A 69,265-nucleotide genomic window follows, 5' to 3' on the forward strand; every position below is an offset into this window, starting at 1 on the left:
ATGGAAACAGAAGCCTTCGTGTCGAGACTTGATGTTCCACAACAGTGATCAGCCCCGACTATAATAAAATAAACACCCTTGCAAATCTACTCCAATCACAGTATCAGCAGGTACATGCTCACGCACTGTACTGAGGGGTATGTTTTAATTAGCGTACTTAAATGAAGCCAGGGTGGGGACTGTGGTATAATGGATTGTTTATCTTTTATGAGTGTGCAGCACTGTGTTGTTCTCAGTGTTCTGTGTACAGAGTACAGTGTGTCCTTCCGTTTCCAGCCTCACGCTCTTTCTCAGCCTCTCCCTCTCAGCCTCTTTCTCTCCCGGCTCTCTCCGTCTCAGTGAGCCTCTCTTTCTCAGCTTCTCTTTCTCAGTCAGCCTCTCTCTGTTTTGCCGTGGTCCAAGGTCGAGCCTTTTGCTCTAAGTGTTGTGGTGGTGCTCCTCAAGGTTGACGGATTGACCGTATTCGCTTCCCAGCTCTGCCAGGGTGTTTATGTAACCTTGGTCGACTTGGAAGCTGGCCCTAATTCAGATCCAACTTCAGGAAATCTCAGCGGCTATGTATATCTGCTATTACTCATCTTGCAGGGTACATACTCTCACACATACATTTGGAGTCTGCAACTACCCTCTCCTCTCTCTCTCTCTCTCTCTCTCTCTCTCTCTCTCTCTCTCTCCTCTCTCTCTCTCTCTCTCTCTTTCTCTCCTCCCCTCTCTCTTTCCCCACCAGCCCCTCCTCTTTTGCCACCTCCACAATTCAATTTTATCCTGTCCCCTGTCCCTCTTTTCCATCGCTACCCCCCACCCCCACACCACCCCTCTCTGTCTATCTTTGCTGACACAGTACTCTCATCCCTCGTTCCCTGCTGGTGTCTCTGCAGTCGGTCACATAGGCCAGGCCACAGCTTCTCACTCTGTAGCAGTGTACTCTCCTCTCCTCCTCCCACTCTTCCCGCCAGCTACCTCTCTCCATTCCTCTTCTAACCTTCACCGTGTAGTGGCAGTAACCTATCCGCCTTCCCTCCCTCCATTACTTGAGCGCTGCTTCTCTCCTCCCTCCCTCCCTCCCTCCCTCCTCCCTCCCTCCCTCCCTCCCTCCCTCCCTCCCTCCCTCCCTCCCTCCCTCCCTCCCTCCCTCCGCAATCTGTCTCTCTGTCCCCTTCCTTCCTCTCCTTCCTCCCTCCCTTTCCATTACTCCATAACTCCCCTCACTCCGTTCCTTCCGTCTGTCCATCACTGTCATATCTGTAACGACGCTAAACCTGTCCCTATCCCTCTTCCTCTCCGTCTCTCGCGTGCATGCCCCTCTCCTGCCTTTCTACTTGTGTCCCTCCCTCTCTTCCTCAACCCCCCCCCCCTTCCCCCCAACACATCTAGAGATAACCCCAGATGACCTCTGGCTGACCAGGCAGTTGATATAGAGTCCTCAGACATGCTCTCCAGTTCATATGTCTCCATCTTGACCAGCTAGATACTAGCGTCTCCCCATCTGCCTTATTGATGTAGCCTGCATGGAGACAGTTGACACAGATGTAGGGGGTTCAGAGAGAGGGCGGACATGAGAGGTGAAGTGGGGAATAAGGTCAGTCATGTTTAATGAGCTGCATGCTTCCTTTCAATAGCTCTGCTGGTTACTGGAACACAGTTCACAGAGGCTATTTAAGATTGTGGAATCATCTAGACAGATTTTCAACACACCAGCTTTGCAACAAGTATGTTTTGTTCATGCATAGAGACATAGTAGAACTTAACAAAACCAACACTCCTTAGTGTCACCCGCGAGTGAAATTCGTTGAGTGAACTTTGTTTTTTCTTCTACATTTCGGCGCCGCAGTGGCACTTACATGTCTTAAAGCATGCGCCGCTGCAAAGATGACGGAAGCGCCTTGCGCCTAACCTGCATCCCGCTGTTTCCCGTGACAGAGGAGCGGCGCGTCTCGGGCAAAATGAGCGGATTACCATGTAATTAAAGCGTTTGAGTTAGCAAGACGACTCCGCGTTGACGGCAAAGCGCAACAAAATCGTCTTATCCCGGAGGGAAAGAATGCAAATATTCTATATTTAGGACAGTATTAAGGCCCATTATCCAACAGACTAGCACTTGATCCGGATCTTTCCTTTGTAGCCCTGTCCTCTTTTGTGATGTTCTGGAGTGTTGGAAGGGAAGGGAGGATATGCGTCGGAAAAGCTATCCAGTAAGCAACGTCAATCGAAGGATGGAACTAACAATGACACAACATTGGTTGGTACAAGACATTCCTTTTTCCCGGAAAGTCACTAATTGGCATCATTTTTTTTTTCTGCCAAAGCCCATTTCTCATTTCCCTGTCAGTTAGGGTCTTGTCTTTTCCTACTGAAAGTAGCATACATCTCTTTACCCCACCTGCTTCTAAATCTCTCTATATGTCTGTCTCTCTCTCATTGTGTTTTTCTACTATTCCACCTATATAAACTCACTTTTCCTTCTTTATTTATCACCCCCCATCTCTCACTTTCTGTCTCTCCCTCGTATCAGCCTGTCCTACTCAACTCCCTCAATTTAAATTCAATTTGGAATCCAATTTAAATTCATACAGGAGGCTTCATAGCTGTGGACAGATAAACATTTAGCAAGGCTAACAAATCACACAGTTGACAGAATAAGTCCCTGTCCATGACAGTGTGATGCAGTGGAGCGAGGCTGGATGGACTGGGTAGCCTGTGGCTACCTGACTGTCTGTAACTGATGGAAACCCTTTAGCTGTGATCCACTTTGAAGATGTACACCGCTTTTGTTATGCTTTCAAAGCCCTTGACAAAATAGTTCTTTATGGTTCAACTCTCTTTCTCTCTCAAAATGGAAATTTGCTCTTTTTAGTTTTGTCTTTCTCATGCTTTACTCATTTGTGTATGGCCATTGTTTGTGCTTGAGTTAGTGTGTGTGTGACTCCCCACTTGAGGTCAAATTTTGATGTTGTCCTTATTCCTAATGGTCTGTCATCACAGCATGTCTTTAAATGGAACATTATGATGTTGTTTGTTACCACAGCTTGACAAATAAAGCTGAAGGATTTGATATATGAACCTGAAAATGCTACATTAGTCTGTTCATCATCCATTCACACCTTGCAAGCTGTATCAGTGTTGTAATGAGTCCTCCCCGCCAACAGGTGGCGGACCAGGCAGCCAGCACACCGTTCTCCATGAGGAGCAGTGGAAGATGCCGGCTCTGCCAGCGCTGCTGCTGTCGACACACTTCCTCCTCTTCCTGTTGCTGCTGACCATGGCACCTCGCTCGCTCACCCAGAACCCAGCCCTCGCCGCCGTACGCATGGGTAAGGATACACCCGCCATGCGTTTGTGTGTGTGTGTGTGTGTGTGAGTGTGTCATGCATTGTGTCTCTATATTCTCAACTCTCCTTAGTACAGTCCTACTGGACTATATAAAGATATCTTTCATGGATACACAGCAGCCTATAGAAGGTCCATGTAAGACTCCTCCACCTCCTCAGTTAAGAAGTAGCTTGTAACTGTCCATGTCACTACTTTTGGTTGGCTTTTAACTGTGGAATCAGGTGGTTGCCAGGGGTGATGGTGTTGTCTGTCTGAGGGAAGATCTTTCGGGGAACCAGTCTGGTGTGTGTGTGAGTGTGATTCAGCCCTGACCTCTATCAGACAGATGGACTAAATGTTAGTCAAAGGTCAGGTCTGTAGAGGCTGCCACACACACACACACACACACACACACTCACGCTAACACACACCAGGCAGATGACAGGTGGCCTGAAAAGATGTGGCTCTCTGGATCGGAGGCTGTGATGGAGTCAGGCATGTGTGCCTCAACTCTCTTTTGTGTCTCGTCCACTGTGTCCACGTACTTGTTTTTGAGTGCGTGCTTGTCTTCCTCCATTGCTTTACGTCTGCCTCAACTCTCCCTCTTTCCCTCTCCCGCTTGCTCAATCGTGTTAACTGTGTTGATCAAACCCCCCTTCCCCCCAGCGGCCATCTTGGACGACCAGTCCTCCTGTGGTCGTGGCGAGCGTCTGGCGCTGGCCCTGGCACGAGAAAACATCAACAGTCTGATGGAAGCTCCATCCCGCGCACGCGTGGAGGTTGACATCTACGAACTTCAGGAAGACTCCCAGTATGACACCACAGACACCAGTGAGTACCTCAGACCTCTGCCAGTATGGTTTACTTCAGTGTTGAATGGCTTGTCTGTAAAGTAAATAAACCACCCCCCCAGAACCAGGAAGACGTAATTGTCATTGATCTCAGGCAGGGATGGCTGGGATGTGGGTGACAATGCAGTATCACACAGACGCACACGCCTCTCTCTCTCTCTCTCTCTCTCTCTCTCTCTCTCTCTCTCTCTCTCTCTCTCTCTCTCTCTCTCTCTCTCTCTCTCTCTCTCTCTCTCTCTCTCTTTCACTTTATCCCTCCTTCTTTCTCTCTCACTCTCACTCTACAAGCTGGGGATCTGTCTAGTGTCTGAGGGAACAGGTTCAGCAAGGCAGAATTAGAAGTCTAATCTCCTGTGGAGAGAGGAGGGAGTCTGATTACAGTTATGACAGTAATTAATCACGGGTGTCCTCCATTGACGCCTAATTTGATCTACGGTCCAAGAAGAGGACACAGACACGACTGGAACTCGTCCAACATATTGACTCTTCCTCTCCTCTGGTGCTGGCAGATCCACTCTCTTCCTAATCCTCTTTCGTGTAGGCCACTTGTCTTCCTCTCCTCTCCTCTCTTATCTGCCTGTAACACCTTCTTTCTTTCCTTCTCTGACTGTCTGTTTTTCTATTCCCTCTCTATCTTTCCTCGACCTGTCCATCTCGTCCCTTCCCCACCCCCCCCAACCCCAGTGTGTCAGATATTGCCGAAGGGCGTGGTGTCAGTGATAGGCCCCGCCTCCAGCCCCGCCTCAGGCTCCACTGTCAGTCACATCTGTGGAGAGAAGGAGGTGAGTCCAACCTCATCCGTGTACACCCCGGCCTCATCTGTGTACACCCCGGCCTCATCCGTCTACTCCCCGGCCTCATCCGTGTACACCCCGGCCTCATCCGTCTACTCCCCGGCCTCATCCGTCTACACCCCGGCCTCATCCGTCTACTCCCCGGCCTCATCCGTCTACACTCCGGCCTCATCCGTCTACTCCCCGGCCTCATCCGTCTACACCCCGGCCTCATCCGTCTACACCCCGGCCTCATCCGTCTACTCCCTTGCCTCATCCGTCTACTCCCCCGCCTCATCCGTCTCCACTACAGCCTCCTCCATGCGTTCTAGCCTCTTAAAGCATATACTGTATGTAAATCCTTTATAATACTGCAATGCGAATTTACCCAAACATTGTAAAATCAGGGGCTCTTCTGCAGCTACAGATTATCTATAGATTTATGATATAGATATTATATGATATAATAAGTCTTGATAGATCTTTATAAAAGTTATCCAGTACAGACATCACTGCAGATATACAGATTGGCCATAGAGAGATACAGTGATATTCCTGATCTCCTGGGATCTCCAGAGCTAATAAGTAGTTATATATGTATGATAATAGATTCCTATTTTATTTCACGCTTAAATGACCTTTTCCATAAGGTGCTATGTATATTAAACCTTCTGTACTCAGAATAGGCCGGATTACCATAGGCTGTCAGTCACATGCTGACTCTAAAATGAGATTCTGCATGCTATCGCTCCAGGGCTTTCTTTTCACATTAAATCAGTTATGAGAGAGGGGGTTTCAACCCCGGGGGGCCTGAAGATTCCAGTCCATCAGTTTAAGTCGACCCAGGTGGGTCGTTTGGAGCCCCAGGGGTGAGGATCCTAGGGGTGAGGATCCTAATGTAAAAATGTGCTAGCCTGTTAGCATGTCCGCCGGAGGAGACTAGCTACTGCCACTGAAACACCTTCTGCTTTCTGCTCCTCTGGCTTTGAATCAGCTCAGTGATGGACTGAGGATGTTATTGAGAACAAAGCTTCACCTCTACCCAACCCACTACCTCTACATCCCCTTTCCCCCGTCTCCCTCACTTCAACCTATCCTCTTTTTAATATGAATCATCCTGTCTTCATGCTTTTAGACACACCATCCTACTGTTTGTGAACACTAGGAATTGTGTTTCACATACTATGTATTGGTGGTGCACTGAAACTGAACCCTTCCTCCTGTTCCAGATCCCTCATGTGAAGATCGGACCGGAGGAGACGCCCAAGCTCCCATACCTGCGCTTTGCCTCGGTTACGCTTTACCCTAGCAACGAGGACCTGAGCTTAGCCATTGGTGCCATCCTGCGTTCCTTCAGCTATCCCACCGCCAGCCTCATCTGCGCCAAGGCCGAGTGTGAGTGGGCACACATGCCAACATTTTACATTTACATTTAGTCATTTAGCAGACGCTCTTATCCAGAGCGACTTACAGTAAGTACAGGGACATTCCCCCTGAGGCAAGTAGGGTGAAGTGCCTTGCCCAAGGACACGTCATTTGGCACGGCCAAATGACGCCAAACCGCTCAACCACCTGACTCCCTCCCAACACAACGTACACACACACACACACACACTCACTCAGAGAGAGACCTTACGCTCTTGTATGAGAGACTTCAGTCCACGCGGAGGATTACCAGAGCCTTCGACAGAGTGGATTATGCTTCACTGAGGAGCTACCACACACTTGCACACATATACACACACCCTCCCTGATGAGCTCCCTCTTCGCTCGGCTGCTCAGGTCTGGTCCAAGGTCGAGGATGATCATGCTCTGAATACGACTGCCGCCGCTCGTCCCCCCTCCTCAGACACCGCTCTTTATCGATCTCTCACTTTTCCACTCGACTGCTCTGGTCTGGCCAAGCCTCTGTTGTTTTAACAGTTTGTCTCCAAGGAGACAGTTACTCTGTTGTTGTTTTGTGCTTGTCTGCCACCCTGTTAAATCAGAAGCCATATGGAGGCTTTGTGTGTTCGTTATTATCGTAATTTAACGTTTGCAACAGGCTAGCTCACTGGTGCCTGAATGTGAGGAGATAAAGATTATGGGGCCGAGGGAGTGCTGTTATACTTAGGAAGTTAAATATAATTTCTTATGTAAAGTCGAAAATAAATTCATTATCAGTCATGTAGCTACACAGAAACAACGCTGCAAAACCAAAAGTACTGTTTGTTTCTTGTTTTAACTGGTACTGCCTGTTTCCTACGAAAACATTTCCTCTGCTTTGGCAATTAACCAACCAATCAAACTTTATAATGTTGAATTTGTTTCAATTTGTTAAATGTTAGTTTGTTTGTTTGCCACATTTCCAACAAACACATTTTCTCTGACCAATCATTTGTCTTTCTTCAACCCTCAGGCCTGCTGCGATTGGAGGAGCTGGTGCGTCGGTTCTTGATCTCGCGTGAAACGCTGTCCGTCAGGATGCTGGACGAGAGCCTCGACCCCACCCCCCTTCTGAAGGAGATCCGAGATGACAAGGTGGCCACAATCATCATCGACGCCAATGCCTCCATTTCCTACCTTATTCTCCGAAAGGTAACACATATCCCCCTGGAACTACCATACTCTGAACACTGTCAAAGTCTGAACACTGTCCACATTTTTTACTGATAACCCAGAACTTTCCTTGATGAAAGAAGAACAGTAATATAACTGAATGTCCATTGCAGAAAAGCACAGTTCTGTTACATCTCCCTTCTCTACTTCCCTCTCTTTCTCTTCTTTCTCTTTCTCTCCTTCATTAGGCATCGGAGCTGGGGATGACATCAGCATTTTACAAATACATCCTCACCACCATGGTAAGACCATCCGCCAATCAAAACTCTTATGTCCCCATAAACACAAATTGGAGCCTCCCCTCTTCTGCCGGCTGTGCCCACATGCCCCTGTGGTAACTACTGCCATGAATGACGGGCCAAATGTGTGTCCGGTTTCTCATCTGAAATGCATGCTGGTCCAGGGCAGTTTGTCATCATTATGTGGCTGCACGCCGTGTGCCCTTGCGTGAGGTGACATCCATAGTTAATAATATTTCTACATCGTATCCCTGCTAACAGTCGCCTGGTATGCAAGGCGTTTTCCCAGCCTTTCTCCTACAAGGGCAGTTGACTCTTCAAGGGCAAAACTGCACTTATCCCAACTTTGGATAGGAACCAAAAATCTATAAATCATGACATCCCTCTCTCTTTTTTTCTCTCCATCCCTCTATCCCTCTCTCCATCTCTGTCTTTCTTTTTCACCCATCTTGATAAACTGCTTGATAAAATGCATGGCCGTCTGCTGCCTGTCGAAGACCAGACTCATGCCCTCGGTCTGGTGATGTCATCATAATGCGCCCTGTGCCTGTCTCCACAAAACACAGACGGACAAACCTCATAGCCCCACCCACTTACCTCGACCCTTTGGCTTGACCCCCTCCACCTTCTTGTTCCTCAGGACTTCCCCTTGCTCCGATTGGACGATGTTGTTGACGAGCAGTCCAACATCGTGGGTTTCTCCATGCTCAACATTTCGCATCCCTTTTATATGGAGTTCATCAGGAGCCTGAACCTGTCCTGGAGAGAGGGCTGTGACCTCAGCCCCTACCCAGGCCCTGCGGTGAGGACCGGAACATACAGCACTTCAGCACTTCAACACTCACATATTATAATGACCATATGCTCATACTCCTATTCCCAGCCTCTAGATCTCAGTACCCAGAGTATTATTTATACTCAGGGTTTTATTCGATATATTAGCGTTTGGAAAGAGAACATCCTTGTTTCAGCTGTTCCTGGTTACGAATACACCGTTCCTAGTGGAACCCTTCAGTGAGAACTATGAACATCTCATAGGGCTTGTCCACGTCTCTCATTGAATCCAGTTTTTTTTCTGGTTCCTGTAAACGGGTTATGTAGCTCATATTTCACTGACGTCATACAGTATGTGTTTTAGCACTGATAGGACTTTCAATCTGACACATCCTGGCCCGTGCCATCACTCATACACTCTGGTAGTGCACACACACATTCACATTGCATCTGTGTAGACACATGCCACACACACACACCTCCTGCTATTTCTTTTTTACACTATCAGTTGTTAGCAGTTGCCCAGCTGCCACAAGCAATCAGTTTGATTCACGTGCTGTCACTCTGAGTGATGGCTGGACGGACCTAGTAACGCTCATGTCTGATTGGCCAACAGAGACAATGCTCGCACATGGGCCACTGATTGAGTAATGTTGATATCCAACGTTCCTGTTCCTCTCCGCTTTACGATCTCTCTGTCACTTGTGCGTTCCTCTCCTCTCACACACCTCCTCTTTCTCATCCCTCCCTTTCTCTCTCTCCCTCCCCCCTTTTCTCGTCACACCCCCTCTCTCTCTCCCTGTCCCTCTCACTCTCTCTGTCGGTTCTGTGCCCGCCTCATTCTATGTACCACACCCTTTGTGACTTTGTGAGCAATAAACAATTTAATAAATGTGTTTTTCACCCCTCTCTCTCCTGCTTTCTTCCTCCCACTATCCCCCCCCACTCCCCTCTCTACCCCCCCCCCCCCCCCTCCCCCCTTGCCTCCCCCCAGCTGTCCTCGGCCCTCATGTTTGATGCGGTGCACGTGGTCGTGGGAGCTGTCCAGGAGCTGAACAGGAGTCAGGAGATCGGGGTCAAGCCCCTCAGCTGCACCTCTCCTCTCATCTGGCAGCACGGAACCAGCCTGATGAACTACCTCCGCATGGTAACGCATAGCAACACCCTAACTCTGCATGGGAACCCATGGCAACACGCAATAACATCAAACTGTCTCCACATTGTAACCTATAGCAACACGCTACAGTGTCGCACTGCACAGCCTGTTCCTCCTACTAGTGCCCCAACTCACTTCATTACACACCCTCGTGAACAAGAGGGCCTGCACTAGCGATCAACTCCATCTCTATCTGCTCGGCGTCAAGGGACGAACTGAGATCACATTCAAAGGCTTAGCATTGTTTGTTGTTTTTCTGTCGAAGATTGATTTTCCATTGGTGGTGTGTGGCGTCTTCTCCATCCGAGTCTATAGATGTTATTGTTGTTGTGTTGTTGCTGTTGTTGGCAGCAGTGTTGTGTTGTTGTGGTTGGCAGCAGTGTTGCGTTGTGTTGTTGGGGTTGGCAGCAGTGTTATATTCTCATCAGGGTTGTTTTTGTTGTGGTCAGGGGGTTGTCTCTGTTTCTCCAACATCCCCCTTCCTCTTCGATTTGTCTCCTCTCCAATTTGTGTCTGCCACCTCCTATCTCTTTCCATCTGTCTCTCCGCTCATCCCTCTCTCCCTCCCAGACATTGTTTTCTTGCACTCCGAGCATCTTTCCATCATCCCCTTCCTCTCTTTGGCAGCAGTTCCACTCCCCTTCTCTCCTCCCCTTATCCCTCCATATTTCCCTCCATCTTGTCCGTGGTTCACGCCTCCTGTTTTGGGTGCATAATTCATTTCGAGTCCCTTTTGCTAACCTCTCTCCCTCTCTCTTTCTCCGTCTGTGCTCCCCCATGTCTCAGCCCTACCAGCTACGCGATACAATGCCGTTTGTCTAGGATCAGTCATGCTGATCTCTTTCTCCCTCTCTTCCCTCTCTTCCCTCTCTTCCCTCTCTTCCCTCTCTCCCTTTCCCAACTACCTCTTTGGCTCTGCTTCTTCTTCTCTTCGTCTTTTCACTCTATTTTCGCTTCACCTCTCTTGCCCTCTCTTCTTTGGTATATCCGCCCTCCCCTTCCCACCCACCACTCTCTCCCCCAGGTGGAGTATGATGGTTTGACGGGCAGAGTGGAGTTCAATAGTAAAGGCCAGAGAACCAACTACACCCTGAGGATCCTGGAGAAGCACCGCGGCGGTCATAAAGAGGTCAGCGCGTCACAGGGTCACGGGGTCGCGGGTTACAGAGTGGTCACGGCTTAGGGGTCAAATAGCAAGCTATGCTTTCTCATTGATTGAGACGTTAATCAAGTGTTTATCCCCAGACTATATTTCTCTTGTTTTCTCCTTTCCTATCCCTCCTTCCCTTTCTTCACCCTCATCCCTCTCTCTCCACCGCTCTCTTCTTCTCTCCTCAGATTGGTATTTGGTACTCCAATAACACTCTGGCGATGAACTCGACCTCTCTGGATGTGAACATGGCTGAGACTTTGGCCAACAAGACTCTCGTAGTCACCACCATCCTGGTTAGTCTGCTACCTACTCTGTCATCTCCCGCAACCTGTGATCGCGTGAAAGGTACTGCCACCTCAGTAACCACAATAACAGAACAGAGGCCAGAAGCATAGGTGGAAGATGGAAGACCATGGAAGCATGAAGATCATTTACTGCATCTGTAGGAAGGTGGACGTTTTTCACAGAAATAGCCCTGTGACTGATGTTTCATTAAAAAGGGATCATTTTTATGTCAACTCTAACTGGTCCGTTTGCCTGGACCAGATTCCACGTTGGCGATAATTTAAACCCTGTTCACTCTGTCCACTGCAGGAGAATCCATACGTGATGCGTAAATCCAACTTCCAGGATTTCCATGGTAACGACCAGTATGAAGGATTCTGTGTGGACATGTTGAAAGAGCTGTCAGGCACACTGAAGTTCTCCTTCAGGATCAAGTTGGTGGATGACGGGCTGTATGGAGCTCCAGAACCCAATGGATCCTGGACCGGCATGGTGGGGGAGCTCATCAATAGGGTGAGAACGCAGACAATCCCACACACACACACACACAAACACACATACACACACACACGTTAAAAGTCACACACAGACATATAGATACACACACACAAACACATTCCACTACAGAGAGAGAAGAGAGGGTTTTTGTTGTCCCGATCCTTTTTGTTATCTTTGTCACAACCCAGACCAAGCACCACAACCGTTGCCATAACAACCTACTTCAAGAGCCTATGTTGCAGCAACTAAAACGACACAGCAGCAATTACTGATGTTATCTACAGCAGTGCAGCTGCCTCTGCCTCCCATGGCTGTAAGAACGCTGCTGATAATGACCATGATAATGATGATGGGGATGATAATGGAGATGGCTAGAAAAGTAATGACCTCGGCTTACCCCTGTGTATGGTCCTCCATAGGGAAGTGCTCTGTGTGCATGTGTGTGCGCGTGCACGTGCGTGACCTTGCAAAACTGTTAAGAGGCTAATCAAGTCTCTCTTTGTCACTAATTATGCAGTGGTTTTTCAATTAGGCCCCTGATCCTTAGCTGGGTCGACACTCTCACACACACACACACACACACACACACACACTGCGTGCATGTGGGCACACGCACAGGCAAGTACAAGGGCCACAGACCCACACTCAAGTCAAATGATCACACTCTCTTGAGTGTACTTAGAGACACCCTCTCAGTGGAGAACCCATACATTCACACGCATCTACTTATGTCAATTCCATGAGCCACACACACACTCCCCCTCGCTTTCTCATTGAACACATTCTTCAGTCACATACACATGCACACACACACACTACCCCTCCGCCAGTGCTTCTGTCTGATGAAAGTGGGTGAAACTAGCTAACGAGTATTTCCTCGTTAATCAATTAAGCTGTAATTAAGACACAGATGTGTTTGGGGCAGCCTGCTTTCAGGGTCCATCTCTGTGCATCGCTCCTTTTCTCCTCTAACGCTCTGTCTGCCCTTCTTTACCTCCCTGGCCAAAGTTTGCCCCTCCCTCATTCCCTCTCTTCCTTCCTCCCTCCCTCCTTTCTCCTTCTGTCTCTCCTTCGTGTCTAACTGTGCTCCTGACTTCAGTGTGCTGCTGTGTTCTTAAGGTGTCAGGCATGCTTTTGTGTCCACAAAAAACAAATGCAGTTTGACCCTTGTTCTCTCTTCCCCCGCTTGTCACCCCATCACCTTTTCATCCCCCCTCTTCTCCCTCTCTTACACTCTATTTCTTACTTTCTCTCTCTCTTTCTTTCTCTCTCTATCCCTTCCGCAGAAGGCAGACCTGGCTGTAGCAGGCTTTACCATTACCTCAGAGAGAGAGAAAGTGATTGATTTCTCCAAACCTTTCATGTCTCTGGGTATCAGCATCCTGTACAGGGTCCATCTGGTAAGGCACCACACTCTCACCTGCTTATGCCCATACACACACACACACACACACACACATACATGCACACACACGGGAGAGCTTTTCAAAACATTTCGGGTTCCGTATTACTCCAGTCTGAAATGCAGCTGTGGTACACATATGTGATGCTCAACAAGAAGCGTGACATGGATGACCGTTCCCAGACAGAGTTATCCATGCGAGTGTGTCTGTGTAGCAGTAATTATCCTGGCTCACTGGGTAATGGACAGGCTAACAAGCCTCTCCAGACTGCAGACCTTAACTCATCTATTATGGGGTTATGGAGCTTACAGGCCAGAGCATCGGCTGTCTGATGACTCAAGCTGTTTACTGGTTAGTGCTGTGTGTTTGTTTACCAGTAAACAGGAGGACACATGCACGGCTTGGCATCGACACACACACTCACACGCAAACACCCCAGCAGTGAAATGTTAACACTGTGCCCTCTAGTGTCTGAACAATACAATGTGAATCAGTGTGAATCACTGCAAACTCGTTCTTGGTCTTGGACCGCGTGTTTTCTTAGAAAGAGAAAACCTGAACCACTAAGCTCTCTAGCACACCCCCCCACCACCCTCTTCCCCAGTCTAACCTCTGTTCTCTATGGACGCTTCCAGGGCAGGAAACCAGGATACTTCTCCTTCCTGGATCCCTTCTCCCCCGCGGTCTGGCTCTTCATGCTCCTGGCCTACCTGGCCGTGAGCTGTGTGCTTTTCCTGGCAGCCAGGTAAATACAACACCCTCACCTGGTGGTGGGAGACTGGAACTGCACAGAGTGGACAAGAAACTACTCTATAGACCGTGGTGTAGAAATCCCACAGTTGGGTCATGTACGTTGCCTATCTGCCTGCCTGTATCTATCTGTCTTTCTGACAGTGCAATACAAAGTGTCTGGACAGGGTATACAATCTAAATCTGGCTTGATTAGATATTATTTGAGGGAACAGGGCAGAGGATGTTTTGAATTGTTGACACAGCCCAAACAAACTAACTAAACTCATATGGGTGATAGCTCACCTTGGGGTGTGCTTCATTTTTCTGACCTGGTTTCCTTCCCTTCTAGGCTGAGTCCGTACGAGTGGTACAACCCCCACCCGTGTCTGCGGGAGCGCAGGGACATGCTGGAGAACCAGTACACCCTGGGGAACAGCTTGTGGTTCCCCATAGGAGGCTTCATGCAGCAGGGCTCAGAGATCATGCCCCGAGCCCTATCCACGCGCTGTGTCAGCGGGGTCTGGTGAGTACGTGCGTGTGTCCGTGTGTATGTGTCTGTGTCTACATGTGTGTGTATCTGTGTATGTGTTTATGTGCGTGTGCAGTGGAGACGATGGTACTTGTGCCCGGAAGGGTCTGTAAACATTTGGGAATATTCTGGGAATATTCCGATTTCTTAGTAAATGTTTACATTTACACCCACACACACACACGCCCGTAAACACACACACACAAAGCGTGCAGCTGGGCCACCCTACAGCCAGTCTTTTTGGATGTGGTCCTCCCTCAGGTGGGCGTTCACCCTCATCATCATCTCGTCCTACACGGCCAACCTGGCCGCCTTCCTGACAGTCCAGAGGATGGAGGTGCCCATAGAGTCACCTGACGACCTGGCGGACCAGACCAACATCCAGTACGGAACCATCCAGGGAGGGAGCACAATGACCTTCTTTATGGTGTGTGTGTGTGTGTGTGTGTGTGTGTGGTCCACTGACCTTACTTTTCAGAGCTTGCTGCCTCATTCCATCTCTCCCTCTTACTCTCTCTCTCTTTCTTTCTCTCTTTCCCTCCTCATCCAGAACTCCCGGTACCAGACCTATCAGCGCATGTGGAACTACATGCACTCCAAGCAGCCCAGCGTGTTTGTGAAGAGCACGGAGGAGGGCATCGCCCGCGTGCTCAACTCCAAGTATGCCTTCCTAATGGAGAGCACCATGAACGAGTACTACCGCCTCCTCAACTGCAACCTGACGCAGATAGGAGGCCTGCTGGACACCAAGGGCTACGGCATCGGCATGCCCCTAGGTGAGGGAGGGAGGGAGGGAGGGAGGGAGGGAGGGAGGGAGGGAGGGAGGGAGGGAGGGAGGGAGGGAGGGAGGGAGGGAGGGAGGGAGGGAGGGAGGGAGGGAGGGAGGGAGGGAGGGAGGGAGGGAGGGACGGAGGGAGGGAGGGAGGGAGGGAGGGACAGAGGGACAGAGGGACAGAGGGGAAGGATGGACTACCTGAATCCTTTGGGTGAGAGAGCGGGAAATTAGGAAAAGAACAGGAGGGAGAGAGAACTTGGTGAGACAGCAGCTGTTTGGAGACAGGATAAGACAGGCAGGGGAAGGAGGGAGAGCGAGAGGGAGGGAGGAAAATGAAGAGAAGGGTGAAGAGTTTCCCCCCTCCCTGCGTCATGGGGATGCTTCTGCAGAGTGGAGAACAGGTGCAGGAGAAACAGATCAAGTGGAGACTTCAGGATAAACTCTCTGGTCTCTGCTCTCTTTGGGTCTTTTGGGGTTCCACACACTTCAGCTAACTTATAAAAGAGTAGCGCCCTGACATCTGCCTCACCTCTCTTCTATTTTCTCTTATTGTACCTCCCTCTATCCATCTTTCTCTTATTCTCTCTCTCTTCTCTAACATAATTTGTGCTGCAGGGCTTTTAAAACATCAGGCTAGGAAGTTCTGATTGGCTGCAGAGTAACAAATTGTAGATTCAGGCTAGATGATTAATTTGGAGGAGGTCCGACTCCCCCCTATCCCCTTCTTTCTCTTCTCCGCACACGCATGTACACACGCATGTACACACACACCCACACACACTCTCTATCCCTCTATGTAACCAACTCCAAACTATTCAAACTATATCAAAACAAAAGGCAGATTGAAAAGCATCTAAGAAAGGAGAGGTCTTCGTCCTTAAGGTAGTCAACGAAGAAATGCTTTTCATTTTGTAAGCATTTCTGTGTTTGTTACCCTACAGCTTGTTTAGTGGTGATCTTTACTTCCCTTAAGGACCAGCATATTTTACTCTCTCTGCAGACAGATCCATTATTGGTTTGCCTGTGACATTGCCCACCAATCAAAACACACCAGTTCATTTCAGAGAACAGAATATCAATAGTTGTCTGTTTCTTGGTGAAGAGGAAAGAGAGAGCCCACAGGTGAAAAATAACACCTAGTGTCATGGTCACACACCTGTCACCATGGACACGGTTGCCACCTCCTTGGCAACGGTGATGCGCTAGAGTCAGGACTGCTAATTGGCTGCCACCTGTTCACCAGTGACAATATGATTGCAGCCTATAGAGGCGAGAAACAATTATCCTCTCTTTATCGATGACAGTCCATCACTGTTCTCATGCCTCCCCTTTCCCGCTTCTCTCCTTTCTCTTCCCTTTGTTTCCTTTCTTCCGCACTCATTTCAATCTGAATCAATAAAGCATTATTGGCACAGTCACTCAGGGCCTCACAGAACACTGCCAACGAACAGAAGTGCGGGGACAAATCAATAACAACAAACAACAACACACACAGCCTTGTAATCACTGCTAACAATGTCACCCCACCTTCCCCCTCCCTTCCCTCACTCCTCCTCACACACACCTCCACTCCCTTCTGTCTCCCGCCCCTCCCCTCCCTTTACTCTCCCCTCACCCCCCCCCCCCCCCCCCCCCCCCCCCCCTAGGCTCCCCGTTCAGAGATGAGATCACTCTGGGGGTGCTGCAGCTGCAGGAGAACAACAGACTGGAGATCCTGAAGAGGAGGTGGTGGGAGGGGGGGCAGTGCCCCAGAGAGGAAGACCACAGAGCCAAGGGTGGGTGTTGTGGCTGTGTGTGTCGTATAGGTCTGTGTGTGTGTGAGCATCTGTGTGTTGAATCTCCATCGTCTTGGCTAGAACTACTCTTCCTGTTGCACATTGCTCAAAGCTAGCATAGAGATGCTGCAAACAGGCAGACAAGCAGGCAGACAGAAAGACAGAAAGACAGGAAGACATACAGACAGACAGACAGGCAGGCAGGCAGAGCTCCACATTTCTGGCAGCATCTGTGTTTGTGTTCCGGCTGTGTTCCCTCAGGCCCCACGGGCGCTGGGTAAATGAGCAAGTCAGTGATTGTGTAAACAAACAAGGGATCTCCGGGAGTCAGATCTAACAAACTGGGGCTCTCACTGTCTTCATAGCATCTTTGTAGATGAAGAATCTCCTTCTAGTGATACTGCTGCAGAACACAGTAATGAAGTTCAAGGGGAAAATCCTTAAAGTAGGTGTGTGTGTGTGTCCCAGGTCTGGGCATGGAGAACATCGGAGGGATCTTCGTGGTCCTCATCTGTGGCCTCATTATTGCCGTGTTCGTGGCCATCATGGAGTTTGTGTGGTCGATGCGGCGTTCGGCGGAGACTGATGAGGTACGCCCTCACGCCTGCCACGGGCCCGGCCGCAGCCACAGACACCCGCCAGTAGGTTCCCATGGCAACGCGCCAGCCAGCTCTTTGCTCGTTTGTCTGCATGCGTTTGTGTGTGCGTGTGTGTGTGTGTGTGTAGCGTGCTTTAGTGCTGTAGTACAGGGCTTTAGGGCTTTAGTACAAATGGGGGGCGATCGCAGAGCTGTTTTATTTCTTTCTTTCTTTAATCCTTTCTTTTCTTATTCCCCCTCCTTCCTTTCTTTCTCTCCTTTATCGCCCCTTCTCTTTTTTTCTGTCCTCCACTATTTCACTCATTCCCTCCCTCTCTCCTTCTCCCTCAGTCTCTCTTTCTTTCTCACTCCCTCTCTCTCTCCCTCTCTATCTCTTCTCATTGCTATTCCATCCACTGATCCAGAGTGTATGGGTTATGTTATTCTGTCTGGATAGATGATACTGTTCCTGACTTTCATTTGCTCTCTCTCTATCTCTGTTTGTTTGTATTGCTGGTGTTTTTCTGCCTCTGAGTCTCTATCTCTAGCTGTGATGCTTCCAGATAAATGTGATGCTAGCCGGTTATCTTTGCTGAGAGAGGAGGCACATTCCATCATGGGGCCCACAATGTTACACTGTTAGATCCAGAGGAACACTCGAAGATATTCTGTTTCACACACTTGAACACTTAAACACACAGAAAGCCACCAAAAACACACACACACAAGCAGCCAGGCACATACATAGACGCATTGAAATCACATTCAAGCACAGATAAGCCCTCAATCACACCCACAGGAATGTACAGGCACACTTCGGTAGCAGCTGTATCCATCTTTGGCTTGATGGGTTTCCACCTCCCCCGTGCTCCCCCTGCTCCCCTGCTCCCCCTGCTCCCCCCCTCCCCCCCCCCCCCCCCAGGTGTCGGTCTGCCAGGAGATGCTGAGCGAGTTCCGCAATGCCATCTCCTGTAAGAAGAGCTCCCGCTCGCGGCGGCGACGCCCCCTCACCAGCACGGGGGGCGGAGTCCTGCGCCACCCCTCTCGCCTCGCTCTGGGCGCCCCCCGGCCCATACGCCTGGTTCGAGAAATGCGTCTCAGCAACGGCAAGCTGTACAGCGGCGCGGGACCCCTCACCGGGGGCGGGGCAGGGGCCATGGGGGGCCCAGCCGACATGGGCCCTGGGCCACAGCGCCTCCTAGAGGACCCCCTGGGAGCCAACACCACCCCGCCCCCTCCCCCACCCCTGGCGGCGTCCAACGTGGTGGCTCCGCCTCCCTCCCGAGCCAGCTGCACCCACGTCCGCATCTGCCAGGAGTGCCGGCGGATCCAGAGCATGAGGTCCGTCTCTTCCTGTCCGCGGGGCCCGTCCCTGCCCATGGGCCACTCCTCCATGTCGTTGCCCCGTCTACCACCACCCATGCCACCGTCCTCCACCAATACTGACAGCGAGGGAGGAGGCTCGTCCAGCCCGGCCAGAAGACCCAAACCCAAGCCCACCCCCCCCCCGCGACCTATACCGCCCACCAAAACACCCCCAACAGACCTGTTAGGGACACAAAACTGAGGGGGGGGATTTGAGGGTGGGTTTTTTGAGATGGTAAACATGTGACATGGATGGATGTAACAACCCACTGGGTCCTGTCTGTAGGGGTGTTTTGGGGAGATACCCACTCAGTTTGTTTTCTTTGAAGCAGTAAACTGGTTAACCCACACTGAACCAGTAGACTAGTTCATGATTCAACCATGCCTGGAAAATAGAGGACAGCTGAGGAGAGAGAGAGACAGATATATATTAGAGAGAGAGAGACCCCAGCATTGCCTCTCCCTATCTCTCCAGTGGAAAGAACCAATGGTCTCCATGTTGTTATGCAACAGGCCTGTCTGCGACATCCGGAGGGACTTTTTTCCGGAACACACCTGAGCGTTGTCGTTAGCTCTCCTGTCTCAGGAATCTAGAACTCCCTCTTTCTGCTCAACCTGATGAGGTGACCTGAACTATCCCACAATTCCCCGAGAGGTTTCTAAAGACCTAAACATGTATGAGACTTGTAAGACATGTAATGTCATGGACTCTCTCATGCTAACTGGAGGAAGACCACCTGAGAACTTCTATCTTCTATATGAGGAGCACCCAGAAAGCCTGGACTGGATTTCTGGGTAAACTGAGGGTTGAAAAAACTGTGTTTGTTCTTCTTCTTCGAGTTACAGACTCTTTAAACATTTCTTTTCTTTTCTACCTTGTTTTATTTTTCTTTCCTTTTATTTAATTTTTGTGTTCCTGTTTCCATGAATTTTGTGTCTTTGTCGTCATGGAAAAATCTGATGTGCATCCATCAGACATAATCCTGATTGAAGTGGACGGTAGAAGTGTACATGATGGAATTCATGGGAAGATGCATAAAAACGCCTCAACAAGTATTATGACTATATTGCTTATGAAAAGACAAATGCACATGGACAGATTATATATATATATACATATATATATATATAGAGTGTGTGTGCGTGTGTGTGTGTGTGTGTGTGTGTGTGTGTGTGTGTGTATGTGCGTGTGCCTGTGTGTGTGAGAGAGAAGACGGAGGGGAGGTCAAATTGATTTTTAGCATATTTTATGACATTTCTTTCTTATTTTTCCTCAGATTTATATACCTGTTCTAAATGGATTATTGAGAAAATTATGACAATGGGATAGTATTCTGATGATTATATTGTTATTATTATTACTATTGAAGTGTGGGGTTCAGTAGGAGGGGTGCTACCCTCTTATGTTAAATATATAGACAAACAAAGGTATTTGGAATAAAAAAAAACTATATATATAAAGTGTTGTTGGCAATTTATCTATTGTATGCAAGGAAGTAAAATCCTGAAAAGATCCTGAAAGAGAAACACGGACCAACACCACAAAATCGTTTACAACAGTACCACGGGGAGGCGACTCTGTCACGATACAAAGCAAAAAAGCAAAGCATCTGTTAAATTGCTTGGTCACAGTCTCAGTTTAACCGATTATGAAACTGCACACAATGGTTAAACTATAATAACCGTCTTACGGTATCTAAGAAGTGATTCATTCATGCATTCTCAAGTAACATGACTTAAAATCACCGCATAGATCAGAGGTGAATTCAGGAAGAGGCGTGTTCCTTGCGTATAACACCTTCGCCAGGGTGTGTGAACGGTCATTCAGTTGGTAAAAACAAATAACGTGCACTCTTACCTATCTACGGAAGGACTTGAAACATCCGTGATGGATTTCTTGAATTTGATGGTATTTTTGCTGTCAGTTGCCGGTAAGATTAGTTCAATGTATATTGTAATTAGCCTACTTTGAGAAAATCTTTTTTGAGGTGATTTGTTTCATGTTTTATTTCACGTTTTTGGACATAACGTCCACAAATAACATTTTGGTTTGTGGTTCAATACATAGAATACAAGGAGTAGGCCTATTGTAATTACCGATTTATTGTTGTAGTGTATAGTGTGTATTTAGGCTTGGTTAATTACCCCTAATGAAGAAAGCTGATTATTTTCCTCAATCAAATAATTTCATTCTTAGAGTTGAAAGTTTGTCGTCTAAAATTGTAAACCTTTCTGAAAAGTAATGGTGCTGGCTGTCGGTGCTTAGACCCTTTACCCTTGAAAGGACACGTTGAATAACACCTGCTGCCTCGCTGGTTTGCCACAGGATGCTGCTTCGGACAGAAGGCATTGCCAACAGGTCCTGTGGAGGGAGTTCTTGGGAAAAACGTTACGTTTACCACGGTTGTAAGTCCGGGAGATTTCCTTACAGTATCCTGGACTTTCAACGGCGGGAGCGGACCTGTGGCCATTGTAACACATGCTCCGGGAGGTAGAAACTATGGCATCGGCTACGAGGGGAAAGTGTCGCTGAATTCATCTAACGGGGTGTTACAGCTTGGGCCTTTGACTGCGAAGGACAGCGGAGAATATACTTTGAACATGATCAACAACATGGGCATAGCCACCACTGGTGAAACTACTTTAAAAGTTCTCGGTGAGTACCTTCAAAAACGTCAAAGGTGATGCACAGTGAACTTAAATAATCATTTTTTTTCAAAACATAAACAATTATTGATTGATAAATGGTTAATTTAAATCATTGATTTGCAATCAATTTTTATCTCCGCTATTGCAAGTGATATGGGAAGCTTAGTTTCAAGCACTAAACATGATTAAATCTCAGAGCAAACTGTCAAAGAAGTTTCTAGGGCGTGGCTCCGTTGTTTGAAAGAAAAAAATACCTGTCCAGTTTCGAAACCAAATCTATCTGCTATGATGTCTCATCACTTGACTCAAGTTTATTACACTTTGTGTCCTAAAGGACAAGCAAATGAACTTTTCTAGTGGTGACTAAAATATTACTTCATAGTTTGTAAATGATAGATGTAGAATGTCACAAATGTTTGCTAATTGATGCCAACAAAGCTGAGTTGCCAGTTGACTTCTCTTTATGTAATCCTTTATCTGGTATTTACCTAAATCTGATGTGTGCCCCCTCATGCATGGATTCCATCATCTGTTCATTAATGAATTCCTTAATTAATCCCATGCATCATCTGCTTAGTCTGTGTTTATGTTTCACAATACTGTTGCTAAGCAAGTAACCAATGCATTCCATCCACTCATCTCCCCCCTCCCCCCATCCTTCCTTGCTTGCATTGACCTCCTGCCTGCCTTCCTCCCACCCTCCCACCTTCCCACCCCTGCCTTCTTCCCACCCTCCCAGAGCCCGTGTCTGCTGTGACCATCACATCCAGCCTGACTGAAGCTGTGGAGATCAACAGCACCGTGGTCCTCACCTGCACCTCCAAGGGCTCCTTCCTCAAGTATGCCTGGCTCAACGGCTCCGCCCCTGTGGTTCCCGACACACACGTGACCCTGAGCGCAGACTCCCGCAACCTGACCGTGAGCGCTGTCCTGAGGACTGACCTGGCGGGGCCCATCTACTGTGCCGTCTCCAACAGCCTGGAGAAGGAGAAGAGTGCCCCCTTCAACCTCACCGTCCACTGTAAGTACTGCTGGACTGTGGTTGGTTTCGTTGTGTGTGTTGTTCTATGATCTCTACTGTATTTAAGGCCTGTTATACTAGACTCACGTACGCATGGGGTAGCCATTTTGAAACAGTAGATGGTGTTTGAGTGTTTCTTTAAGGCTTATGTGGGTGAGGACACTCCCCAGTCACAGACTTTCATACAACTTATCTGAGCTTCCTGTGTACACAAGGCCTGTGGTTGGCTACCACAAAGAGTCACACATACTGTAAAGAGTGATATCACATCTTACCCCTCCTAACCTCTTCTCACTAAGGAGTTGTGTGGTGTACTGTACTGTAATCTGGTCTGGCTATAGAGGATAGCCTCAGCTCACAATTACACAGCAAAATATCTAAATAGTTGGGTGTGCTTTGCCTTCGGCAAGGGCACAACCTTTGTTCTCTCACATATATATTATTGGGTGTGCTTTGCCTTCGGCAAGGGCCCAACCTTTGTTCTCTCACATATATATTATTATATATATGTGCAGCCGCCACTGACCGGGGCAGCTTCTCCACACAGGGCTATATCGCATTTTGCGTTGTTACTGACAATGATCGCTACCAGTGAGCTTTTTAAGAATGAGCGATTTTCCACTAAATAAATGTCAAGCTTATTTACGTTTTTGGGGGCATATTTTCAGTTAGCAGATGGTACTGTTTGAATCACAATTCCATCTTCTACTGCCGGTAACGTCGTAGAATAATCTTCAAAGGGGGTTCTTTATTAATGAATGAATGCAATATGAGTAGGCTAAATGCCTGAAAATATCACGAGAAGGGAAAACTTAAAAGGACGTTTAAGTCATAGAGATTAGATCCATTTTTACACCGGTCTGCCAAATTTATTCGTTTTGATTCAGCTATGAGGCTGCCTCTTGCAGGGGAAATGAGAAGACATCATATTTAATTCTACACTTCACTCGTATTTTCAGTTGTAAATGAGCAGCACAAAAAAAGGCTTTTAAATCTATGTAATCTTTATAAATAATAAGTATGCATTTTTATATAAAATATACAGAAATATCAGTTGTAAAAATGTCATTCAAAAACAGACCCCTGTGCAGCCGACGCAAGCAAGCACACCCTACAATTTCCCCAGAAATTGTACCCTCTCTAGTTATTTTTATTACACCACACCATACATTTACACTTTATCATACCATTCACAATTTACACACTTTATATCATTCCAACTTTATCATAACCAAATGTTACCAAACATTCAAAAGTCCATTGGTAGAAATGTACCACGTAGGTAAAATACATTGACCAGAAGACTCTTTCTTTTGAGGGTAGCATAGTCCAGGCTTGTTCAGACCCACTTACTTCTTCTGCTTGATCTCTAGTCAGGCTGTGCAAAGCAGGTGACAGGAAATGAGATAAGATCTGCTGCTGTTCTGCATGATGGCCTGGAACAGAGCAGCTGGCTAGAGAACTCCCAGGACTTTACCTGCAACAAAGTCATTTCTGACCCAACCTGACAATCAGTCCACTAATTCGATTTTCAACATTTATACAAATACTTATACAACCGTTTAATTGAATTGTAAACACAGAGACATAAACGCAGCATCATGTGTGGCAGGTTAACACTGGTAGGTCTCACCAAGCTGTGTCCCTCATACAGTCGGACCTGAAAACATCGCCATGACCATAAACCCAACTGGCGAGATTGTCAAGAAGGGTTCCAACCTCACTCTGACCTGCTTGGTAAAGTCCAGTCCAGCGGCACAGTTCAAGTGGATCCACAATGGTGTGGAAAGGAAGGAGACACACCCAACACTGGTTCTGGCAAACGTGGATGAGAGCCAGGCGGGGAACATCACCTGCATGGCTTTCAACGCCAAGACCATGCGCTACCTCTCTGCCCAGGTGGTGAAGTTCACTGTCATTGGTGAGTTTGATCATTGTTTGCCATTTTGGGACCTGGAAGTTTATTTGTGGGTTGTAGGGAATGGATTTGAAGACAAACGCCCTACATGAGTGGCATTGTTCACATCTGTTGTATGAAACTGGTTTAACTGTTAAGTTGACACCCTCGGAACGTAATACTTGTCAGATTTAATTTAAACACATTCAATCACGGGTCAGAGAATAAGCACTTAAAAATCGAAATGAGAAACATAGCCTGGATATATTCCAAATTCTAAAGAGTTTGCCTGTAGTCACTACTCAAATGCCCCTGTCTAAAATAAACAACTTAATTCTCCCTGAAAAGGTAACACTAACTGACCAAAAAAACACATTTCTCAGTCTCTTTCCTTGAGACATTAGGTTAGGGTGAAGGTTAGGCACTGTAAAGTTGTGCCCAGTAGACATGCTGTACTCAGTAGTACACCCGGTCACATTGAGGAAATTGGAAGTCATTTGATGTTAATTAGCCTATAATGTGACCCCATCAGTTACTGTATTTTGGGATGACACATCATTTTCAGATCCTTTGGAACCTGTCATCTTATGTAGATCTCATGATCAGACCTGGCAGTGGTGAACTGTCCTGCACTGTGCGGGTACTGTAACCTTTGTGAGCCAGTGTATCGCCTGAAGCAAGCTACTGTGTTTACATGTGAGACAGGCACAGGCCTTTTGTGTTTGTGACTCACTCAGACCTGCTGACCCATGGGGGCTGGTCTTTCAAGAGTTATTGGCTGTTGCTGTTTTCTTCAAAGAGAGAGCGAGAGATACTGGGGGAGATTGGGATCAGCAACCATTTGAAATATTTTGTGAATTTGAGCATGTGTGTGCAGCTACAGTAGACATAGAGAATGCCTGCCTGGATATTTAACTATTGCTCCACCACAAATCACACAGTGACACATTCCTGTCAGCTCAGTAGTGAGGAAGTGGTGATTTTCTTCTGAGAATTCTGGCCTGTGAGGGTACCATTTGTGAGACTGTTGACAAACAGTGGTTATCTGTTGCGTGCCAACAGTGACTCACCCTTGGAATATGTTAGTGTGAGCAAATCTTATCTTCATGCTTACTTTCATTTGTAGTTGAACAAGCAGCCATGGGGAATATCACCTTACTCTCAGTTTGCCACTCAGTCAAACACCTTCCTTCCTGTCCCATGTGTGTGTGCCAATGTGTGCCGGTGTGTGTGTGTGTTTGTAGAGGCCATCTCCAGCACTAAGATCACTAGCCCCACCGACACCCTCGTCGCCGGCAACAGCACGGCCAGCCTCAAATGCTCGGCAACCACGGGCACGATGGTAACCCGAACCTGGATGAAGGACGGCAAGCCGCTGCTGTCTAGCAACAGAGTAAACGTATCAGGTGACTCGAGCCAGGTGACCATCATCCCGGTGCAGAAGGAGGACAGCGGGGAATACAAGTGTCTGCTGACCAACGCAGTCAACAAAGAGGAAGCCACACACAAGATGGTGGTCAACTGTGAGTATGACATCACTTCCTGTCCGACCTCCCAGTTGTCTGGAAGTTGGAAGCATTACAGTGATCATTTGCATGATGGTCATTTATACATGTTCGTATATACATGTGCGTGTGTGTATGTATATGTAACGACATAACGGTTGTTTGTCCAAGGCCATTGACAAAGTTGAAATCTTGTGGTAGCAGTGCTATTCTGGTTTGGTCATGGTCAGCTAATCACCGTCTTCTTTTCCCCAGACGGCCCGGAGGAAGTGAAGGTGACGGGGGAAGACGCCGTGGAGATCACCGAACCTGTGAGGCTGAACTGTGTAGCCAACTCCCTCCCTGCTGCCACCTTCGTCTGGAGGTTCAACGGCACGTTGACGCAGGTAACGTCACCAGACTACGTCATGGAGGGCGCTGTGTACAAAAACACAGGCATCTACACGTGTGAGGCCACCAACGCCATTACCGGACTCACCAGGTCCGCCGCACACCTGCTATCTGTCAAAGGTAAGACGGGCAGACCTTTCCTGTGGGTTGCTACGCCAACCCGTAATTCGTCATATGGTTTGGGACTGAAACTGGCACTTGTGACAAGCTGCAATGTTCCCTGTTTCGGTTCCCCTCGTCTTGTCTGGAACTGGAATCGTTAGCGTATTTGAATTACAGCATGAACCGTGATTGGCCTAATGGTTGATTGATCATCCCTGTGCAGAGGAGGGTGCTCTGGACGAGGGCCTTTCAGATGGGGCCATCGCCGGCATCATCATCGCTGTGCTCGTCCTTGTGGCGGCCGTTATAGCTGGAGTTGTCTACATGAGACGAAAACAAACGTGAGTCCCCACCCCCCTTGCACCCGCACACACACACACCCGCACACACACACACACACAGAGGTGGTGTCCTGTTAGATTGGTTGTGTCGCAATCCACCCAAGACAGTGATGTGCCTGTCCTGTAGCTGCAATAACTTCCACTCCTTCTCGCACAGTCAGACACACCTTACACACATTCCTAAGATAGGTAGGTGCCAGGTGTGTGTGGCTGCCCCCCCCCCCTCCTCCCTTGAGGGCTTTCTCAAACAGCAGGGCGAGAGCCGGTAAAGACACAATGGACGGTAGCTTAGTCCACTCCCTCTCCCAGGTTTGCATTTGAATGGATATCCCGCCACCCTATCCTCCCCTCATCGCCCCTCTTCCCCCTCTGCACTCCGCCCCTTTCCTCCCCCTCTCCTCCCCCATTCTCTCTCCACTATGATACACCCCCCCACCCTCCAACCCCACCCTGCCCCCACAGACAGCATCCCGTAATAGTGAGATAACACTGTGTGACTTGACAGGGGTCACCGAGGGTCAAATGTACCTAGCGAAGCCACACACACCACACACGCACGCACACACACACACACAAAGGCTGTTTTAGGGTGGGGCCTGCTCTGTATTATCGGAAGCTTAGCCTTAACCGAACCTCATTTGTCAGGCTCAGTCATAGTCAACACAGCACCATGTGAGGCCCTGACAGATTCTCTCTGTCTGGAGTTCCACACACACACTGATATTTAATGCAAGCCAGTTGGAAGGAACGGGTAAAACAAGGAAAAGGAAAAAAGACAGTTAATCTGATACAAATGCCCCATACACACACACATGCACACTCTTGTTCCAGGCAGAGAGATGTTTGCGAGCGATAACCAACCAGCATGGCACACATGTATTAACGTTTGAACTCGAAGGGGGCTAGAAGCTACTAGCGCTGACAGTTGCAAAGACAATAAATTACGAATCTGCCTTACTGACTGGCTGGATGGATGGTTGGTTTTCATCCATGTTTCATTCATGTTAAAAGAGATCAGAGAGGGTGGATTTGGTGCAGTGTTGAAAGCTGGGTCGCCGCGGTTGGTTAGATTTCGACCTCCCAGGGTGCACCTCAGTGTTCCTGCAGCTGCACACATGCAGGCAGACATGGTAGAGAGAGATACAGTAAAGAGGGGGGGGGGGGGGGGGGGGAGAGTGGTGGGGGGCAGTAGAGGGAGAGAGAACCAGGAGAGAGGTGATGGGGGGGGGGGAAAGAGAGGAGAGGGGGAGAGCATTCCTATTAGCTGATTAGACCTGGAGGACAGGGTTAGACTGATGTGCAGTGCTTATATGCACTGTATGTGTGTGTGTACAGAGACAACCTGTTAAAGGTACAGTCAAAACAGGTTACCTGTCTATGAACAAGTCACTGTTCCAGAGTTTTTTTCACTCCCAGCCTCGGTGACACATCCCTCTGGGGGGGCAGATATCATCGTGATCGTGGCCCATTTCTATCTCTGCATGAGGTTACATAAAGACACGCGTCAGTGAACCTACCGCTGCTCTCCTCCTTTCTCCCTCCTGAACTACTCTTCTGTACTTCATTCATGTTCTTTTGTCTCTCTCCCCTCCCCTCTCCCTTAGCCCTCCAGTCTCTCCACTGGAACTGTCACCCTGGATTAGGCCTGGATGGCTTCAGTATTTCCAAAACACCGTCAGACCACATTCCACACCTCCCACCCTCTCTCTCTCCCTCTTTTCTCTCTCTCTCTGTTTCTTCATTTGTCTCTTTCCTTTCTCTCATATATCTCTCACCCTCCTGTCTTTCTCTCTCTCTCTCTTCCCTTCTCCCTGTTCTCCCTGTTAGACTGACCCCCCTGCCCAGTCTCGTTAAGATAACAAACTACCAGGGTGTGGTGCCCCCAGGCTCCACTGCCCCAGCCCCCCCCCCCCTAACAAATAACAGATGTTTGAATGGGGGTCCAGAGGGCCAAGCCCATAGTTTCACACCCGAATAGATAGATGAGGGGGGGAAGAGAGAACCGAGGAGAGAAGGAAAGAGGAGAAGGGTGGAGGCGAAACTGTACAGCATGTCCCCCTGTCCCTTAACACGGGGGAATCCCCTTCTCTCTGTCTGTCTCCCCCCTCTGTAGCAGTAGCAGGAGGTATACGAGAAGGCAGAGGCAGGGCGGCGAGGCAGGGCAGAGAGGCTATGGCTGGAATGTCCTCTTCATGTCTGCACAAGCACCCGCCTCTTCCCACCTGCCCGTCTTTCTCTCTCCATCCATCTCTCTTTCTCTATCCCTCTCTCCTTCTCTTGTGTGTTCTCCACTGTATTCTCGTGTGTACGGTTCCGGTCATTACATTTTCATTTATTTGGATTCATTTAATATATTTTCTACCCTCCCCCTCCTAACAGTTGCCCCCTCTCCAATTCAGTTATTCCGTTAGGTCCTGGGGGTGATCCCACGCCCTCTCGTTTTTCCTAACTCTCCTTCTCTATCTCTCTCTCTCCCTCTCAAACCGACTCCTAGCTCCTCCTAGGAGCATCATAACTCAGCGATGCTGCTGACACACCTGCAGGGTCAGAGGTCGCCCCCTCCACCCACTCATCTGAAGACGCTCCCGCTGCTGTTTATATCCATCAATAGTGTTTCTGCTCCCACCGCCTTGTCGTGTTGCTCTGTTGCTCGAAGCTTGGTCGTTGTTAGCTTTGTAGCCAACAAGATTGTTTTTTTATATTGACCTAGCAAAGCTACTCCATTGAACCACAAACTTTTATCCTCGGACTCCCAGGATGCCCTTGTGGTCTGGGACATGGCATTTAGGGAGGTCATGTAGCTACTTGTGGCCAGTCAGCCAGTACATCAGTAGAGATATGAGGAAGCCAGTTTCTCTAAAACCCGATAGCTGTCCTGTTGTGTGGATCTTATCACGCCTTATCATTTGCAATGCCATTTCTGCTGTCACCGTGCGCTCTCTGGCAGCTGTGTTTTGAGAAAGGCATGTCACTGTGTCATCTTTTTAATTCCGAGTTCCATTTTCACGAGTCAGCTCACCCCATAACTGACAAAACACACTCACATCACAGTCTAGCTGATGATCTTCTACCGTAAAGTCTAACTGAAAATCTTCCATATTAGAACATCTTCCCAGATTCCGGAGAAGTGGGGTCATGATCTAACCCCTGACCTCCATCTTTCTGTGCTGTTGTGTTTCAGGGTCGAGTCGCCATACTAGAGAAGAGAGAGGCTGCATGGAGAGAGAAACAGGTGAAGCCTTTTTTGAGAACTCCTTCCATCAAATTGTATCTTCAATAGATTTGCATATGTAGAACCTGTCTGTGCTAGTTGGTGGTAAACTGTTCCAGAGTGTCTGGACAACATGATCAAGCACAGTTCTCACATACTGTATGAACCTGGTCTGCTGCCTATTATCTCTGGTCTGTGTACTGCCTTGTCAGGAGTTACAAACAAGCAGGCGGGCAGCCATGCTGGCAGGTAGGCATACAGACAGACAGAGAGACAGACAGACAGACATACAGGGTAGTGTCTTGTTGCATTGTAACACAAGCTAGACCTGCTAGGCTCCAGTCACAGAGATAAGAGTGTTGACTTTAGGAAGAGGCCGGGCCTGGCACCTTGTGCCAGACCGGAGTGGGGAGGAGGGGAGGGGGGGCATAGCTTCGAGAAGTAATTATTAGCCGATCTTGATTAGTAACTGAAAAGTAACGTGAGTTTATGAAACCTACCATTTCCGATGTTGAACTAAAACCGTGTGAGCTTGAAGTCTACTTCATTGATGCGGATGATGAGAGGATGACATACGATTAGTGGATGATATTTTACATCGCTAGGTAGCTGATGTTCTTCGTTGTTCTTCTGTTAGGAGCTATCAACCCGAAGCATCTACCGCTGTATTTACCCAAGATCTTCCTCTCTGGCCTGGGAGGACCAATGAGCTGTAAGCCTGCCCCAGGTCCAGTAGAACCAACCAGTCACAGCCAAGCCCCCCACCAGTGGACTGACCCCCCCTTCTCTGGTTCCAGGGGTGCCCAGATGTGGCCTCCTGGAGCTTCGTAAGGGTCCCGGAACCTTCCCTTTCTTTGTCTGTATGGTCTTCCTGTTTCTCCTCCCTGCCACTTCACTCATACCCCCCTACCCCCACCCTCTTCTTCTCCATTCATTGGAATGTCATCAAGGCCCTCGCCGACACAAATAAAGACTTCAGGCACTCTAAAGAGAATGAAGATGCCCTACTGATCATGGCCGAAGTCTACAGCCTGGAGAAACTTGAGGAGGGTTCGAACATCTCCCATAGTCTACAGGGACTCTCTCTTTCTCTTTCTGTCTGGATGGAGAGGTCTTCTTCGTATGAAAGATGTGTAAGACTGAAGAAAAATCTTTGTCAAAGCAAGATTGAACATGCTTCAAGTCAGAAAAAAACAGACAGGCAGGAGCATTTCTGTGGGCATATACGTAACATTCCTTTGGTTTTGGAGGGAAAGTCGCAACTTCAAGGAGGTACGCTACAATCTACCAAGATCACTTATCTTCTGGATGATTAGTTTCACACCGGATCTTTCTATGATTTCACTTTTGTTGCTTTATTGTTTGTCATTCCATCTTTTGAAGTTCAAAGCAGTATGTCACTCAAAATACAACTGTTATAATTTCTTCTCCTGTAGTTGATTGGCCCTGACTTTTTATATCTATCCTTGTTATTTAGATTTTCCAAAGCAAGCGTTTGTTTTGAAATGCATTGCATTTATTCTCCGGACACTGAAAATGGTTGCCTACCTAACATTTGTATTTTGAGTGAACTATCTGTTTAAACCTGGAGTTCTTACTCCCTCACAGTGTTTTAGAATAAGAGTTGTGTTACCATAACCAATCCTATTTTTCCCTGCTGTGTTGATTTAGAGATTAGGTGCCTGTTCTTTGCTTTAGCCCTGAGTGTTAGTGTAGACCTGCAAGCCGGAGATAACTCCTCCTTGGGGGAGCTGAGGTGTTTAAGGTGCTTTATGTAAAGCTAGACTGTTACATGCACTGATCCACCGATGGAAAGCAATTTATCATGAAGATCACAGCTTGGACCGCACATTGCTGAATGCACACACACATCTTGAACACACAAACACACACTCACAAACACTATCTGCTGGTTGTTTCTCCATCAACGTGTTTTGCGATTGATTTGACTAGAGTACTAATGAACATGATTTACTGCCCATCACTGTAAATAATATCCAGATATATTTTCTTTTCATGTAAATGTGCTTTGTTGGGTTCTTAACATTTTAAGATTAGTTTTTTCGGGTTTTCTTGCTGATCTTTGAATACTTTCCGCAAATCTTCATGTGTTTACAGTGAGTGCATAACATTCAATTGACATTTATCTCCACTTCTTTATTGTGTTACCATGGGAGTGTTTGAATACCTATCAACTGCTTCCTCCCTTCCTTCGAATTAACTGAAATAACCTCAAAAAAGGAAATTAGGAAGAAAGGATGCATTCTGTAAATAATGGAACGGGGCCCACATATTTGTTTTTGTTTTATTTATTCTTCTCTTGCTGGAACATCCTTGTTTGTTTTCCAGGGAATATTCAAACAGTATCACCGCCTGGCCAATCCTGTTTTCTATTTCTCGGGAACCAATCACACAAATGTTCTCTTCTCTTCATCTGTCGCTAAGATTGCGAATGACTGAACATAAAGGCGGAGAAACGGTTCCTGTTTTTACAATCCTGCGTTGACTCTTTACTGCTCAGAGGGCCGAGGGGGGTTTCAATCTGAAGGGGAGGGGGGGGGGCTCTCCCCTCCTCACATCTCATCTCGTATCTTTTCCTCTTCACCTCTTTTTATCTATCCCCTCCTCTCTTCTCTAATACACTCCTTATCTCTTCTCTTATTTTCTTCTCTTTTCCTTTACTCCTTTCCTCTCTTCCTCTGCCACGCCCTGAGTGTGAGAGGTACGGTATGCCCCAGAGAAAAAATAATCTGACATAAAACCTGTTTGACACTGACAGCCCGAGGGAGGATTCTGAAGGCAGAGAAAGGTTGAGGTTTGTGTCAGCAACACAGGTTGTTTTTGTAAATGTGTATCTTAGTAGCTGTTGGTAGGTAGTTTTAATATGACTTCCCCAAAAAGTTGAATTGGGGCTCAGGTTTTTATTTTTTAGAACTGTGGTTTCAACCAATTGTTCATGTATGATCTGAAGACACTTAATCCTGCCTCTCCCCATTCCCCATCGAAACTCTCCTGTCTGAACCTGATGTAGCCCTCTCCCCCTTTTTCGCCCTGTGTCATTGACTCCTCCCAGCCACACTGTGTCATTGACGCCTCCCAGCCACACTCCATTTCTCAGTCAAATTAACCCCTTGTATGAAGATCCCTACACAGCTCAACCTGGTTAACCTGATCCTCTCCCAGAGCAAAAGCACACACAGAGAGAATTTTAATTACATTTACCACAGTTCAAGCCACAGTGCTTTTGAAAGCCCCGAATATGAAACCAGAATTGTCAATGGAAGAGCCTGTTCGTCAACAATTTGCAGTATCAATTTCAAGTTGATTTTGGGCTTTAGGAGGTGTAATATTGAACTAGTTCAATTGTTGTCATAGTTTTCTGAGACTGTTTCAACTGGTTTGACTATAACGCTAGCACCAGAAACCTTCCGCCCATGACCAGTCCATCAAGTTCATTTGTCTGGAGTCAACAACAATGCCTTACATTGTGTACACTGTTAGTCAGGTTAGTTAGGTAGGCCTACTTAAAACAGTGCTGCTGTGACATCATACTGTACTTGAATGCAAAAACAAGTCAATAAAGTTTTAACCATTTTACCAGTCTCAGTGATTTAAAAAGATGATGTAATTGTTGTTTTCAGGAGCATGGGGCTCTTCCTGTAGTGTCAGGTGACCCAGTGGAAATCTGAGGCGAGCAGGTGTGAAATCCTATCTTCTCAATACCACGTAAAGTTCTCACTGATGACCACGGGGGCAACAGGTGATGTGTTGCTCTTCGATGGAAGATGATACTCTCTGTGTACCATATTTACATACCAATCCTTTACTGACCACAACAGACTCATTGTCCCTTCGGCTTGTGATTAGTCAAAAGGTTGGTCGTATGTGTAAGTTGTGCCATGTTAAACTCAAAAGATCCTATACTATTCCTTAATGTCAGATATTCTGTACTGTGTGGCATTGGCATACAAGGATGTTCATCTCACCTTCAAGTTAACACTGTCAGGAAGTAGGTGTGTTCGGATGTATGATGACATCATGTTTTGAAGTTCACCTGGCAGAGTTTGACTTTGGGTGTCTCGTCGCGTTCATACATTGGTGAACACAGCCAGTGTGGATAGCCTTGAGTCACAAATGAGAACTTTCCGGTTTTCTCTCGTGTGTCACTCAACTGGAAGAGTGAGATCGGGACGGGAGAGGGGGTTGGAAAGGAGAACGGTGTGGAGAGGGGGTTGGCGATAAGAGGGGGTTGGGAAGGATAGCATAGGAAGTTTCTATCTTACAAACCTGCTTTTCTGCAGACCAAGCCTGTTATTACTATACCCTGTAATCATGCAGTGTGTCTGTGTGTCTGTCAGTCTTGTATCCTTGTGCTTTTGGAATCGTTAGATTAAAGAATTAGATAACCTGCTGCTACAAGCCCTATCTGTTCTCTATTGACACTGTTTCTTGTATATAAAAATGAGCGGGGCTCTACTTATTAAGTACACAACCTAAAAAGTGTGTGTCTGTGTTTGCAAGTAGTACGTGTGCAGACATCTTCTCTGTCAGGCCCAGCCATGCTTCCACCAGGAAGACTAAGGCACTGAACATTCATTCATTCAACGTCGAACAACATTCTCTGTTGAAGCCTAATCCGAACAACCTGCATGTAGGCTATTTGGCTCAGATAATCGAGCCACAGACATAGAGATTCCTGGCGTCATATTAAGATGTTGTAACAGAAGTAGCCTTTGGCTTTCATACACAGCAGAGAGTATCTGACTACAAACCAATATAGTTTAGCTAACCCAGTAACCATTTCACACAGAAGGTACACAGGTAAACTGGCCATGCTGGCATGTTCAGTATCCTCTAACCCTTCTCAACCTCCTCTTTCACCTGGTCATCTGAATGCAGAACGAATTCATGCTGTCAAAATGATTCAGAGAACAAGTCTGTAACGGTGTTGTAAATGATAAAGACACTTTAAATGAGTCAATAGCTCTCCCGGAAATGTTCTATGTTGTAATAAAGTTAGTGACCAATCTTTTATTTTAGTCAGTGATTCATTGCGAGACAAACAAGCAGTTGATCACATGCAAAAGAGCTTCCACACATTGTGTGTGAGGGCGTGTGTGTGAAAGGTGAGTTACCTCTTCAGGAACGTAAGGTTAGGGTACAGGATTGGACTTGCAATGACAGCAATTACACAGGAATGTACTATGGGTTGTCTCTCTCTCACACACACACATGGCCTAAGTAGCTTGCTGCTAGGTATGTGGAAAGCCAATGGTACCAACAGAAGGTCGGGTAGGATCAGAGACCTAGTCCTTTCCACAGTAGCAAGGACATAAGACAAAAGTTTACGTACAGTAACTTGACAAGTAACAACTCAAATTCTACTGTCAGGTTGGGTTAGTCCGACTAAAACATGCATGATGATGAGTGTGGGGGGGAGGGGGCGCTAGTGAGAACATAATCTATTAGCCCCTCTACTGTGCCCTGTATATTATCCTGAGCTTAATGGCTGGCAGTGCCAACTTGACACCAGCTGTATCTAACCTAGCACACCCCTGGCACTTTAAGACCAACTGCACATCCTGCCTGAGGATTCCTGCTCAGTCAACATCATCATGTGAGATAATCCTCACGCAAAATAAATGGCACTAATCTGCCATGTGCACTCAAAAATCTGAACCAGCATTTGGACCAGAGGCCCAGATCGTAAGTGGGATCCAGCCCTAAACCTAGTCCTCAGAATTGTCCTCTGCCATTCTCAGGACTAGTTATAGCTCAAATAATGAAATAAACCTGTTGGACGAGTATAACCAACAAAAAAATATCAAAAATAGGTATTGTCAGTTAATCAATATCTCACAGTGTTCCCAACTAACTTCTTACATTCTCAATAGTCACTTCTGGGAAGTAGAAAAAATAAGTTAGCAACAAATACTATGAAAAACAATTGTGACATACAATTTACCTATAAAAAAACAAGGTTTCAAATACACAGAGCAGTGCAATGCAGACAAACAGTAAGTGCTTACAGTTTTATATTACGTTACAAACAAGGGATTCTTGGAGAGAGGATTTGCATGTTGGCGATTTACATGTTTGGAGATGGAGTCTGATACGGCTAAACTGGATGGATCAGGTGGCACAATGAGCTCCCTTCTCCCACTGAATCTGTTGACCAGCAGGCCAGACTTGATAACCAGTCCAAAATAATATTTACCTTCATTCATACTGATTCAATAACCTTACTTTCTAAGGATCCTTATCTACAGAAACAGCAAACTATCACAGCTCAGAAATGAAGGTAATTTCGTGGTTGGATATAGGGGATTGCATGGATAGATTATCCTATTAAAAAGCCCATTCCAAACCTTTGCAATAGAGGTTTGGGATAGAGAGCACACAGCACTATCGTCAACTACAATCTCACATGAATTTAAAAGTGGGAGAGAAGAAAAACTATAACAAATGTACCTACAGACTAACCCATGACATGCATTAGATTATATTGCATACGTGTTTCAATTTGTGGGATAGGCCCACTCATGAAGTATTATAACGTATGTTTTTGAATTTTGATGGCACAGTTCATAGATTAGAATCCACCATCCACATAATCAACCACAATCACCTATACTCTCTGAAAAGCAATGTTGCAAGATGGCCCTGAGCACTGGGCCATGTTATAACAACAACCATTTGATATTGCTCAGGAAGACATGCACCTGGCCACAAGATGTACTCTTGCAGAACAGACACAACCACAAGCCACAGAGGCGGGAGCCATGTCTTGAGTCGACCAAAGTTACAGTATATCTCTGTATATCTCTGTATATCTCTGTATATATCTGTATATCTCTGTTGGGGTTTCTCTATTGCGTTTGATCAGCAGCTCAGTTCAAAACACACAAGGAAATGCATTCGTTTTCTGAGGTACTACTGTTTACAGTGGACTGTAAACCCAAAAGGGTATTGTCCTATCATTCATTGATGGAATTCAGGAAATTCGCTTCCCTGAGTAGCCTCCGCCTGACTTCTTCCTCTGGCCAACTCAGAAGGTGTGTGGGAAACACTGTTGTGCTGAATGCCCATCTGGGATGCCACAGCTGAGTTGGGTCATTGGCTGGCTGGATCAGATTGTCATGGCAGCGTTAAGATTTCCTATCTGGCATGCTCCAAAAAGAGATCATAGAGTGGAAAACAAGAAGAAGAGATAAAGCAGAAAATGAGATCATGAGGATGGAGGGGAAGAGTAAAAAACAGCAACCTGTCACATGAACATCAAGTTTCCCATGAGACTGAACCAAGTTATCAGCTGTTTCTCAGAAACTGAACTGAACTTTTCGACGAAGGCTATTCCCTTCAATTTTTTACTTGTTTCCCACGTTTTTATATTTTTGAAAAATGCCCGGTAAAAGGTTGGGTGGGGGGAAATGGGCGGTCCTAGCCTGCACACATAGGAAACTGAAAAGGAGTGTACTACAGTCAGAACCACTCCCCTCCTTGCACCTCATTTTTTCAACACCAGCAGTTGCACAATTGAGCTAAATATACATTACAAAGAATATCTTGTCATTTTCTTTCTGTATCTTTTACTGTCACCTCCCTAAATGACATCATGTGGTGGAGTTGACACCTCACTTCCCCATTATCACTTGCATGGTGATGTCCACAGAACATACTTGATTTAGTGGTCACACAATATATCTCTACAAAACAATTTTTATGTAAAACAATGTAAGGACACAAAAAGTATGTTCAAGTGTGTATTTGCTTGTATGTTCTCTCTCTTTCACACACACACACACAGACACACATACACACACACACACACAAGGGCAAACACACTTAACCAGAAATAGGATAGGCTTGTCTCTATGTATGAACATTTTGTGTTTTCGACACAACTTTGGAATGAATGAATCAATCTAATGGCGAGAAAGGGTGTGATCCTGTGAGCTACAGGTCCCAATGATACTGGAGCGCCCTCTAGTGTTTTACAGGCACTACACCCAACAAACCTTAATGCAGCTGTAGAGAAGACTTTAGAGAAGAATGTTTTTTGTTTACATATGTGGGGTAGTTAAGGATGGTAGAAGACTTTTTACTTAACAGATGGCGAGAAGAGAATTAAAGTAGGTGCAACTGGTGTCAAAGTGAATTATTTGTAAGTGGTGTGCATTGTGTGGATTGTGCAATCTCACACCCAGTGAGTCAGAGGTATTATTTTGTGCTGCATCATCTGCATGTTCCGTCACACCTTTCCATGCTAACTAGATCTATGGCAATCACTTGGTAATCAGAAGAAATGTGTCACACTTCAAAATAGAACTTCCCATATCCAGCTTCACTATCGCTCCCAGATGACTAACAGACCACTGGAGAATGTCATGTTCAGACGCACCGAGACTTCTGCTGTTGTGAATGTTTTAAATCTGATGTGAGAAAAATACTTTGTTTATATAACCAATAATTTCCATCAAACACCCATATACCATCATAACAATAGCAAACTTATAAACACACATCCATAGATAGACCATGAGACCAACAACAAGCCCAGAGCCCCCCACTCCACTAACGACTCCCGCCTGGCCAACGACCTGAACGAGTTCTACTGCAGATTTGAAAGACAAATGGACTGTCCTGAACCACCCCTCCCCACCCAAGCGGTCTCCCTCCCCCCCCCCCCCTCCCTCTCACCACAGTGATGCCTCTCCATTCAGGAGAGAGAAGTCAACAGACTGTTCAAGGGGCAGAGCCCCCGCAAAGCAGCGGGGCCAGACTCTGTCTCTCCTGCCACCCTCAAGCAGTGCGCTGACCAGCTGTCTCCGGTGTTTACCAACATCTTCAACACCTCCCTGAAGACATGCCATGTGCCAGCCTGTCTCAAGTCCTCCACCATCATCCCTGTGCCCAAAGAGCCAAGGCCAACTTGACTTAATGACTACAGACCCGTCGCCCTGACCTCTGTGGTAATGAAGTCTTTCGAGCGCCTGGTGCTGGCACACCTCAAAGCCATCACGGACCCTCTCCTGGACCCACTGCAGTTTGCCTACAGAGACAACAGGTCTGTAGACGACGCAGTCAACATGGCCCTCCACCTCACCCTCCAGCACCTGGACTCCCCAGATCCTGTTTGTGTCTGTTCAGCTCTGCCTTCAACACCATCATCCCCGCCCTGCTTCAGGACAAGCTCTCCCAGCTGAACTTGCCCGACTCCACCTGCAGGTGGATCACAGACTTCCTGTCTGACAGGAAGCAGTGCGTTAAGCTGGGAACACAAGTCTCCGACTCCCGGTCCATCAGCACCGGATCTCCTCAGGGCTGTGTCCTTTCCCCTCTGCTCTTCTCCCTGTACACCAACAGCTGCACCTCCAGTCATCCGTCCGCCAAACTCCTGAAGTTTGCGGGCGACACCACCCTCATCGGGCTCATCTCTGGTGGAGATGAGTCGAACTACAGGTTGGAAGCTGACAACCTGGTGACCTGGTGTAGCCAGAACAACTTGAGCTCAATGCTTAAGACAGTGGAGATGGTTGTGGACTTTTTAAAAAATACAGCCCCACTCACCCCCATCACCCTGTGCAACTCCCCAGTCAACACTGTGGAGTCCTTCCGCTTCCTGGGTACTATCCTCTCCTAGGACCTCAAGTGGGAACTGAACATCAGCTCCCTCACCAAGGAAGCACAACAGAGGATGTACTGCGGCAGCTGAAGAAATTCAACCTGCCAAGGACAATGATAGTGCACTTCTACACAACCATCATTGAGTCTATCCTCACCTCCTCCATCACCATCTGGTACGCTGCTGCCACTGCCAAGGACAAGAGCAGACTGCAGCGTATCATCCGCACTACTGAGAAGGGGATTGGCTGCAATCTGCCTACCCTCGAGGACCTGCACACTTCGAGGACCCTGAGGCGAGCGAGGAAGATTGTGGCCGATTCCTCCCACCCTGGACACACTGTTTCAGCCACTCCCCTCCGGCAGAAGGCTGCGGTCCATAAGGACCAAAACCTCATGCCTCATTCCACTGCTAGCCTTTTTAACAAGGCCCCAAACTGACCCTGACACTCTGTCACTTACCTTACACTCTGTACCTTTAACATATTCAGTATTATTTTTATTCTATATTATTATTTATTTTATATATAATGTAACTTTATTTTATATTATATTGTATTTCTATTGTTATATTATATTGTATAGCTCTGCCAGTAGTTTATTTTATTTTGTTGTACATTTACCACTTTTTCTTTTGTTCATTATGTTTAAATGTTCACTGTTTGCACCTGCCCACCAAAGTAAATTCCTTGTTTGTGACCACTTTGCGATTAAACAAAATTCTGATTTTCATCTACATTTAAATTCCTGTCCAGCATGGTCAACGGCCTCGAAGATGGATTGTCAACCATCCGCTTAGCTGTCACGCAAACCAGGGGCTGTCTGCTAGAATGGCTGGTCAGGTATTGTTTTTGAAAATTGTCGGTGCCTCTGTAAAAAATAGCCACTTTGGTCGGCTTTAGACGGGAACATACAACAGACGACACAGCATCTTCGTTCCATAACAAAGTTGCTTCCGTTTGAGCTCGTAGCTCTACTTTGCTGCCATCTTCACTTTATTGTCTCGCGCCAGTCTCGCGCCAGTTGTTAAAAAATGTATCGAGATTAGAGAATTACAATTTGACAACCACTCGTCACTCACTACTCAATTCATTCAACATTTTGGGTCCTCCCCTCCCCGTTTGACGAAGTGTTGTCCTAGTCTAACTTGCGCAACACTAGGCTACCGCGAGCGTGGGCTAGTTGACTTCTCATAACCAATAAACTAATATTTGCATTTTGCTGAATCGACTCAGATGCACCTTTCCACACAAGGAGGCACGTTTTATTGTAAATAGGCTACTAGAATGTCGACTAATGCGGAATCAACCCTGTCCGACGGAATGTATTCCAAACTTATTGACAATGAGCGTTCCTATTTAGACGAGTCTGATGCGAGCGGTCCAGGTGTTCAACACAATTCAGGTAAGACGTATTAACTACCATTGTTGTTGATCGTTTAAAATATGTTCATCGCGACCTTAATCAAACACTTGATGTGACGCAGAAATCTTGGTTATGATGAAGTATCTCAACTATAGAATCTAGATTATGCAAGAACAGATGTGCATGTCAATGCAAATGCAATTTACAACTTTAGGCTTTCAGAATTAAAATTCAAACTGTTCCTTGTCAACTGTTTTCACAATTTCACGATTGTAAAATAATAATTCCTTAAAGTTGACATGTGAATGATATTGTTTGTAGAAATAAAACTTCTCGCCCCCCTGCTAAAACACGATGCTTTAGATAATCTTTTGCATCAATTGGGGGGATTTTTTATGCAACACTGGCAACCCCTAGATTGCGTAACAGACTTTAGACTAGATTTGACTCACCCCTTTCATATAAAGAGAACCTGGTTCATAGGTTCAAATCCATTTGAACCCCCATTTTTTCATGTCACGTGGGGGGCGCACGAGCATAAAATAAATAAATAAAAATCTCTGCGCCGCGAAGCGGTTTTCTCTTTTCTATCATTTCACTGTGTGGGGAATTGGCAAATTGGCGCCCCCTTCAGGCAGCTGCAGGCACCCCTGCTTGCTGAGAAGGTGCCGTGCACAGAAGCTGTGTGAAAAAAGGGGAGAGGGACAGACAGCTCATCTGACTGGGTCTCCCAAATGGAACGGACAATTCATAATATTATAAATATAGTCCTAAAGTTCCTGCACATTTTTGGGTTTTTTAATTGTGTGAAATGGCGAATTGAAAAAAAATGGGTATAGGCTAACTCTTACGTTTGTTAGCCTTTTTGCTATGATGCTTGCTATGCAACAACAATATTTCGGTTTTAACTCAACAAACACGAGATAACATTTCACCATAATAGTGTGCTTTGCAACAAAACTGTTACAAGTTCAGTTATTATTTATTTTCATTATTTAGCTTAGGCCCTGTAATTAGCCAACGGACTTTTCAAATCTGTAGGTAGTTTCAAAGACGAACATTTTCTATTTGCTACAACTATATTTCGTGACAAAGTATAGTTTAACGTCATAACTAAAAGTGTTCCTCCCTAAAAGTTATATTAATATAGCATGTAATAACAGACATTTAGCGTGTAAGGGCATGTTTATGTAACCCTCCTATTATGTTTGGTGTCAATTTGACCCCAGGCTGTTTTAGCTGTATAGAACACAATCGGTATTACCATAACAGCTTTTTGATTTCAATGGGGGGGGGGGGGGGGGGGGGGGGGCGAATGGCGTCTCGCCCTGGGTGTAATTCAATGTAGAACCGCCACTGTTGAACCCTAACCCATTGTGAAAAGTCATATTTATACCTAAGACAATTACAAAAACATCAATTTAAGTGTAGTTTGCAAAAATTACCTATAGAATGAACAATTGGGAAATTAAGAAGTAAGTTTCTTTGTAGCAGCCACCAAAAACGTTATGTGTATTGTCTGAGGGTCAATATGACCCGAGATAACACAGGGGCAGTCCCTGTGTTATCTAACCCTATCACGATGGAAAAGGTGAGTCGGGTCACTATGTCGTCATAGTGACCCAAAGGTAATAGGTGTTAGTATTTCTTAAGACAACAGGAGGATTAACTGACAGATGACATACAGTCTCTCTCACTCGTCATTTCTTCAGTTCCTCATACACAGTTAGAATCACACATACTGTGTGTCCACTTACATGCAGGTCGATTCTGTACTTACCTCGCTGTTGGCAGCAGAGAGCAATCATATTGTTTTCCAGATGTATTCTACTTGTATTGTGTGTGGGAGCAGTGTTGTCGGTGACACCTTGGAGAGGGGCCTCCAGACAGGGGGGCCAGGGGTCCTACAGGTTGGCCTCCATGTGTCTGGCTGTTCTGTGTGCTGTCCTGCTGATCTCCCTCGTTGCGGTCAGTGCCTACTGTGAGTAGAACCTGTTGTCGGTAAGGTGTGTGTGTGTGTGTGTGTGAAATAGAGAGGTGTGAGGTGTGTGTGTACGTGTGAGTCTGTACTTTCTATCATGCGCTATGTGTACATTGCTTTGGAAAAGATAGTCTGCTTAATTAAGAAAATTACATTTTCCTGCTTGGACCAACCCCAATTTCCTGTTCCTCACAGCCAGGAACCAGGCCCAAGGTCTGCCTGGCCCACAGGTTGCTCCCCAGAACCAGTCTGAAGGCCAGACCCAGATGCAGACCCAGTCCGCTGACGTAGCGGTGCTAACAGAATCCCTGGCCAAGCTACACAAAGAGAGAGACGACTTGCAGAAGGAGAGAGATGGCTTGCAGAAGGAGAGAGATGACTTGCAGAAGGAGAGAGATGACTTGCAGAAGGAGAGAGACCAGCTGCTGACCCAGACTGGGCCTCAAGCGGTAACATCTGGTATGCAGTGTGTGTGTGTCTGTGTACTAAAGTGTGAGAGTGTGTCGTGTTATGTTGACAAGAAACTAATTCACCCATGTGTGTCATATGTGTAGCCCCCAAGAGTCCTGCAACCACCATCCCATGTGCTCATCCCTGGCTCCAGTTTAACAGCAGCTGCTACTACATCTCATCCTTCAGTGACAGTTGGGAGGATGGTCAGAACTTCTGTCAGGAGATGGATGGACACCTAGCCATCATACACACCCCCGAGGAACAGGTAGGAGGGAGGGATGCAGGGAGTAGAAGAAGGCAGGGAAGGAGGGAGAGATAGAAAAATGGTAGAGAATAAAGGGGATAGGAGAGGAGGAGAGGGTGGTGGTCATCACAGCACAGTTCATCTGTGGCGAAGGGGGGTGGAGGGAAAAGACAGAGAAAGGGTGGAGGGATGGATGGAGGGGAACTACAGTGTACTTGATGCATGGAACTTCTGTGTCTTGTGTCCAGACATTTGTGTGGGACCAGCTGCCTCGAGGTCACTGGAACGCCTACTGGTTTGGGCTCAGTGATGAGTCCACCGAAGATGACTGGGTCTGGGTGGATGGAACCAAGCTGGTTGGAGGGTACAGTTCCACTGTTGTACAAGTACCTAGAACATACTAAAGTGGCTTTATTAGACCTTTTAGAATTGTGACGGATTCTATCTCAAAACTAATGGACTGTGACTCTGGGAAAGGACAAATATTGGAACAGAGTGTGAGAGGCAGTCTGTTGCTTTTCTCTTCTCACTCTTCATCCCTCTCTTATTCCCGTCCTCTTTCTCCCTCTGTCTCTTTGATCTTTGAGAATGGGTGTTTTTGGAGGGGTGCTCTTTGTGGACTGGGGACAGGAAGCTTTCCCTTTTAAATCAAATCAAATCAAAATGTATTTGTATAGCCCTTTTTACAAGCAAGCATGTCACAGAGGGCTTCACATATGCAGCCCTAGATACTAAGACAGCGCCAGCCCCCCTCGGTTGGAACATGAAATCTGTTCCAGGGGAAAGAACTCTAAAATAAGTTATATTTATAGAATAAGGGTGAGAATGCTCTGTCCATTGTTGTCACCAACTAGTAACAGAAACTATAACAATAACAATATACAGTAACAGGTTTACTTTATTTGTAAAATCTAGATGGGCAACGTGAACATATAGAAGCTTTAATTGCAGTTTAAAAGTTATGTGATACACACAGACAAACACACACACCCCAGGTTTACATAGAAAGTACATACACACATTTATCTTTAGCAGTCATAAAATTGACTAAACAAGAACGTTTTTAACCTCATTTTGAATGTCGAAACAGTATCAGCCTCCTTAATTGAGACAGGAAATTTGTTCCAGAGAAGAGGTGCTCTGTATAGAACGCCCTGCCTCCAGCAGTTTCTTTCTTAATTTTGGGAAGCACCAGATAGCCGGCATCTTGAGATCTAAGTGTCCTTGCAGGGTGATAGGGTGCAAGGAGACCAGAGAGGTAAAGTGGTGCCAATCCATGCAGAGATTTGTAAGTTAGTAATATAACTTTGAAATCAGCTCTGGCTTGGATAGGGAGCCAGTGTAGAGACGAGAGTAGATTGTTATGTGATCAAACTTTCTGGTTCTAGTTAATAATCTAGCAGCAGCATTTTGCACCCGCTGTAAAATGTTTAAGTCAGTAATTGGGAGGCCAGAGAACAACACTTTGCAGTAGTCCAGTCGGGATGTAACAAATGCATGTATTCGTTTTTCGGCATCATCCTTTGAGAGGAATTTTCGTATTTTGGCTATATTACGTAGATGGAAAAATGCAGTTCTGGTAATTTGCTTAATATGGTACTCAAATGAAAGGTCTGGGTCCATTGTGACTCCTAGATTTTTTACCAGCTTTGAGAGACTTTGATGCCGTCTAAGTCTAAGGTCAGATTGGATAAATTATTTCTTAATTTTTTAGGACCGAAAATTTGAACCTCTGTTTTATCCAAATTGAGAAGAAGGAAATTTGCTGTCATCCAAGTTCTTAACCCAGAACATTTACTACAGTTACTAGTAAAGGCTGAGTAAACAATGCCACCAGCTTCAGGTGCTCACCCCTGGTCATGCTGGCTCCCCCCCTTCTGCTGTGTCATCATATTCCCCCTAATCTTCACATGATTTATCTTCCTGTTTCTGGGATTGTTTTTCTTATGGTTTGTTGAAGTGGTTGTATATTTAGTATAGTTAGTTCTCCTTTGATCTGCTGATTTGACTTATTTAGCTGACTTGTCTTCTTTGCCCTGTCTGTTCAACCTCTTTCCTCTCCTTCTCATCTCCCCCCCTTGATCCTCTTTTCACCCCCCCCTCCAAATATTTCTCATCTTCTTTTTCTTCTCCATCTGTTTATACGTTGTACTTCCTACTTCAGTCTGGTCAACCATACATACCCAAATGTGTGAGTGTGTGTGCATGCGTGTGAAGTGTGTGTGGTTGTCTGTCTGCGCTTGACCGCTGAAGCAACAAGCCCATCTCATTCGGAGAACTATTTTCTCTCGCCTTTTTTGTAGTTTCTGGGAAAAGGGCGAGCCTAACAACCACATCGACGAGGACTGCGGCTACATTGTGAAGACACAGGTGCTGGAGCGCAAGGCCATCCAGAGCTGGTACGACGCCCCCTGCTCCATGCACTGGCCTTTCATCTGCGAGAAAGAGATGGGAGCACCCCAGTAGTGAAAACAAGCGCAACATAACCTGAGGTTGTAGGCTCCATGAATAGATCTTCCATTGGGCCTCGAAAAAATGCCTACATAAATGATGGCTGTGTAACTTCAATATAGACAAAGGGTTAGGGTTAGAGAATATAGATTGTATAACACTATCAAAATATTGATTCAGTCATAAGATAGTTTGATGATAGATTCCATAATAGATTATAGATAGTTACTAGTTATAGGTACTAACAGGGCTTTTATTTTTTGTGTAATTCTTCTACAGTGTTTTATAGTTTTTCTTGTTTTTGTATTTGAAAGTCCTAGGGTTCTTGTGTTGTGGTTGTGAGGCTTTAACCACTATCTCTCTTAATGGGAATTTTCTCCATTGAAAGTTTATCCATTTATCAAGTTGGGGTTTTGTTCAAATGTAAAATGCCTCGTAATGTCAAATGACTTGTAATTGTATCACGTTAAATGACTCAGTAATGGCTGTAAATTAGACATATAAATGCACTTGTCCCAAACATTACAAACAAGAAACCTTGCAATAACCCAACCAACATATTATTTTCAACCTCTAGGTGGCAGTGTTCATTCAAGTGATGAGACACACTGGCCTCCCAACACACCATACTCAGTTGTATTCCAGAAACAAATGTGTATGTCAAATGCAGTATGCCAAAAATACCACAATGTCCTACTGCATAAAGTCGCATTTTGCAGTATACAAGCCAGCATTCTTTTCTGGCTATTTTGACCCACAATCCTCAGCTCAGTGGAAGATCTGTCACATCAACTGAACTACAGACATTACAAAGTAACAACAGCAGAGCATGTGCATCTGTGGTCTGCTCCACAGTAAAGAAAATTGCACTAACCATTTTTCTACAAACTGTTACATATGTGTGAGCAAGGGGTCAAAGTCCATGCACAATGTGATGACAAAGTAGTATGTACCAATTAGATGCACAACGCATGCAACAACGTCTTTATCGATCTATCGATCTTGCTGTCTGTCACTTTCATACTCCCTTCCCTCCTGGCCTGTATCCCTTCCCCCCTCCCCCCCCCCCCTTTGCCCGCGTCACTGTCCCCTCCTCCTCCAGGCTTCCCATACACCTGATAGGCTTACAGAATCAAAACGGTTCCTTCCAGCGACCTTTGATTCACTCAGGGATGTCAGCCAGAAGAGGGCACAGTGATCCAGCTGCGGCCTCGCAGACCTTACAAACCACACCTCCTAAACAGATAGATAAAGACTGATAAAGACATCACCTGACAGGAAGGCACAGAGGTCTTCCAAGAAATGGGATTCAGTAAAGATAATATATGGTGGTCATTGGTCCATATTTACAGTTAAGATACAGTACATTAGTTGAACTTCACTATATATGTGACACAGAGCATAACAGGACAACTTCCACTATGACACAAAATACAATTGGTACATTTCACTCAGGAAACCACAAAAACGCAAAACATCTACCTGACAACCTGACTGAGAATATGTACCAGAACAAGTAAAAAAAAGGGAATGCATCCTTTCAAGTGACAGAACACAACTCTTGTGTTAACTAATAACATGAAAACAGCTATAGACTAAGCATGCTACACGGGCTAGACACAGCAGGCCAGGGTTTATGTTCACACTCCTGAACATTGTTGTGTCATGCATATGTAACAGATGGGATTTGAACCATCTTCTCATTAGGGAACCCAAACATCTTCCAAAGATCTTTGAATATGTGAAGGTCTGGGTGCAGATATTGCCTTTTTTCAAGTCACAAAGCCAGGCCGCTCTGCACACTTAACATCAATGTACCCTTAGTCTATAAGCCTACAACCTACATCCGCTTGGCCAATCTTCCAGTCGGGGCTCCTGTTCTCACCGCCTGACGTAGGTTTAAGTGGGATGGCTTTCTTCATCTCCCCTGCAGTGCAAGCCTGCCCACTGTGGGGTCAAAGGTGAGGGGTTTGTGTAGCTGTGTGAGACTGCCCCCCTCTTTGGGCCTGTTACAGGAGCCATCAGGAAGCTCACTAGTCTGCTTCTGTCATTCTCAGTTAGTCAGGATTAAGGTTGGAATGGGAGAGAAAGAGGGAGGGTGAGGTGAGAGAGAGACAGAGACACCTACAGAAAGTGTGGAGGGAGGGAGGTATAGAGTGACAGGGAAGAGTATGAGTCAAGTAAAGAGAGAGACTATACTACAGTATTGTTGCTTTGAAAATATTTGAAATGTTTCTTTACATACAATTAAATCTAAATTAAAGTGCATTTTAAGAAAATTAAAAGAGAATAATTGTTGGCCTAATAATTAAGAGAGAATAACTATGGGACAAATAGATGCGAAGGTAAAAAAAAATAAAAGAAGAGAGATGTGGAGGATAATTAGTCATATACAGTCAATAACATTTTTCTTTTTACCAAGACTTATAAGCCAGCTCTCTATTTACATTTAGTCATTTAGCAGACGCTCTTATCCAGAGCGACTTACAGTAAGTACAGGGACATTCCCCCGAGGCAAGTAGGGTGAAGTGCCTTGCCCAAGGACACAACGTCAGTTGGCATGACCGGGAATCGAACTGGCAACCTTCGGATTACTAGCCCGACTCCCTCACCGCTCAGCCACCTGACTCCCTGACTCTATGTATAGTTTGGTGCTATTAAGTTTAAATACAAAATGTAATTAGCTATTCTAATATCTGGTATTATGGTATTTTGGCAGATGTGCACTACACTGCAGTGGTTACAGTAAAGGTATAACTTTAAGTGTCTATAAGTAACTAACTATAAGAGTCCCCCTAGTGGCACTCTAATGTGACAACTTGGATGATCAAACGCTGGATCAGAGGTGTGTGTGTGTGTGTGTGTGTGCACGGTGTAAATCTGGATGTAATACCACTACGAGTCTACAAACTATCAACTGCAGCAGTCATCTATTGCCAAACTCACTATATGCAGCTGCTGGTAAAGGATTAACCTGATCTCTAACCAGAAGTAAGGTGACCTCATACACTGGTAGTTGGAGGCATTTAAAATAAACTCTGTAACTCATGTTGTTTGGTGTTATTTTTTCTGATAAAAAATAAATACAAAGTCACATAAAACTGATTCCAACACATCTGATACATGGGCAGTTTTACATTCCTCAGTTCTACAATGTTTGTGCTTTTTTCTGAGACTTTGAGATCTTGTCCCAATGCCTTGGCCAATACCTCATGGATAGAGTTACCGGTTTACCTCATCTTTCACTGGGTGTTTTGTTTAATGGTTGTCATCAGGCACATTGGATATTACATTTACATTTAGTCATTTAGCAGACGCTCTTATCCACAGCGACTTACAGTAAGTACAGGGACATTCTCCCCGAGGCAAATAGGGTGAAGAGCCTTGCCCAAGGACACAATGTCAGTTGGCACGGCCAGGAATCGAACTGGCAACCTTCGGATTACTAGCCCGCTTCCCTCACCGCTCGGCCACCTGACTCCCTATATTAGGTGTCATTGCTTGACCAGACAGACTTCAGCATTCCCAGAACCCCAAACTAATCTTCTGTAACGGCTAGACTTGTGCCCGTTCATCAGGTGTTAATTGTTGTGACGTACCTACGCTGATCTAACATCCCTCCCTCTGAACTAATAGACGGCTACTATTAAGACGAACAGATGCAGTAACTGGAACCACACACGCACTCCATCCATCCTCATCTTTAACCCCGCCCACATCTGTCCCTCTCCCTTTCTGAGCATCAACCTAGCTGATCTGTCAGAGTGAAGATGGCCAGAGGGAGGTGAAGATGACCAGAGGGAGGTGAAGATGACCAGAGGGAGGTGAAGATGGCCGCTCTCCCCAGCAGTCTGACGGACGGGACGGCCCCCTCTGTCCTCTCCTTTCTAGACATCTACATCTCCAACCCTTAGATCTCGGTGTGTTCGTCTCTCTCCATCTCTATTTCTGTCTATCCATTTTCCTGTGTTCTCTCTCTCTCTCTCTCTCTCTCTCTCTCTCTCTCTCTCTCTCTCTCTCTCTCTCTCTCTCTCTCTGCCATGACGCACGTTCGGCCTGGTATGCTCTAATTCCATAACGAGATTGCAGATTCACCGGACATCCCATCAGATCCTGATTAACTGGGCTCAACTCATTAGCTCTGACAAACTAATTCAACCCTCAACCCTAACCCCTCTGGTCCAGCTCGTTAGCAGCCACACCCTATGAAATTCACCGACCCCCTTTTCCCCACCACCCTCCCCCACCACCCTCCCCTCCCTCACCCCCATCCCTCACCCCCTCCCCTCCCTCCCTCACCCCCTCCCTCACCAGCCAGCCAGTCAGCCCATACTAGCTGGGCCCCTAATTCTTTACATCAGAAAACAAAAATCCTGGCCCTCAGTCAAGTGGCAGATGTCCAGTAAGAATGACTAATCTATAGGTGACTGAAAGCAAAGAGCTGATGCCATGATACTACCCATTAGGGATTCTATTGGACTGGATAATTGAACACTGCCTGAACACAGAGCATAGCGAGCACTGGTATTAGCATTGAAGTAGGACAATCTAATAGAATGGTCGTTGGTGCACATTTCAATAAAGAATATTCTAGTGTCATGATAGCACTATTTTCTATGTTTGATATGAACACCATCTCTTCTGTTCCATCCAGGTTTTCACCTCCACCTGTCCATTGCTCCCCAGGTCTCTGAGTGTTTCACCTGCTCCTGTCTTCCAACCTCATAACCTGATTTTCTTTTCCAATCGGTTTACCTATCTCCTCTCACCATACTCATTCCCATTCTCTCCCTCCCCCCTCTCTCTCTCTGTCCCTTTCTCTCTCTCTCTCTCCTTCCCAGTCTCTATTTCCATCTACGGGCTTATCTCTTCATCCTTGATCTCCTTCATCCCCTCCAATCCTCATCTGTTGCTCACTAGAGGCAGGGAGAGAGAAAGAGAGAGTTTTTCACAGGTAAACTGCCACCAGTCTGTTGGAGAGAGCATCAGATGAGAGAGAGAGAGAGAAGGATAGCAGGACAGTCTGGGACTGAGGAGAGGAAAGCCTAGTGTCACAGGAAGAAGCTGATACGGAGGTACAGAGAGAGTGACTGCTGCCAAGCAGAAAGGAGAAAAACAGGACCACATATTTTGTGGAAAGGTGAGTGATTTTGACACTTTGGCAGTCGTGGTCCTTCCAGCCTTTTTGTCATATAGGATACCACTGCAATGGAACTAACAAATCACTGAGGAACAACACCTAGGACAACTTTGGAGAAACACCACTGGAGATGGATACACACATGGTCAACCCTCAGATCACAGATCATCAGTCCCTGGAGAGCCAGTCTTCTGCTAGGAGGACACATTGTAGTAGTTAGTCACTAGAGGCAGAGAGACAGAAAGAGAGCTTTTCACAGGAAAACTGTCACCAGTCTGCCACCAGTGTGTAGGCTACAGAAATATGCTCTAAACTGGATGTGGCTGTGGGACAAACAAATACAAAGTCTTCTGTATTACTGTGGTATGCAAGGAATCCCATTATGACGGTGACAGGGGTAAGGAAATCAGTGCAGGGCCTTACTCTGCATCTTATGTTGAGTTCAGCAGGCTCTCAGATATAATTACATGGATCTGACATGCATCTGACCATGGTGCATGCTGCAAAGCTTGTTTAAGTAGGGTGTGAAAGAAGAGGGGTGAATTAGAGGAATGCCAGCAGAACAAGATGGCTACTAAATTGAAATGCTCATCCCAACTGATGTTAAATGTTTATTGAGGCAGCTTTTTATAGCCAGGTTTGTTTTGTACCGACACACACTAGTGTCCTCTTTGCATTTGCAAGCAGACTAAGCTATAGGCCATACCCTAACGAACCAAAAGAATGCTGGGTTAGAACGACTGTCCAAGTTGACTGTCCATAGAAGAGAAAAAAGAGAATGCTATCTGCAACTCAAATCAGCCCAATTCTTTTTCCTTCATCTGTGCTCTAGTGGCATTCTTTGTGATTGTAAAGATAAACCACAAATTAGCTGTGAGCACAATAACTTCAGTCTGATGCAAATGACAAGAAATGTTATCCATTTTCTAAAAGTTTTACTGAAAAAGACGTTTTGCACTGTGTCACATTAGAAAGATTTACCTAACACAGCTCTCAGAGCTGCACATTACAGAACTCAGCTCTGAAAGAGAGCCTCGATGATCAACATTCAAAATACATGTATTTGGTTTGTTGTACAGTTATGTCTTGACAATGACTCCAAATTATTAACGTACATTCTTACATTATGGTCTTACTCCTGCGTTGTGGCCCCTCCCTTGATTTCCTTTCTGATCCTGAGAGTAAAGAGTAGTCAGTAATCGGATGACGGGAGATTGGACTGGCAAAGCTTCCTTTAAGATGGCCTGCAGGGACTTAGACCTGCCCTCGCCCTCTAGTCCACACAGCTCCCTTTTTCTCTCGTCCTATAGCTCAGACCAAGCACCACCACCAGAGCAAAAGGCACACTCATCCCTCTGTTCCAAACTACTTGTCTTCCTTAGCTTGTGGGAAGGGGTTTCATTCACTCCTTGTACAAGTTGATGAGTTGGTTTGTATTGAGTGACATGTCCGTTTTGCTAGGCTGTCTACAAAGTCATGCTACACTGGTGATTAGTCTTCAATTAGTCATCATAATGTTCTTAGTTTGGGGTATTAGGAACCTTCACGCACACAGAAGACTACTTCAGACATTACGTGTACAGTTGTCCTTATGGAAACCAATTCAAATTTTGCAAACAAACCCATTATGGGATTGGATTTGGTCTCCTGTTTCCAAGAGCAGTCTATGTAGATGTAAAAGTCCTTGAGCCTGTATCTTGAGCAGGATGCAGCTTATTATGCCTGTATAAGACTAGTGGGTCAGGTGGCTGTGGGGATTATACCTGTGTGTTACCGCAGGCCCTGGCTGGCCTGACCAAGGGAGGAGGCGCTGCTGATGGCCTAGTTTAGACATCAAGGTCACTGGAGCAGTGGACCCACAGATAGCTGATCCTGGGCTCATCCTAGTCTTGGGCATGGGCTTCGTATGAAAGTCTAACATTACTGTACGATACTGTGTATAATTGTTATAATACAAGATGCAAGAAGACTGCAATCAAAAGCACTCAATGACACAATTTAATTCACTTTCTCGCCCTCTTTCTCTTCTCTGCATCTTGCTCTTTATGTTTGCTAGTGTTTATATACGTCGGTAACCTCCCCTCTCAACCGTTGCCATGGGGGAAATGGAGCAGATGAAAAAGGAGGCCGATGGCCTGAAGACACAGATTGCGGTGAGAACTTCCTGGTCCTGGACACCTTTTCCTCTTCCTGCTTCCTGTCACAGTGACTTCCTATTAGTGTTTTTCCATCTTGAGTGCAAGTTATAGCTCAGGGGCGTAGCCAGAATAATGTTTTTGGGTAGGCCTAGAAAAATATGTATAGGCATCGTTTCAGTTTTTTTACTTATTTACTTTGCGATGTGCACCCAGTGCATAATTCTTCTGAGATATTTTCGTTTTTGGGTAGGCCTTAGAACAAATTGAGTAGGCCTGTGCCTACCCAGGCCTACCTGTGGCTATGCCTCTGTTATAGCTACCCATGTTATTACACTGTTCCTATATTTTAACATGATCACACTCATCAGAGGCCTTAACCCGTTGTAAGATGTAAGTTATGTTCACTAACAACATTCCAAACATGTTCTGAACCATCACTCTCACAAAATGAGCCTGAACTGAGTTCCCTACCTGTGTTTCCCCTTCACACCACTAGGCGGCCCGCAAGGCTGTGGCTGACACTGACATGGTCTCTGCAGCCTCTGGCGTGGCATCTGCTCCCCGGGTCCAACTGAAGACCAGAAAGACATTGAAGGGCCACTTGGCCAAGATCTATGCCATGCACTGGCTCACTGACTCCAGGTGAGTTGGGCACATTAAAGAGTTGTTTTGTAAAAGGGTGTGATGAGGGAAGTGAATCACCCCTCTATATCATTGGTGGAACTTCATTGAGTCCATGGTCTTGCAATGGACTGTAATTACATTCACATGAAACCCCTAAACTTTAATACACACTCAATGAGCTGTCTGTCTTTTTCCTCTAGGCAAATGGTTAGTGCGTCACAGGATGGCAAATTGCTTATCTGGGACACTTACAGTGGAATGAAGGTAGGAAAAGTTTAGATTGTATCCCCTTGGTTGATTCATTTGTTTTTTGGTTGGTTGGTTAGTTGATTATACTGTACATGTAACCATTTTCAAACAACCTTAAATAACAATAAACGTAGATTTATAGACTTACATAGATTAAGATAAAATGGCAGACAAAATTGTTCCTTTGTGTTACCAGGTGAACGCGGTACCCCTCAAGTCCTCCTGGGTGATGACCTGCGCATTTGCCCCCTCTGGCAACCTAGTGGCCAGTGGAGGACTAGACAACATGTGCACCGTGTACAACATCAAGGCTACCAGCGTAAAGACCCTCAGGGAGCTGGACGCACACACAGGTAACACAGCCTAGCACAGCACAGGGCTTTCCAGTAGGCTACAATATACAGCACACACAGGAAACACAGGCTAGCACAGCACAGGACAGGTTAGTCCAGTATGCTACAGTACATTGCGTCATCCCTAATAGATGTCATATTTTGGAATTGTTACTTTGTTGTAGTGTAAAATGTGATCTTATTACCATTTGAGATCATGCAAGCCTGTATGGAGGACAGATTACTTAAAGTACTGTTTTGTTTTGCTTCATTGTTTATTATTTAAAAAAATCCAGGATACCTATCCTGCTGCCGTTTCCTGAGTGACACTGAGATCCTGACTGCCTCTGGAGACACCACCTGGTGAGACACTCTGCTTTGATTGGACATAACAGCTGGTTAGAGTTAGGGTCAAGGTTGTTGGCTACAGTAGTTAATACAGCAACTATATTTACTCAGAATGAAAACAACCGTGATGCTACCTACAACATGTACAACGTTGTGTAAAAAGAAAAGAATTCCAAAGCCAGCGTTTCAAAGCGAACATTCTAGCAACCACCACCTCTGTCCACCTCCCTCCCCTCTATTCTGTCTCCCCCCTCTCCTCAATCTCCCTCCTCTCCTCCAGCTGTCTGTGGGATCTGGAGACTGGCAAGCAGAAGGTGATCTACATGAACCATGTGGGAGACTGCATGTCCCTGGCCTTGTCTCCAGACATGAACACCTTCATTTCTGGAGCTTGCGACTCCCAGGCCAAGCTGTGGGACGTCAGGGATGGCGGCTGCAAGCAGACGTTCATCGGGCACACCAGTGACATCAACGCCATCCAGGTGAGAGCCCTATTAGACTTTAGTAAAGCCATTTTCCACTCAGTTGCACACATTTCAGAGGTGTTGAGTGGACACAGTCAATAGGATGTGCTGTGTTCCTGTCTTCCACTGTGTACTGGTAAAACATCCGTTTCACCTATTCGGTTTTTCTCTTTTCCCTCCAGTTCTTCCCTAATGGCAATGCAGTGGTGACTGGCTCAGACGACTGCACCTGCAAGATGTTCGACCTCCGCTCAGACCAGGAGGTGATTGGTTACCAGGAATCCAGCCTGAATTCTGGTGTTACGTCATTGGCCCTCTCTCTGTCGGGACGTCTCATCTTTGCCGGCTATGATGACTTCAACTGCAACATCTGGGACACGCTGAAGGGCGAGAAAGTTGGTGAGTATGACAGAGGATGAGAAAGACAATGAAAGACAAAGATAAGGAAGGGAAAATAGGGGTAGGATGGAACTGAACGGTAGAGGGGATTTAAAGTTTTTGCTGCACTGTCCTATGTAATACTGTAGTGTTAACTGAGATGTTAAAGTTGCACTGTAGTTGCTATGTTATTATCGCTCCACCATCCCTTGCACTGTGCCCGGTAAATACAGAAAGCTCCTTGACTCTGAAAAACACTTCTGATCCTTGATCTGAAAAGCTTCTACTAAATATGTAAATGTTTATGTAAATGTAAAAACGTGATGTAGGGTTACTTAGATTAGGGTCTAACCAGTTTCTGTCTTTCTATCCTTTTACCTTTTCAACTCTTGTCTTTCCTCCTTTCATCTTCTGTCTGTCCCTTCTCTCCTATTCCTGTCTCCCTTTCCCTTCTCTCCTCTTCCTGTCTCCCCTTCCCTTCTCTCCTCTTCCTGTCTTCCCTTCCCTTCTCTCCTCTTCCTGTCTCCCCTTCCCTTCTCTCCTCTTCATGTCTCCCTTTCCCTTCTCTCCTCTTCCTGTCTTCCCTTCCCTTCTCTCCTCTTCCTGTCTCCCCTTCCCTCCTCTCCTCTTCTTCTCTTGATCCCTCTCTCAGGTGTACTGTCTGGCCACGACAACAGAGTAAGCTGCACTGGGGTACCTCCTGATGGCATGGGCGTCTGCACAGGCTCCTGGGACAGCTTCCTGAAGATCTGGAACTGAGCTGGATCCTCCAGCGGCCACGCCAGGAGAGGGGGAGGGGGAGACAGGGGAGGAGGAATGCAGAGGAGAGGAGGAGGCAGGAGGAAACATCAACAGGAGAGATCTAAGGATGATGGCAAATATTGGTTTTTGGGGAGTTTTCCCGAGGATGTTTTGGTACTAGATCTTCCTCTCTCTCTCTCCCTCATCCTCATCATTGAATGCAAGTGTGACCAGAGACGGATGGGACGTGATAGAACTTACTGTATAAATGGAATCTGAATCAGAAATCATTGCATCCCCATTCATGTACAAAAGAGTTTTCAGGTTATTGTTGAGAATATCGATATCAAGACAATGGCAAACACCAAAACATAGCATATTTGAGACATTATTTAAATGGATTAATGTTTATTGAATAAAAACAAGCTCTTATTGTATCTAAAGTGAGAATGACAATTGCAGGTATAGATTTTTGACAATACAAAAAAACTTGTGAAATGAATACAGACTAATAATGAACATGAATTGAAATTTAGAATGACAGAATTACAGATCTATTTTTATTGTCTTTATGAGATCTTTGACATTTAAATTCCGCACTTATTAGTTTAATAAAAAGATGATATGTACATTTATTTGTATTTTATAGGTAACATGTTAGAATGCAGAATTTATGTACAGTGCCGTTTGGTCACACATACCCAGATGATGTGTACCACTGGAAGGTAACAGTTGCTTTGACTTGATCCAAAATGGCCACCATAACTTTCACCATACAAATACAATGTGCTTCTGAAACATGGTCCAATCATATAGTCTGTCACTCATGAGACAGGCTGTCCACCCAACCACTACTTCTATGGTTCAGCAATGCTGAGTTGTATCAGGGAAAAATGCTGTTGAAGTAAACCAATATCTTCCCTCTGGGCTGCATTTAGTAGTAGGCCTACTTTGACACATCTGCAGTAACCAATGTAAAAATGCAATGCGTGTTGAAACCCTTTCTAATAAACCTAGAATTCTGCATTAACACCTTGTTGGCATGTGTGTGTGCAAATGTGTGTGTGTGCGTGTGTGTGTCAGGGGCGTAGCCAGAATAATATTTTTGGGTAGGCCTAGAAAAATATGGATAGGCATCTTTTCAGTTTTTTTTTACTTATTTACGATGCGATGTGCACCCGGTGCATAATTTTTCGGAGATATTTTCGTTTTCGGGTAGGCCTTAGAACAAATTGGGTAGTCCTGGGCCTACCCGTGGTTACGCCCCTGGTGTGTGTGTTTGAGTCATCTGGGGTTTTGTCACACTGAGGACACAGCTGCTGAGGTCAGCAAGAGACCCGGAGTGAGCGGGGTGGTTGTCATGACACCCAGCTGACTCTTGGCTCAAGGACACAACACCTGGCACCTGAGGGTCCCCTACTAACAGCCAACACACTCCATGACAACACCTTCAAAATGCTTTATCAACACACATTTTGCTTTACAAACACCACCCTCTGTACAACTGAACACAAAACAAGACGTCAGTGATACTGTCAAACATATTGTCACACAAGGACATGCACAGCATAGACTGAGGAAGAAATTGCGGCAAAGCTACCAGAAATGAAGTCCTGAGGCAGACAAAAATCTAATGGTCTCTGTGAACACTTGTAAAAAAGTACCCAACTTCTTTACTTGTAATAACTTCCTCAGAACTGCACTGTTCTGCGAGTGAAAGTCAGTAATTTGAAACTCTAGGAGTTCAACTATAGAAGTATCTAACTCAATATTCAAGTTTAAAAAAAAATATACATATGACATGGGTCATGACGTTGTAATAATTGACTTTAGGCAACAGACAACCAGATTTGAATATTGGGGGGCGGATGTGTCCCCCCCATATATATTATGATTACAGCCTTGCCCTAACACCATAACCCTTGATACATGGCATCATGCATATCAACATTTTTGCATGCAGAATAGCTCAATAAAAGATACCTCCCAAAACTTGGGGTCTTGCTTTTTTTTTTTTTTTTGTGTGTTTGAAAGCTCTCATGGTGTGTCTTTCAGTGAGAGCAACATGTTAGCATGATTGACCATAGCACAGTTTTTCACTGTAGAATAGAAAGAGGATGGAGGCTATAGACTTATTAAGTGTATTCAAGTCTGAGATTATAGCATTAGTTCACCTCTTCTTGACTAGACGGGTTGAGTTAGCAATGTCACGTGTCGTCCAATTATAAATGTTTTTTACGGCATTTAAATATCCAGGAAATCAACATGCATGAGTAAAACTATTGGCTGAAAGGGAGAAAAAAGGAACGCACATCAGTTTAACAATTGGCCGGGAGAATCTTAACCCCGCCTCTGGAAAGCAAACCAGAGAGAACAAACGAGATTGTGAGCCAATACGCAGAAGCTATAGCTAAAGGGGGCGGCAACTGAAAGGAAAAGTATACGCACAGTTGCTTCGACCCATCTCTTTCCAGGTCTCTTGCGTCTGTTATTCATTTGCACTGGTATTCATCATCATTCAGTCATGTCGTCAAGAACATTTTTCGTCGGTGGAAACTGGAAGATGAACGGCGACAAAAAAAGTCTTGGTGACTTAATAACAACCCTGAATACTGCTAGCCTCCACGACGAAACCGGTAAACTAGTGCAGTATGATGCTATTATTGACTCTCCAAATCTCTTTAACGTTAGTCCAAATTTAGCTCAATGCGCTGACACGCTGGTCTTCTTCTCACCCATAATCTGCCTATGCATAATTTAAACCGAGTATAATGAACAAGCATAAATACTGAAATGGGTTAAGTATAAATTAGCCCTGCGTCAGTGACATGGACATTGAAGTCACCTGACAACTCCATCTCTCTCTCTCTCTCTCTCTCTCTCTCTCTCTCTCTCTCTCTCTCTCTCTCTCTCTCTCTCTCTCTCTCTCGCTCTCTCTCTCTCTCAGAGGTGGTGTGTGGTGCCCCCACCATCTACCTGGACTATGTCCGCTCCAGCTTGGATGCCAGGATTGGTGTGGCAGCCCAGAACTGCTACAAGGTGTCCAAGGGAGCCTTCACTGGAGAGATCAGGTGGTTATACCCAACACACTGTCTAAACACACTGTCTTGCATGCTGAAAACACACACCAAACATCACCTGTAAGAGAACAAGGAATCTTTGTCCCCCTCACTACTTCCTTCTCTCCAACTCATCTTGTGTCTCTCTCTCCCACCTCCTCTCCTTCCCAGCCCAGCCATGATAAAGGACTGTGGGGTAGAATGGGTCATCTTGGGCCACTCCGAGAGGCGCCATGTTTTTGGAGAGTGTGATGAGCTAATTGGTCAGAAGGTGGCTCATGCCCTCGAGAATGATCTTGGGGTCATCGCCTGCATCGGAGAGAAGCTGGAGGAGAGGGAGGCGGGGACAACAGAAGAGGTGGTGTACGCCCAGACTCAGGTCATCGCAGGTGAACACCGTGGTCATAATGTGGTCATTAGTGAATGCAACCTGAGTGACCACAGGGGAAGACCAAAAACCCTGTAGTAAAATGTTAAATTACCACTGACCACTGGGCCTTGACCACTGTTACATAGCTTGACTGATAATCCTTACCCTTTTACCACACGTTCACCACTGGTCAATGCCTTGTCTAATGGTTCAGCCATTGAATCAGGCCATGTTTAGACCATTAGAAGCCTCACCTGGGAGAGATGACCCACAGAATGGCATCCATCTTGTGACTACAGAGTCTTCTGCCTTTTTGTGTTGACTGTTGTCATGCAATGATCTTTTGTCCAACCTGGCGGCGGTGGTTGTTTCAGACAACGTGAAGGACTGGGGGAAGGTGGTTCTTGCCTACGAGCCTGTTTGGGCCATTGGCACAGGCAAGACCGCATCACCAGAGCAGGTCAGCATCCATCCGTGTGTATGTGTGGTTGTGTGTGTGTGTGTGTGTGTGTGTGTGTGTGTGTGTGTGTGTGTGTGTGTGTGTGTGTGTGTGTGTGTGTGTGTGTGTGTGTGTAACCCTGACCTCTGTCCTCTATGCTAGGCCCAGGAGGTGCATGAGCAGCTGAGGGCGTGGCTGAGGACCAACGTCTCTGAGGACGTGGCAGAGTCTGTACGCATCATTTACGGAGGTCAGTGAGGAACACTGTCTGCTGGGCTTTTCCTTGCATTATCCAGCCATTCCTCAAAAGTTTCTTACGTAAAAAAAAAAATTTCCTCGTTGGCTGTCAGTCTACCTGGGCAAACACGCAGATTTGACACAGATAAGTACGATGTCTGTCTCTCCTTCCTCCCTCTCTCTCACCTTTTTCTCTCTCTCTTTTCTATTTTCTTCATCCCTCCAATCCCCCTCTCTCTTTCTTTTCCTCCTCCTCGTTTCACCCTCTAACCTGCTCACCCCCTTTCCCAGGCTCCGTCACCGGGGCCAACTGTAAAGAGCTCGCCTCCCAAGCTGACGTGGATGGCTTCCTGGTGGGCGGGGCCTCTCTCAAGCCCGAGTTTGTTGATATCATCAACGCTCGGGCCTAGACGCAGCCTGGGGACCAGCTGACTGCTCCTAGAACGTCACATGACTCAGTCCTTATCCCAAAGTTGAAAGCTGCAATGGGGGTTTGTGTGTGCACATACGTGTGTCTATGAAGTGCTGCACTAGTGTTAGGCTTGGGCTTTTTCACCTACCACACAATCTACCCTAGAAATTAACCATATATTGTATTAACTAATGCACTCCTTGTGGTTATGTTCACACTGGGTGTTTGTGTTCACCTCTGTGAAATGAGCCAGTGTGTCACGAGCACAACTGTGATTGTAATTTAGCTCCTGAAATTGCTCCTCCTTAACTTCCTCGCACCGATTGGTTGAGTCACTGGTCTGTAACTCCTCAGCCAATGACAAGAAACCAAACCCTTCTTACTGTACCTGAAAACTACTTGAATAAAAGGTTTATGTGCTACTGAATGCTATTTAATTTATTTGTTCCAATGTACATAGCTCTGGCCATCTGTGTGCTTGTGATGGCAATCTGTTCATGTAAGAGACCCCGTATGTGTGTGTGTGTGTGTGTGTGTGTGTGTGTGTGTGTGTGTGTGTGTGTGTGTGTGTGTGTGTGTGTGTCAACTGTGGTGTTAAATTGTAACAATTAGACCCCCTAGTGGCTGAAGCTAGCACCTTCATAAAACATGCAGTGAGTCAGGCTGAAAAAAACCTGTCAAGCATAAGTGGGTCAGTGGTAGAATTCTCACCTGCCGAGTGAGGGGCAGCTGCTGCATTTGAGAGACGAGGATTGGGGGTGCATGCCTGGGTTTGATATGCGACCAATGAAACACTTTCATGAATTTCCTAAACATAATTAGTTTACTTTATTTTACATTTATTAGCAATGCAAGTAAAACACATGAAGGCCCTTTACTTTTGATATAGACTACCGGTAGTACATTCTGTGTTATCCTTCACATTTACAGAAGTTTAAGTGATAAAAAACAATAATATTGTTAGTGAGAACTGGGTAACTCCACCACACAGGAACAGAAAACACAGAGGCAGGCCTGGCATGATTGAAGTATCCATCTCTTTATTTCACATCTTTATTTTTCTGTGACAGACATTTAATACAGATACTGTATTTTCATACAGCTATTCTACAGTTATAGGAACTCAAGGATGGAAGGTGGGCGGGACGGGGTTCAAGCATGGGGGTACCAGGCCAATCAGAGAGCCACACAAGGGGGCAGGAGTGAGGAAGTAACCAATAGCAACAACAGGAACAAGAGGAGGGATGCAGAGTGAGGAGAGGATTGTGCCTGGAGAGGGGGGTGGTGGGAGAGGGGGATGGAGAGTGCAGTTTTCATGTCGTCATGGGTGAATGAGTGCGTGACTGTGCAACACAATGTCATGTGTGTGTGCGTGTTTGTGTGTTTCATTCTGTCATCCAAGTCAATATATAGTATATATATAAATATTTATCTTGTTTGTCATAATCATCGGTTCCAGTTGTGCTTCAAGCTTCATATATTTGATCTACACAAATCTCTCCATCCACGTCTATCAATCTGCCGGCATGTCAGTTTAGTCTGCCTGTCAAAAGATTTGTCAGTTCTGTCTGTAGTCCCATCGGTCCTATCTGTAGTCCTGTTGGTCCTGTCTGTGTGTGTGTGTGTGTGTCTGTAGTCTTGTTGGTCCTGTCTGTCTGTGTGTGTGTGTGTGTGTGTGTGTGTGTGTAGTCATGTTGGTCCTGTCTGTGTGTGTGTGTGTGTGTGTGTAGTCATGTTGGTCCTGTCTGTGTGTGTGTGTGTTTCGGTGGTGGGTGTGTGGCTGGGTCAGCTGGGTCTCACAGGAGTGGTCAAACAGAGGATGGGTCTCACAGGGCACTGGGATTTCTGAAGTTGTGACCGGCGAAGCGAGCCTGATCGCCCAACTCCTCCTCAATCCTGTAGACAACAGAGAGAGAGAGAGAGAGAGAGAGAGAGAGAGAGAGAGAGAGAGAGAAAGAGAGAGAGAGAGAGACAGCAAGTATGAAACAGATTGTCAGAGGTTAGAATGACAGAGAAGACCCATGCTATCTGTGAGGCATACAAAAACTGGTACAATGATGGGAACGTTGTCATGACATTATCCCACTAGTCAAGTGTCTTTATTGGCTATTCATGGCTAAAGCTGTTGTGATTGGAGCTGCCCTCCCACCCCCCCCCCCCCCCCCCACCCCCCCACCCGCACCGTCCCTTGTCCCCTAAGAGGCCAATGGGATTATCTGCTGAGCTGATCCCAAGTGCTCACCGCGATGTGACTGGCTTGCACACATGGCGTGACATTGGCGTGTGGTTTACTATGTGTGACACGACAGTATCTGTCTGTGTGTGCATGTGTATGTGTGTCCTTGGTGCAGAATGAGTGTGGCTATTCTATTCTCTGATGTTTTCAGTGTAACATCATTCATTGACATCTCTCAGTAGTCCAAGATATAAAGAGAAATCCATTGACATGTAAGCACTAACTTCATTCAAGGGTCCATGAATATTTGATTGGGAGTGGGAGTGATGACAGAGAATGAGGGAACAAGATGGGGAATGATAAAAAGGAAGGGGGGAGACAGAAGGAAGAACACTGACCTCATGAGTTGGTTGTACTTGGCCAGTCTCTCAGATCTACAAGGAGCACCAGTCTTAATCTGAGAGAGAGAGAGAGAGATAGAGAGAGATAGAGAGAGAGAGACAGAGAGAGAGACAGAGAGAGAGACAGAGAGAGAGAGAGAGAGAGAGAGAGAGATTTAAATCATCGTTCAAATTGTTTAAAAGTATGCGTGTGTGTACATTGTGTGCTAATGTTTGTGTTGTACCTGCCCAGTGCAGAGGCCCACCACCAAGTCAGCAATGAAGGTGTCCTCGGTCTCTCCTGAACGATGGCTGACCATAACCCCCCAGCCGTTAGCTTGGGCCAGTTTACACCTAGGGGAGGGGAGGGTGGGAAGCCAGGCAGGAAGGGAGAGAGGATAGAAAAGGGGAGATAGATGGAAGAGAGAGATAGAAGTTGGTGGAGCATGGGGGAGAGGGGACAAAAGGGGGGGGCAGGGATAGTAAAGTGTATCCAGCAGCATGAGGCACTGTCGCTACACAGAGTTGACACAGTTAAGATGATTTACTGCCCCGGTAGATTGATGGCTGGATTAAGTACCTGTGGTCACTTGAGTGGTGCCCTGTGACTGGTGTTTGTATGTCTGATTGATTGCACCATTAGTAGGAGTGATGGATAGATGGAATAATGTCACAAATGTATGACTCAGTATGCACAGTGACAGCTGCCAGCTAGCTATGTATACTCAAGCTGTTGTGCAGTGGGTCCTTTTGAAGGTCAAAGGTTAAACTCACGCCTGTATGGCCTCGGTGACCGAGCCTATCTGGTTGACCTTGAGGAGGAGGCAGTTGCACGCTCTTTCCTCCGCAGCCTTCTCTATTCGCCTTGGATTGGTCACTGTCAGGTCGTCCCCGACGACCTGGATGCCCACAGATGCCGTGAGACGGGACCATGCCTCCCAATCGTCCTGGTCGAATGGGTCCTCGATGGAGACCACTGGAGTGGGGAGGGGGGGGGGGGGGGGGGAACCAGGATGGGAGAGGAGAGCAGGAAAAGGGCAAGAATTGTTAGCTCACCTGACTAGTCAGTGTCAACCAGTTAATTCATTCTCAATCTGCTCACTTGAGTAGTCGACCAGTCAACTCACCCGGGTAGTCGTTGACGAAGCTCTGGTAGATGTCAGACAGCTCCTCTCCAGTGATGTGTCTGTCGGAGTCAGGGGCGGACTTGAAGTCCAGGTCGTACTTTCCGTCGCGGTAGAACTCGGAGGCCGCAACGTCCATTCCGATCACCACCTTGTCTGTGAAGCCCGCCTTCTCTATGGCTGTCTTCAGCAGGTCCAGAGCTGAGATGGAAAGGTGTGTGGGGGGGGGAGAAGGAGGTGGAGGTTATTTCTACAAGAAGTATATGAGGAGGCTCAGATCCAGCAGGAATTGAATCTCCACATCACGGTTCCTGGTGCAGGTTCTGGACCCTCTTAGACCCTCGTGCCCATTCCCTCTCTTACCCTCACTGTTCTCCAGGATGTTGGGTGCGAACCCCCCCTCGTCGCCCACGTTGGTGGCGTCTTGGCCGTACTTCTCCTGGATCACTCCCCTCAACGTGTGGTACAGCTCTGACCCCACCCTCAGGGCCTCGCGGAAAGACTCCGCCCCAACAGGAAGGACCATAAACTCCTGCATGGCCAGCTTGTTGCCGGCATGGGAGCCACCGTTAATGACATTGAAGGCCTTGGAGGGAATGATGGAGGGAGACGGAGGGTGAGATGAAGGGAGGTAAAGAGGAGAAGAGGGAGAGTGGCAGAGAATTATGGGGAAGGTGAAGGGAGGAGGAAGAGAAGGAGAAAGAAAGAAGAGAGAGTGGAGGGAGGAGGAGACAAGGGTGGGAACATGAATAATTGTTGATGAATAACCCCGTTGTAGCATTTCAAATCCTGCGTCTCTCTCCTAGTAGCAGAAGAAGAGTCAGTCTTACTGGTACTGGGAGCACCAGCTCTGTGTTTCCGGCCAGGTCAGCTATGTGACGGTACAGGGGGACTGCTTTCTCTGCAGCACCAGCCTTGCAGATGGCCAGAGATACCCCCAGGATTGAATTGGCCCCGAACTGGGCTGTGAAGGAGAGGACAGGGTATAACATTGTGTGTGTGTGTGTGTGTGTGGGTGTGTGTGTGTGTGTGTGTGTGAGGAGTATGAGTGACTCACACTTGTTCTCTGTGCCGTCCATTTCGATCATTGTGTTGTCCAACTGCTCCTGCTCCACCACACTGATGCCCTGCGACACAAACACACACAAACACACACTATGAGATAGAACAGTTATATACAGTTTAATAATACTGAGGCAATTACACCATCTCCATTGCTTGCAGTAGTCAAAATCATGATTAACCACACAAAAAGCGTCTGTGATTTCTATCATATAAACACCAAGCAGTAAACCTCTGTGTTGTAGTGTCTTAGAGCATTTTCTTACCGCCTGGCTGCATCCCAAGATTAATTCTCACACAAACATCTGCCCCCATAAATCTTTCTTTCTTCTGTTCTTCTTTCATGTTATTCTCTCTTTCTTTCTCTCTCTCTCTCTCTCTCTCTCTCTCTCTCTCTCTCTCTCTCTCTCTCTCTCTCTCTCTCTCTCTCTCTCTCTCTCTCTCTCTCTCTCTCTCTCTCTCTCTCTCTCTCTCTCTCTCTCTCTCTCTCTCTCTCTCTCTTTCTCTCCCTTACTCTCTCTCTCTCTCTCTTTCCAGTTCCCTCTGCAGTGCAGCAGCACATACACACACACAAACATTTGGACTATAAATATTTCCTTTGTTCTTAGATCAACACCTTATAGGGCAGAACCATCTTCTTCCAATTAACTCAAAACAACCCCCAGATGGTGATCCCTCTTCTCAGTCCATCTCCACACATCCATTGATCTACTGTTATCGGGATGGGACATCCCATTCTCTCAGCTTTCAGCTCAACCATCCGGATGAGATAGCTATCTGCAGATCAATATGCACTCACAAACCAAAACACTGTCTCACATTCATAGGGCAACACACACACATACACACACTCACACAGACATGCACACACACACACATACACACACACACACATGCACACACACACACTGAACTTACCGAAGCGATGAGGGCAGGTCCCAGAGTGTCATTTATGTGGCCGACGGCCTTGAGGACTCCTGGAGGATGGGGAGATGGATGGGAGGGGGTAGTCGATGAGAGGATGAAAATGGGTGGGGGGAGGAGAAGTATGAAGAGAGCATCTAACGAGTACTGTAATTATGTTAACAGCAACACACATGCACACACACACACGCCCACACACACAAAATACCTTTGCCCTTGTAGCGACTCTGGTCTCCATCCCTCAGCTCCAGAGCCTCATAAATGCCGGTAGAGGCTCCACTAGGAACTGCAGCCCTGAACAGCCCTGAGGTTGACAGGGGAGGGGGGAGACAGGGCAGGGAAGAGAAGTGTGAGAGGAAGAGAGAGACATGTGGAAGAGGAGGGAGGGGGACAGCGAGGGAGGGGGACAGCGAGGGAGGGAGGGAGGGGGACAGCGAGGGAGGGAGGGGGACAGCGAGGGAGGGAGGGAGGGAGGGAGGGAGGGAGGGAGGGAGGGAGGGAGGGAGGGAGGGAGGGAGGGAGGGAGGGAGGGAAAAAACGTGTTTAGAGAGATACATAAGGGAAGGGAGGACAGACGTGAATGTGAAAAAGCCAGAGAGAGAAAGAAGGAAAACCACCCTGGTGATTGAATGAACATCATCCTTTACAAACATAGGTACAGCTCGATGTAGCCGACAGGCTCTTGATTATTATTGATTGTTTTAAACCCATTTTCTTTTTGGGTTTTGAGAGACTCTGGGAGCAAAGAATCAAGGGTTTTACACAAAATATGTTGTTGTTTGAGGGGTTTAACTGTGGGCCTACTAAGGTCATATGAAGGTCATTGTTGTCTGTGTATACTACATATGCAACCTTTAAGTGATGTTATATTCACTACAATTTCATTACAGAGAGATTAAAACATATGTTAAAAGTGTGATTAAAAGATAGAGGTAGTTTTGGATCTATGAACGTTTCAGCGTATGTGTGTGTGTGCATGTCTGTGTGTGTGTATGTGGGTGTGTGCGTGTGTGTGTGTGCGTTGAGGGGAATCTATTTAGACAGGCATGCGGCAGGTCACCTTTCTCTGTTCGCAGGTCCACCTCCACTGTGGGGTTTCCCCGAGAGTCCAGGATCTCCCTGGCAACGATGCTCACAATCGACATCCTGGGGGAGAGAGATGGAAAGAGATAGAAAGGCAGAGATAGAAAGGCAGAGAAAGAGGGAGAGATTGACATAGAGATCGGAATCAGCTCAAGGCTCAAGATAACGTCTTTTTATATTTGTACATAAAGAGTTGAGGTCCGTGTTTGAAAACAACCAGGTTGCAGTTGACCCACGCACACCTGATCCGTCCGGCCTGGTGTCCGCTTTCTGGAAGACCCAACACGTCTTTCTCTAAACTGTCTGTCCACACTGGGCACAGGCTAACCCTTCCAGCACATCAGGCTGACCTCATCACAACACATTACAGCTACTGTTCTACGACCTTTTTCAAGTGGTTGCTAGGTCCAGTTTCCAAATCTAGTCGCAAGGTGTGGGGACACGCAGCATCCATCAACGCCATTGGTCGAGACTGTCCAAACTGTCAGAGCCCAGTCCATCTGGTCAAGACCTTACTCACAATTCCCTTGAGCCTTAATCAAGGTTTTCCTATCCCATCGTTATACCAATCCAGTTGATAAAGCCTTTCTTCCCCAATCTGAAGTTACACAAATAGAATGGTATCTGTGAAGTAACTCAATAGATTCTGTATCACTGTCGTCTTGAGGTTGTATAAATAAATAAATAAACTTTCGGTCTCATCCCTGAGTGACAGGGAGAGAACCAGTTTTACATCTGCAGTGCCCTCCTCCATTCTCCTCACCTCAAACGCTTGTCATGTACAGCAGGTCCTCAAATACATATCTCTCAACATGGGGACAGAGGTAGGTACTTCTGTGGTCCCTGTATCTATAGATGACTTGTTTGCTCTGATGTCAGGTAGCATTTATAAAAGGCAGCCGTGCGTTTAATTGTATCTCCCCCACACAGACACTCACACACGCAGCGAGCATCAGAACGTGCTTTGAGGACACCCGTGTTGCCGCCACACCTTTGGTAGACTGCAGCGCTCAGCACAAATAAGGAGCAAGCGTAAGAGGGGAGGAGGGAGAAAGAGGGAAAGAGGGAGGAGGAGGGGTGGAGGTTGCACAGCGAGCCATGATGGGGAGAAAAAAAAAATAGATAAATAATTAAATGTTCTCTTTTGGCTGAGGAAAAGAGGAGGATGAAAGATGGAGGGAGAGGAGGAGAAAAATTGGAACGTTGGAGTGGAAAGGAGAGCAGGCACCCTTAGAGAGAAAAAGGAAGAGGGCACATTTTAGCAGGACTGGCACAGATTGGACACACGCTGACACACACACACTAACACACACACACTCACACACACACAAGGAGAAGTCTCACAGGCACAGACAGGCACAAACACATGAAAACAGACAGATGAAAACACATTTGTGAGACACACACTTTCACACACACACTCCTTGCTAGCACAAACACCGTCCACCCACTTATTCAAACACACAGCTCACAAATACTGCTACAAATTAAGGCACTCAAGTCCTTTTCTACCCTCCTCTGTCTCTCTCCTCACTCTCTTCTGTTTCATCTTTATCTCT

General features: G+C 46.4%; 6 protein-coding genes across 6 annotated transcripts; 5 read left to right on the forward strand and 1 right to left on the reverse strand.

Annotated features, from left to right (window-relative positions):
- The first annotated feature begins 3,196 nt into the window (after positions 1-3,196).
- Positions 3,197-18,994, forward strand: LOC136961784 (glutamate receptor ionotropic, kainate 5). Its single transcript, XM_067255212.1, has 19 exons — positions 3,197-3,311; positions 3,976-4,140; positions 4,845-4,942; positions 6,163-6,328; positions 7,332-7,510; positions 7,720-7,773; positions 8,411-8,572; positions 9,539-9,691; positions 10,725-10,829; positions 11,039-11,146; positions 11,448-11,651; positions 12,923-13,036; positions 13,675-13,784; positions 14,121-14,294; positions 14,562-14,727; positions 14,851-15,076; positions 16,722-16,850; positions 17,319-17,491; positions 18,350-18,994. Exons 1-19 carry the CDS (start codon positions 3,197-3,199, stop codon positions 18,992-18,994), a joined length of 3,246 nt encoding a protein of 1,081 aa, XP_067111313.1.
- Positions 18,995-20,629: 1,635 nt separating this feature from the next.
- Positions 20,630-33,503, forward strand: si:ch211-264f5.6 (carcinoembryonic antigen-related cell adhesion molecule 20). The gene is made up of 9 exons (XM_067255213.1): positions 20,630-20,723; positions 21,119-21,448; positions 22,181-22,462; positions 24,117-24,383; positions 25,604-25,882; positions 26,120-26,374; positions 26,580-26,697; positions 29,879-29,929; positions 30,546-33,503. The coding sequence occupies exons 1-8, from the start codon at positions 20,681-20,683 to the stop codon at positions 29,895-29,897; spliced, it is 1,593 nt and encodes a 530-aa protein (XP_067111314.1). The 5' UTR covers positions 20,630-20,680; the 3' UTR covers positions 29,898-29,929; positions 30,546-33,503.
- A 7,202-nt stretch (positions 33,504-40,705) lies between these two features.
- On the forward strand, positions 40,706-48,465 carry LOC136962699 (C-type lectin domain family 4 member F-like). Its single transcript, XM_067256576.1, has 6 exons — positions 40,706-40,936; positions 42,750-42,878; positions 43,074-43,337; positions 43,433-43,596; positions 43,824-43,939; positions 45,879-48,465. The coding sequence occupies exons 1-6, from the start codon at positions 40,819-40,821 to the stop codon at positions 46,039-46,041; spliced, it is 954 nt and encodes a 317-aa protein (XP_067112677.1). The 5' UTR covers positions 40,706-40,818; the 3' UTR covers positions 46,042-48,465.
- A 4,797-nt stretch (positions 48,466-53,262) lies between these two features.
- LOC136962088 (guanine nucleotide-binding protein G(I)/G(S)/G(T) subunit beta-3-like) lies at positions 53,263-56,458 on the forward strand. The gene is made up of 8 exons (XM_067255720.1): positions 53,263-53,319; positions 53,801-53,946; positions 54,129-54,192; positions 54,374-54,530; positions 54,806-54,872; positions 55,138-55,339; positions 55,504-55,720; positions 56,352-56,458. The coding sequence occupies exons 1-8, from the start codon at positions 53,263-53,265 to the stop codon at positions 56,456-56,458; spliced, it is 1,017 nt and encodes a 338-aa protein (XP_067111821.1).
- Positions 56,459-58,914: 2,456 nt separating this feature from the next.
- Positions 58,915-61,370, forward strand: LOC136962095 (triosephosphate isomerase A). The gene is made up of 6 exons (XM_067255728.1): positions 58,915-59,076; positions 59,388-59,511; positions 59,671-59,888; positions 60,244-60,329; positions 60,471-60,558; positions 60,837-61,370. Exons 1-6 carry the CDS (start codon positions 58,965-58,967, stop codon positions 60,953-60,955), a joined length of 747 nt encoding a protein of 248 aa, XP_067111829.1. The 5' UTR covers positions 58,915-58,964; the 3' UTR covers positions 60,956-61,370.
- A 961-nt stretch (positions 61,371-62,331) lies between these two features.
- Positions 62,332-67,768, reverse strand: LOC136961882 (gamma-enolase). The gene is made up of 11 exons (XM_067255364.1): positions 67,684-67,768; positions 66,832-66,927; positions 66,618-66,676; positions 65,695-65,764; positions 65,468-65,601; positions 65,001-65,223; positions 64,641-64,838; positions 64,288-64,489; positions 63,759-63,867; positions 63,532-63,590; positions 62,332-62,853 (listed from the first exon to the last, which is right to left on the reverse strand). Exons 1-11 carry the CDS (start codon positions 67,766-67,768, stop codon positions 62,784-62,786), a joined length of 1,305 nt encoding a protein of 434 aa, XP_067111465.1. The 3' UTR covers positions 62,332-62,783.
- Between the last annotated feature and the right edge of the window lie 1,497 nt (positions 67,769-69,265).

The sequence above is a fragment of the Osmerus mordax genome, chromosome 18, assembly GCF_038355195.1.
Source record: "Osmerus mordax isolate fOsmMor3 chromosome 18, fOsmMor3.pri, whole genome shotgun sequence".
Taxonomy (NCBI): Eukaryota; Metazoa; Chordata; class Actinopteri; order Osmeriformes; family Osmeridae; genus Osmerus; species Osmerus mordax.

What these genes read in the sequence shown, in the direction of transcription:
- LOC136961784 (XM_067255212.1), top strand. Translation starts at nt 3,197, where the DNA reads ATGCCGGCTCTGCCAGCGCTGCTGCTGTCGACACACTTCCTCCTCTTC. An exon ending in CATCTGCGCCAAGGCCGAGT is followed by an intron (nt 6,329 to 7,331) that starts GTGAGTGGGCAC and finishes TTCAACCCTCAG; the next exon opens with GCCTGCTGCGATTGGAGGAG. An exon ending in CGGCATCGGCATGCCCCTAG is followed by an intron (nt 15,077 to 16,721) that starts GTGAGGGAGGGA and finishes CCCCCCCCCTAG; the next exon opens with GCTCCCCGTTCAGAGATGAG.
- si:ch211-264f5.6 (XM_067255213.1), top strand. Translation starts at nt 20,681, where the DNA reads ATGGATTTCTTGAATTTGATGGTATTTTTGCTGTCAGTTGCCG. An exon ending in AACTACTTTAAAAGTTCTCG is followed by an intron (nt 21,449 to 22,180) that starts GTGAGTACCTTC and finishes CCACCCTCCCAG; the next exon opens with AGCCCGTGTCTGCTGTGACC. An exon ending in GGTGAAGTTCACTGTCATTG is followed by an intron (nt 24,384 to 25,603) that starts GTGAGTTTGATC and finishes GTGTGTTTGTAG; the next exon opens with AGGCCATCTCCAGCACTAAG.
- LOC136962699 (XM_067256576.1), top strand. Translation starts at nt 40,819, where the DNA reads ATGTCGACTAATGCGGAATCAACCCTGTCCGACGGAATGTATTCCAAA. An exon ending in CGTTGCGGTCAGTGCCTACT is followed by an intron (nt 42,879 to 43,073) that starts GTGAGTAGAACC and finishes TGTTCCTCACAG; the next exon opens with CCAGGAACCAGGCCCAAGGT. An exon ending in GCCTCAAGCGGTAACATCTG is followed by an intron (nt 43,338 to 43,432) that starts GTATGCAGTGTG and finishes TCATATGTGTAG; the next exon opens with CCCCCAAGAGTCCTGCAACC.
- LOC136962088 (XM_067255720.1), top strand. Translation starts at nt 53,263, where the DNA reads ATGGGGGAAATGGAGCAGATGAAAAAGGAGGCCGATGGCCTGAAGACA. An exon ending in ACACTTACAGTGGAATGAAG is followed by an intron (nt 54,193 to 54,373) that starts GTAGGAAAAGTT and finishes TTGTGTTACCAG; the next exon opens with GTGAACGCGGTACCCCTCAA. An exon ending in GTGACATCAACGCCATCCAG is followed by an intron (nt 55,340 to 55,503) that starts GTGAGAGCCCTA and finishes TTTTCCCTCCAG; the next exon opens with TTCTTCCCTAATGGCAATGC.
- LOC136962095 (XM_067255728.1), top strand. Translation starts at nt 58,965, where the DNA reads ATGTCGTCAAGAACATTTTTCGTCGGTGGAAACTGGAAGATGAACGGC. An exon ending in GCCTTCACTGGAGAGATCAG is followed by an intron (nt 59,512 to 59,670) that starts GTGGTTATACCC and finishes TCTCCTTCCCAG; the next exon opens with CCCAGCCATGATAAAGGACT. An exon ending in CCAGACTCAGGTCATCGCAG is followed by an intron (nt 59,889 to 60,243) that starts GTGAACACCGTG and finishes TGGTTGTTTCAG; the next exon opens with ACAACGTGAAGGACTGGGGG.
- LOC136961882 (XM_067255364.1), bottom strand. Translation starts at nt 67,768, where the DNA reads ATGTCGATTGTGAGCATCGTTGCCAGGGAGATCCTGGACTCTCGGGGA. An exon ending in GACCTGCCCTCATCGCTTCG is followed by an intron (nt 65,765 to 66,617) that starts GTAAGTTCAGTG and finishes TTTGTGTCGCAG; the next exon opens with GGCATCAGTGTGGTGGAGCA. An exon ending in CATCCTGGAGAACAGTGAGG is followed by an intron (nt 64,839 to 65,000) that starts GTAAGAGAGGGA and finishes TTTCCATCTCAG; the next exon opens with CTCTGGACCTGCTGAAGACA.